The following is a 63,511-nucleotide window of genomic DNA, read 5'->3' on the forward strand; positions in this document are numbered from 1 at the left end:
AATGCACAGAAAAGACTAAAAATCATATTAAAGTGTTAATAGTGGTTACATTTAGGGCTTGAAATGAGATGAAGAAATGTACTTTCTCTCTCTTTTTTTACTATGATTCTGCTTTTTAAAATTTATTTCCATAAAATTGTGTTCCTTATTTTTAAAAATAAAAATAATCTTTAAAAAAATCTAAAAAATAAAAATAATTTTAGAAGAAGAAAAAAAGCCCTTATATTTCTAGAATTTCTTTTAATCTTAAAAAGTTTACTCTGAGATGGGAGTTATGAGATTTCAGAAGCAAACTGAGCCACACTTCCTTCAAATATATCATTGTAAAGTGAATTTTTCATTAGTGATCTCTAAAACCAAGTACTCAAATCATGAGATGCATAAGAAACTCAAACATTCTTTGTTAGCTTTTCGAAGTATCATTTGTCACTCTAGCTTGTTCTGAAATATTCCATTATCTGCCTCATTCCATGGAGTGCAGCAGACAGACAAGTTCAGCATTCGTCTTGCTATGTATGAAAAGTGCTCCAGGAGAGAGGATAATAGTATAAGCCAAGGGGCCTCGAACTTCACTATGGTTTAGGGCAATGGAACAAATCAGAGAAGACAGGAAGGCTTATACCATGCTTGCTCCTCTTTTGTTCTGCTGTAAAAATTAAAATATGTAAATTCCTAAGTTAGAGGGCAGGAATTAATAACTCTACTTTGCATATGAAACTGAAATTTAGAGGACTTCGATGAATGAAAAGTCTGAGTAGCTTCTCCTGCCAAGTAGCACAGTCATATATGGCTTCTTGTTAGTTATAAAACTTTTACCAAAACACTAGGAATCAGGGGGGAGGAGTGAATTGTTCTGAAGAATGCTGGTCTGAAAATAATGAAGGTCAAATTAAGTGAACAACAATTCACATAGTAGGAATTGGGTAATAACAAGAATTTCATTGATTTTTCAGGACAGGCAGGGTTAGTGCTGGCTGTGATGGGGTGGGCAACTATCAACATGCTATGATGGGAGGAGGAAATGAATTCATAGCTCAATGGATGGTGTGGTACCTTAATGTCCTTTATAAAATGAAATTTTATTCTTCTCTGATTCAAAACAAATAAAAATTGCAAGCAAGAACTCCTGTATGCATACTCATATTATTTATCTATATTCAGACATCAAAAATATATATTTTAGGGGCACCTTAGTGACTCAATCCATCAAGTGTCTGAATCTTGATTTCAAGTCAAGTCATAATTTCAGGATTGTGAGATCACGCCCCATGGCAAGCTCCATGCTGGACGTGGAGCCAGCTTAAAATTCTCTCCCTCACCCTCTGTCCTTTCCTCTCTCTCTCTCTCTCTCTCTGAAGAAGAAGGAGGAGGGGAAGGAGGAGGAGGAAGAAAGGAAGGAAAGTATATTTTATGTAAAATTATCTAAAAAACAAAGCAAACACCATGCTGTCTTAGTAATCACCAAGACAGCATTGTACTGGCACAAAAACAGACACATAGACCAGTGGAACAGAGTAGAGAGCCCAGATATGGACCTACAACTCTATGGTCAAATAATCTTTGACATAGCAGGAAAAAATATACAGTTGAAAAAAGAGTCTCTTCAATAAGTGGTGCTGGGAAAATTGGACAACTATGTACATTAGAATGAAACTCGACCATTCTCTTACACCAAATACAAAGATAAACTCAAAATGGATGAAAGACCTTAATGTGAGACAGGAATCCAACAAAATCCTAGAGGAGAACATAGGCAGTAACCTCTTCAACATCGACCACAGCAACTTCTTTCAAGACACGTCTCCAAAGGCAAAGGAAACAAAAGTGAAAATGAACTATTTGGGACTTCATCAAGATAAAAATTTTCTGTACAGCAAAGGAAACAGTCAACAAAATAAAGAGGCAACCCATGGAATGGGAGAAGATATTTGCAAATGACACTACAGACAAAGAGCTGATATCCAAGATCTATATAGAACTTCTCAACTTCAACACCCCAAAAACAGATAATCAAGTCAAAAAATGGGCAGAAAGCATGAACAGACACTTCTGCAATGAAGACATACAAATGGCTAACAGACACGTGAAAAATGTTCATCATCATTAGCCATCACAGAAATTCAAATCAAAACCATACTGAGATACCACCTTACACCAGTTAGAATGGCCAAAATTAACAAGACAAGAAACAACAAATGTTGGTGGGGATGTGGAAAGAGGGGAAGTGGTGGGAATGCAAGTTGGTGTAGCTACTTTGGAAAACAGTGTGGAGATTCCTCAAAAAATTAAAAATAGAGCTACCCTATGACCTGGCAATTACACTTTTGGGTATTTACCCTCCAAATACAGATTAATCAAAAGAAGGGCCATATGTAACCCAATGTTCATGGTGGCAATGTCCACAATAGCCAAACTGTGGAAAGAGCCAAAATGCCTTTCAACGGATGAATGGATGAAGAAGATGTGGTCGATATATACAATGGAGTATTATGCCTCCATCATAAAGGATGAATACCCAACTTTTGCATCAACATGGATGGGACTGGAGGAGATTATGCTGAGTGAAATAAGTCAAGCAGAGAAAGTCAATTATCATATGGTTTCATTTATTTGTGCAACATAAGGAATAACATGGAGGACATTAGGGAAGGAAAGGAAAAGTGAAGGGGGGGTAATCGGAGGGGGAGATGAACCATGAGAGGCTGTGGACTCTGGGAAACAAACTGAGGGTTTTAGAGGGAAGGGGGGTGGGGGGAAGAGTGAGTCTGGTGGTGGGTATTAAGGAGGGCACGTATTACATGGAGCACTGGGTGTGGTACATAAACAATGAATGTTGGAACACTACATCAAAAACTAATGATGTATTGTATGGTGACTAACATAACACAATAAAAAAATAAAAATGATAAATAAAAAAATTAAAAAACAAAGCAAATAAATTAAAAATATCAGAATCATAAATACAGAGAACTGGTGGTTGCTAGAGGAGAGGATGTTAGGTAGATGGGCAAACAGGTGAAGGGGATTAAGAGGTATAATCTTCCAGTTAAAAAGTCAAGTTATAGGGATGAACACTACAGCATAGGGGAGATAGTCAATAATATTGTAATAATGTTGTACGATGACAGATGATAACTACGCTTACAGTGGTAAGCATAGCATGATGTGTAGAACTGTTGAATCACTATGTTGTACACCTGAAACTACTATATCATTGTAGGTCAAATATACTTTAATAAAAAATTGCAATAAAAAACTCCTGTATACACATTTACATCTACATTATTTATCATTTTTTCTAACTCATTTGAGAGTAAATTGGAGACATCATACTGCTTTGCCTCTAAGTAATTCATCGTACTATTTATAACAACAGAGATGTCATCTTAAATAACCACAGTGCATTGGTCAAAATCAGAGACGTTACCACTGATACAATGATGGAATCCAAAGTCCATACTGAAAAATTTTCAGTTGACCTCAGTTTCCTTCACAGCTATTTTCTACAACAGTCTAGGATTGAATCAAGCATTACGTTTACCTATTTTATTCCCAGGAGCTAACTGGTCCAAAAATAGTTCTGCCCTCTATCTGATGTGTATGGGTGCTAGTAACAGGGTAACAAGAGGCCAGTGTTCAAATCCCCCTCAGAGGAGACAGAGAGAAGGCTGGGGCTGGTAGAAATGGAGTGTGTCTAGGACAGCACCTGTACCTGTCACAGTAAGGTCAGGGATTGTTTCATGAAGCATTTAAGGGAGATTAACATCAGTAATCTACAGATGAAGAAAGAGACCTACAATATAAAGTGGCAGAACAAAGATTAAAACCTGTGCCTCTAGAATCTCAGTCTTGTTATTTATTGATACCGTTACAACTTATCTATTCCTTTCCTGAAAACATCTTAACCATTTTCCTGCACATTAACATTCTTTGGCATTCTGATGCTTATTCACATTTTGTGCTTTTGCCCATAAAATTCCTTTTTTCTCAAAATGCATTTTTCAGCTCTTTTCTCTATCTCAAGATTTTTCCTATTTTTTTAAGAGAGGGAGGAGGGGAGGGACAATGGGAGAGGGGAAGAGAATCTTAAGCAGGTTCTGCCCCCATTGCAGAGCCCTACTGGATGCCAAGCCCTACAGGGGGCTCAATCTTACAAGACTGAGATCATGACCTGAGTTGAAATCAAGAGCCAGATGCTTAACTGACTTATCCATCCAGGTGCCCTGAGATTTTACTTAAAGACCTTTCTTAAATGTTGTCTTCTTGGTAAGGACTATCCTGAATTTACCACTTAGTCTGTGTGATCCCAGAGCACTTTGCATATCCATAGGTAAAAAAGGATGGTTCATTATAGCTATACCTATGTCAATCCACAATTGAAGATAGGGGTGACCTTGCACTGTGCCTCATACACAGTAGATACTTAATAAATTACTTAATAAGGGCTTTCATAATTTATACATTCACTGACTCCAGTTGCTATGGGTTTATGCATTGGAGAAGGTATAATTTAAGCAAACTCTCAGAAGCAAATTCTTAAAGTCAGTTAATATCCGAAGGATTTATAAACTCAAATAACTGCCTCAAAACACAAAGTCTGATTTTTTAAAAATTGGTTTTTGGAGTCCAACAGACTAAGCTTTAATCAGAGCACGTCAATTCTTTCGATAGGTACAAAAGATTTAACTTGAACAATCATTTATTCAATTTCCACAGAGTACAGCTCAGATTGGAATATATGCAGGCTATTTGACCATTCAGGTTTAATTCTATTTTTAATGCTGGAGAGTGCTAGGGGTACCGGATGGAAACCCAGGCTGATTACCCACAGGGGTTCAGGCATATCCAGCTGTGTCTGAATGACTGACAGAGCGAAGTCACCAGCCATTGATTTCCTGGAGGTGATGTAAAAAGCTCACCGTAAGCAGTTCATCCCTTATGAAGGAAGGGATTAAGGAGGGAAATCTTGTGTAAGTACGATGGGGTATTTTGAATTTAGCAAGACTATGACTTTTTTTTTTTTTTAAGATTTTATTTATTTATTTGACAGGCAGAGATCACAAGTAGGCAGAGAGGCAGGAAGAGAGAGGGGGGAAGCAGGCTCCCTGCTGAGCAGAGAGCCTGATGCGGGGCTCGATCCCAGGACCTTGAGATCATGACCTGAGCCGAAGGCAGAGGCTTAACCCGATGAGCCACCCAGGCACCCCAAGACTATGACTTCTAACACAACACTATGGGCATCAATGAAGGAAAAGGACCATAACCGTTTTTCGTTTTCATACTACTCACATTCTGAAGACAGAAATACTTTTAGACTTTCAGAAAGTTGCTTTCTCAAGTTGCTCAAAATAGAGAGGTGTGCCTGCAATTTTCTACTTCAGCTACTCCCAGGAGAGCTTAGCGCCTCTTTTTCCTACACCCATTTCCTCACAAAAATAATCATCCCCTACAGCTACTAAGCCAAGGACTGCTGGCTAGCTACCTGACATTCAATGCCCTTTCCTCTTTCCTACAGAAATCCTGATTTTGTTCAAGTATCCATTTCTGCCCCTTGCAGCTCATTAAGAGGAAACTGACACAGCCCAGGGGAGCCAAGGTGGGTAACTAACCTAAAGCAACCAGCACCTGGCATTCCTTCCACAGCTGTTTCTGAGGCAGGAGTGGGCTTCTGACATTTTTGGCTCAGACTCCAGCAAAAAGATACATTCCATCTTTGGGCAGTGATTCCTCTCTCACTCTCTCTTTCTAGATGTCAACAAGACACCATGTTGCTATAGTTGCAGCCCGCAGACATCTGCTGACCAAAGCAAGAAGCATGCTTAGGATAGAGCTGACACTCTAGACAGCAGAGCAGAAAGGGAGAAGATTCTGGGTGCCTGATGCGATAGCTTCAGCCACTGAATCAGATCACTCTGCAGTTAACTACTGTACTTCCTGCTGTTTGAATAATAAAGTTCCTTATTGTTTAAGCCTGGGTGAGTCATGGCTTCTGTTACTGCCCTTGAAATATACCAACGGATATACTCTAGAAACATCTAATTATGAAGGCTGAGAACCTCACATTTCATGTTAGACTCAAACAAAACTTGAAGTTAACCTGACTCATTTGGTGACTTGCGTAATTGTTATCCCACCACATTACAATTAGATATAAATCATAAATAATGCACAGGAAGGACAAATTTTCCAGGGAAGGTGACCTGGAGCAAGAAAAAGCATGCCTTATTCCGAAATGCGGGTACAAATCTACTCCGATTAATCATAAGAAAAGGAGCTGCGTAAGCATTTGCGATGAGCTCCCACCAGACAGCGCCAGCTGTTTGTCGAGTACTTACTGAGGCTGGGCACTGTCCTGGGCGCTTCTTACTCAATGGGATTCAAGCAGTAGCGAAGCGCGGTGGGTGTGGAGTCCCGCAGAACTCTTTCAGGGTGGGGGGTAGGGAGACAGGGGTGCTTGTGCCCCAGCTGACCAGGTTTGAATCCAGAGAGCAGACGGGCTGTGTATCTTCCCTCGGCTTCACCCACATTCCACACTTGGATTCCCAAGTTGGCTGTGTTCTTAGCGCCGTCACTGTTCCCAGTGCACAGCCGCTGCGCTCCAGGGCCCTGGCGCCCGAGGAATGTCCAGAACCAGACGCGTGAAGTATCCGCATCAGCTCTACCGCCCAAACTCTTAGGCTCCGGTGTTAAAGCTCAGCCAAAAGCCTAGAATCATGACCCTTTTCATTCAGGTCAGTTTATTTCAGGTGCCCCCTTGTTAGTTCTTGCTAGTGAAACCTGGTCAGCACAATCCCAGAAAGCTCCATCAGGCCTCCCTGAGTTCTTGTCTTGGGGGGTGCGGGGGCGGGGAGTGCTGGGGCTGTCTCCCAGGGGCCCTGCAGATTCCTAGGTAACTCCTGAGATCATGACCTCATCCAGGTACATGAATCTAAGAGGGCTCACTTTCCCCACACTGGAAAAAAACAAAAAACAAAACAAACAAACAAAACAAAACAAAAAAACCAAGGGGGCTGTCCAAGTAATTCTTCCCTGGGTAAAGGATTTTAAACACTTACATAAAAATAACATTCAAATTATAAACATAAATAGGCATGGAAAATCAGATCATTACACAAATGCAGTATCTTGTTAATGGTCCCATGAAATTCCGTTTATAAGAATACCATAATTTACTTACTCTTCTGAAGTTGAGTTTTTATATTGTTTCTAATTTTTGGCTGTTATAAATATTTGTTTGCAATGAACATCAGATGCATGAGTTTAAATGTTCCTGTAACATTTTTTTTTTTAAGTGGGCTCCATGCCCAGCGCAGGGTGGGGACCCGAACTCGTGGGCCTCAAGCTCATGACCGTGATGTCAAGGCCTGAGCTGAGTCAAGACCCGGATGCTCAATGGAGTAAGCCTCCCAGGCATCCCATTTCTGTAACATTTTAAAAAGCCTTTTCAAACTGGCAGAGTGAAATCAGGGCAATCCAAGATCATTGCGAAATGAATCTGGGACTGCTTTAGACCATGTGGCTAAGTCTACGAGAGAGACTGAGCTAGAACTACATAGTTTTCCTTTTCAGGGCAAATACTATCCAAGCAATGGGCCCTATTTCCTCATTCTTTTTTTTTTTTTTTTTAAAGATTTTATTTATTTGACAGAGAGAGATCACAAGTGGGCAGAGAGGCAAGCAGAGAGAGAGAGAGAGAGGGGAGGAAGCAGGCTCCCCCGCAGAGCAGAGAGCCCGATGTGGGACTCGATCCCAGGACCCTGAGATCATGACCTGAGCTGAAGGCAGAGGCTTAACTGCTGAGCCACCCAGGTGCCCCCTATTTCCTCATTCTTGACTGTTTCTTTGCCCCTGCCATGTTGGACTCCATTTGTCCCCCAGATCTACATCCTCAGTCTTCAGTGTCTCCTGGTTGCTTTCCTCAAGGTGGCCCTTCTTGATGCAAATGAACAAATCTTTTAAATCTCTAAAAGAAAGAAAGAGAATTTTCTTTAAGCCCAAGCTAGCCCAGCTGCCCAGGAAACTCAGTTTCACAAACAACAGAGTACTCTGGAGAATGAACAGCTTCTATAGTTACAAACTCTTTTACGTCTTGTGAAAGCTCAAAAGATGATAGAAGAACATTAGGCAGGAGTCATCAGTTTTACCGTCAGGGAAGGCAGGGAAGAGGAGCTTTGATGGGCGAGATGGTTTCCCTTGAAGCTACGCATGCATACAGCAGGTATACAATGCATGCTTGGGGGGCCATAAATGAGGCTTGGGGTTTAAACAGAGTTTATGTACTTCAAAATCTAAAATGACTCCCTGACACATCAAGGCTTTAGAGAGTTTTTCTCCCATCACCCTGGACCAAGGCCTTGCTCTTTATTCCCAGCCAGGCACCGGGTGCTTCTCTGAGCCCAGGCCAGCACCTCCCTGCACTCGTCCTCAGCTCTCTTTAGAACTGATGGCTTGTACCACCCCACTGTCAGGGGAAGCACAAGATGGTGAACACAGGAGGGTTCAAAAGTGTTCCGGGTTGGGCAGGAGTTATGGGAAAGACGAGCCGTGCTGAGGCCAAGGTAGGTGAAAACCCCCTTCTGGAGCACAATCTGGCACTTTCCCCAGGAGACTTTCAGCCATGACATTCTGCCAAGGTGCTTTCTGTCCTCTTTCTGACCCAGGCTGATGTATCAGCCACTGCACCCAGGCTTCAAGTTTTGTCCATTTTTATTTTTCTATTTGCAAGTAGCTGGGCTCCTACATTTTACTGAAAGGCACTGGCTTCTGCCTCGATCTCTCCCTCCTAAGCCTTCCTGGATCTCCTGGAGATGGGGTGGGGTGCCTCGTCTGCCTCAGGCTCTCTTCTTAATGAAGAGGCCGCGATTTATGCCGTCATTCATATTCATAGGGAAGCATAAAGACAATTTTTCTTAATTACCGTTCTTGATGCTGCAGTGTGTCTCCCAATTTTCTGTGTGTGGTTTCATCTCGGTAACAGGCACTCTGCATGAATTCAACACCTTTAATTGCCGGGCAACTTGCTCCAGGAGAGGGACCATGCAAGAAGAGAAAGGACTTCCAGGATTCCATTTAAGGGATGCTTATTCGACTCTGGTCCTGCTGGGTTCAGGGGGCCTGGCTGAGCTGCTGCTTGGTGATTTGCATGTACAAACCAAAATCAAGACTGTGATTTGCATCCTTCATTTGCTAACAAAAATTCTGTTTTGTATTTACCAGCAACTGAAGATTTAGACCTCATTCTCTCCTGAGACCACCGTGAATGGAGAGAATGAATAGTTTAAGACTCTAGCACATGGAGAGAGAAATGCTGCAGCCTTTCACCATAAAATTGAATTTTCTGAAGCCCTCCCTGAAAGGTTACAGATGGTGGAGAAAGTAGAGTGTAGTAGATTCTGGGACCTCTCTCCAAATGCACTGAATAAAATCAGCGGGTCTAGGTTTGTTGGTTTGAATGCTGTCATCTCGATCTGTTCTATAGGATTTCAGAGGAACGGCTGGAAAGTGGAATAAAATACCACTGAACACGTTTGCTTTTAGCATCTTAACTGCTACATATCCCTGTTTGATTTCAAAATTCCATTTTTATTAGTTGTCAGTTTTGGTTAAACTAAGCAGTTTGCAGTTGTTTTCTTTCTGTTCATTTATAGGCTAATGAGAGCTAAATAGGTCTCATTTTGGCCTTCCTCATTCATGCTCCCTGAATGCTTGGGGGGCCTGCTGATTCAGAGACAGTCTGAGGCCATGAACGATCATGTCTAAAGTTGATATCAAAAGTTCTTATTTGAAAAGAAAAACAGGGGCACCTGGGTGGCTCAGTGGGTTAAGCCTCTGCCTTAGGCTTAGGTCATGATCTCAGGGTCCTGGGATTGAGTCCCGCATTGGGCTCTCTACTGTGCAGGGAGCCTGCTTCCACTCTCTCTCTCTCTGCCTGCCTCTCTGCCTACTTGTGATTTCTCTCTCTGTGTGTCAAATAAATAAATAAATAAATAAATCTTAAATATAAAAAAAAAAAGAAAAACAAACAAACAAACAAACAAACCTTGTTTGGGTGGGACTGAACTCAGATTTGCAGCAAGCTAAGGATCCCTTGAATTTTTCTTTCCTTTAATATTTGTTCTTTCAAGTCCCCCAAAGAAGTAAACCAGCAACACCTACTTCCTTCCTCACACTTCTTCTGTTTTCAATACAGCTGTAATTTTCACTGAATCTAAACTGGGATTCAGTCTGCTGCTCCACTGGGCCACTGACCTTCATCATTTACATTCATGAGTTGATTTGTATTAAAGGAGAAAAAGACCAGAGGTAGAGAAGTCTTGTGAAAAGTCTCCGAATCAAGCAGAGACTGGAGGGGGCAAAGGGCAGTAAGGGGTTTTCCTCAGTCCTGCACCTGGGCTGGATTTGACCTTCTAGCAAGAGAACATTTGCAGGTGGAAGCTGGAGCCTGTTTACACATTGTTATGCGCAGGACATAAGCAGTGGTATATGGAACCCGGTTTACTACAAAAGATGATATGAAGGAGAGGAGAAGAGCATTTTCTGTGGAGCAGGAAAAGAAATGCTTTTCTTTCTGGCAACTCAAAAGCTTCGTACATTTTGAAGTCCAAAGAGATGGTTCTGTGGGCAAAACTAGGTTATCGTGGTGAGAGACGGCAGCATGGCAGCTGGGGGATGGTAAGCGCTGGTGGTTTGGGTCATTGAGGAGCTGAGGTCCAAGAACAAACTGACACAGCATCTCAGCAAAGTGATCCCCTCCCCCACCAGGTCCACACGTAACAACTGAATGGGATGCTGAGGCCTCTGGTTAGCTCGGCAGGTTGACCAGCCAGTGACATTCAGGACTAATGTGACTTCATTTGTGTTCATGGACTGATGACACCCAGGAAAATTCAGAATACATTTGCTTCTATTTTAGACAGCACAAACACCTACTCGGGACCCCAGATTTCAATTCGCTTGGAAACAGAAACATTGCACTCTTGCCTTGGGGCACTGGGAGTTAATGTCAAATTCTTAGCAGAGAAGATCACCCTTTTTGCTGCATTTCCATTATTTCAGTATATTTGCGTTTGATATCTTTTTCTGAAATCTGGTAAGGAAGACTTTTTTATTTGCTCTGTGTCCTTTCAACAATAGGAGACTACAGAATGTGATATCCTGCTTTGTCCTCCTAGGAGTGGCACCGACAAATGTAAAAGTCGCCTTTCGGTGGTCTGGGTGGTTTGCGACTGCGTTCACTGCCCTCTGACAGGGGGGTGAGAATGGAGAATGAGAGTGCAGGGAGTTTCGTTGAGACTTCTAGAATGTGAACTTACAACGAGAACAGTAAGAAGAGGTACCAAGAGTAACCCTTCAAACACTTAAAGAAAGAATCTGTCACCTTTTAGCAACGTAAGTATTCAAATAGTGGCCTGTCTAGTGTCATAGTGCAATTTGTATGCTGCCAGTGACAGTGGGGGTGCCTTGTAGATGCTCACTCCCCACTTGTCCTAAGTTGAATTATGTGGGAGCCATTTTTCTTAATGGGCCAGGTTCCCTCTCTGATTCTGTAGATAGATGGCCTTCACCTCAACTTCCTTCTCAGTGCTTGCTTCATGGAAGTAGCAGTTTTGATGCTGGATCTGAATCCCTCTGGATTTTCTAAGTGTCACTCTATTTGACTCTATCATTCCCATTATAAGATATAACAATATTCATTTTTTTCTTTTCTTTTTTAAATTTTTTTTAATAAACATATAATGTATTATTAGCCCAGGGGTACAGGTCTGTGAATCGCCAGGTTTACACACTTCACAGCACTCACCATAGCACATACCCTCCCCAATGTCCATAACCCCACCACCCTCTCTCTACCCCCTCCCCTCAGCCCCCCTCAGTTTGTTTTGTGACATTAAGAATCTCTTATGGTTTGTCTCCCTCCCGATCCCATCTTGTTTCATTTATTCTTTTCCTAGCCCTCAAACTCCTCACGTTGCCTCTCCACTTCCTCATATCAGGGAGATCATATGATAGTTGTCTTTCTCCAACTGACTTATTTCACTAAGCATAATACCCTCTAGTTCCATCCATGTTGTCACAAATGGCAAGATTTCATTTCTTTTGATGGCTGCATAGTATTCCATTGTATATATATACCACATCTTCTTTATCCATTCATCTGTTGATGGACATCTACATTCTTTCCATAGTTTGGCTATTATGGACATTGTTGCTATAGACATTTGGGTGCACGTGCCCCTTCGGATCACTATGTAGCAATATTCATTTTTATAAAAATCCAAACATATGTAACTGACATAAAAAAATGAAAGAGCACAGGGGAATCTGGGTGGTTCTGTTGGTTGGGCCACTGGCTCTTGGTTTCAGTTCGGGTCATGTCTCAGGGTCCAGGGCTGGAGCCCTGCCTCGGGCTGCAGGCACAGTGGACAGTCTGCTTCTCTTCCTCCCCCTCTGCCCCTGCCCCCACTCAATAGCATGCATGCACTCTCTCTCTGAAATAAAAAAGACAATAAATAAATAAATAAAATTAATATAATAAATTAATAATAATTAATAAATCGATCCATTAATTATTAATTATTATTTTAATAATTAATTAATAATTAAGAATAAATAAATAAGTAAATAAATAAACAATAAATAAATTAAGACAAAAAAGGGGGGTGCCTTGGTGGCTTAATGGGTTAAGTGTCTGCCTTCTCTTCAGGTCATGATCCCAGGGTTCTGCTCAGTGAGGGAGTCTGCTTTTCTCTCTCCCTCTGCCCCTCCTGTCCCCCCACCCCACTCACGCTTTCTTTCTCTCAAATAAATAAAATCTTAAAAAAAAAGTCTTTAAAAAGAAATTAAAGGGCAGCAATTCATACTAAGTCATACTAATAATGTCCATCACTCTCTTATTAGCAAGTAGGACAGTGTGAATTATAGCCCAGATGAACAACGTGTGATGTGGGTAAACTTAGCAAGTGTCCAATTTGAAAGAAACTATAGCTCACCGTTTGGCTGTAAAAATCAGTGTCTCCACATCCTTCACATCTTGGCATTAAAAAGAATGTGTTCAATGTTCCAAGCAAGGGCACTGATTCTTTTAGCTGTCTCCAGTCCTTCTGGTAACTAATTATATTCTTTCCAGAGAAAATGACTGATTGTGAATGAAATAAGGGTGCTTGCATTAAATATTGAATATTAAACACTAAAAGAACACTTTCTCCCGTAGATCTAACACAGAATATGTTATTTGGAAGAGTTGTTTTTGTTGATCCTGGCTCTTTTTTGTTGTTGTTGTTGTTGCTTTTCTTCCCTTCAGCTGACTGTTGGGATGTTTTCTCAGGGTATTTCCACACACCTCTATCCAGTCACGGCCAAGAGGACTAAGAAACTAAACAAACAAACAAATCAATATTCTAATTTTTATTATTGTCACCGATTTTCACTTTTTCTTTTCCAGTTTAAGACTTAGTCTTTGTCAGAACTTGGAAGTTGCCACAACCGTGTCACCCAACATGAGACATGTGACATTCAAGATTTAGTGTGGGGCAAAAGTTGAAACATCATTTTAATTATCAGTGCTGGAGTTTCTTTGAGAGTAAGTTGAAAAAGGCTGTAGAAATAGATCAGAAATAAGCTGGAGTCAACCAGAGTCTCTTTTATAACACCTGAGAATAACCAAAGTCAAGTACTAGATTCACAACATATTTTAGATGATAAATAAATGTGTGGATAAAGTGAGAAAAAAAGATGACTATGGTCATTCTGAGCTTCCTATTATTTTATACTTCTATAAACTCTGTGATCTAGGAGTGTGTGTGTGTGTGTGTGTGTGTGTGTGTTTGGTGTTAGGATGAAGCTTTCAGGCTTACACTGTTATATAACAAAATATGAAGCTAACTGACTCAAGTAGAGCATTTAGAAACTCCCTGAAAAAAAAAAAAAAGCCCTGTTGCCCTTGAATTATAGTTTGATGGTTACAAATTTTGTTAGTGATTCTGATAAGAGGATTGGCCTAATTTTGCCATTTAACTAATTGAAAAAACTGTAGAACTGTACATGCCAAAATAATTTTAGGATTCATAAGGAAAATATTCTAGACCAAACTGCTTTCCTCCTTGACTTCCATGATCAACATTTAAATTTTGTTTTAGTAAACATATTATTTTGTAATAATTTAGATTTATAGACAGGTTCTGAGATAGTACTATCATTCTGCTTACTTTCTATTTATTTGAAACCAGAAACAAGCAACAGAGTATTTGTCTTAGCTCATTGGGGCTGCTATCGCAGAATACTATAGACTAGGTGGCTTATAAACAAAGAAAATTTCTCATAGTTCTGGGGTCTAGGAAGTCCAAGATTAAGGCACTGATAGATTCGGTGTCTCATAAATAGATGGTAGCCTTGCTCTGTCCTACCTAAAGTGGCAGAAGGATCAAAGGGAGCTTCTGTGGTCTTTTTATTAGGGGGTTAATCCCATTCATGAAGGCTCTGTTCTCATGACCTAAATAAAAGCCCCACCCCCAAATACTACCACCCTGTGGGGTAGAATTTCAACGTATGAATTTAGGGGGATGAATATGAACGTGAATATTAAATATGAATATTCAGTCCATACTAGTATTATTATTTTCACACCGGATATTTTCAAGATGTCTTAGTTTGAAAGAAAACAGCCCAACAAAATTCCTTTTTCATATGAGCACTACCTGAATTAGACTGTTATTCTGCTCTTGATATCCTATTGTAAGCAAGTTAAATTTTCATAGTTCCTATTGCTCTGCTCTGTCTCCGTGCCATCTCATGCCTTCTCATTTGCTGAGGTGTGCTTCAAATGCCTCCCTTGCTATTTGTTGCACCTGATCCCTTCTCTGCTCTTTCATATCTCTCTATGAACCTTCAACTGCCTCCTCTTGCAGGCTTAGCCTGGAAGGCTTTTTCTCTTTTCTCAATTTTCTTGGCAACTATTCTCTATGTTAATAATTGGGGAATTCACCATGCACTTCCTTTTTGCTTCTCTTGGCATCCTGAACTGCTAGTTAAATATTGGGCTATTACTTAAATTTTAAGTGCTTGTATTTGGTCTTTTAGCAAGATTATAAATTATTGAGGACAATTTTTATTGCCTTTTTGTCTTATCCTAGCATGTAGGAAGTGCTTTATGCACAGCATTTCTCAATGAATATTTGTAACTTGATATGGTAGAATTCTGATTAGTCTTGAGTCTGATTAGTAATTGCTAATGTTGAAAACATATCCTTGGCTGTGTATCTTATAACTACCTTTATGTATAATTTAATTTAATCCTCACAGTGCACGCATAAATTAGGTGTTTCTATCTTTATTTTACAGATGCAATGATTGTATGTTAAGTACTTAAGAATTACATAAGAGAGAATGAGGAGACAAAAACGAATAGACAAGATCCATTATGGTTCACTAGTACAGAGAAGGAACTTTTTTGTGAATCATAAAATTGTACCATATTAGGGGTGTAATAACTGATATACATAAGCAGTGCCAGCTCTTTGAGATTTTAGAAGGCAATCTCTGAATAGAAATACAATGAGATCTATTCTTGGTGTCTCTTTCTGATGATGGCATCTAATCCACCATTCATTAGATATCTACCTAAAAAAAATTGTAGCATTGAATGGTACCTGAAACAAAACCTCAGACAAGGATTTGGGAGGACATACTACATTTTGGAGGTGAATTCGGGAAGCAGAAGTGAGAACATTGGGAGAGTGAGACAAGGAAGAAAGGGAAGTGAATGGAGGGTATGCTTTTGAGTTAGTTACCAATGTGTAGAATGGGGGCTCGATCATGCTGACCCTAAAGAACCATTTTGAAGATGCCTCAGAAATATTCCACCAAAAGAAAGGGAGGAACATTTGTCCATCAGTTTTTTCCCTCACTGTTTCCCTCCCTTTTCCCTCTTTAGTTCTTGTCCCCCACCCAAGGGGCATTTACCTCCTAATTCTTGGCTACTTATGCTCCAGCTGAGTAGTTTCCACAGCTTTGGAGAAAACCAGGAGGAAGAAAAGCAGTCACTTTGGTTTGCTGGAGATGGGAGAATAGCCGTGCATGAGGAACTGTCCACCACGGCTGTGCTGAAATCTTGGGGGCTAATGAGGAGATGGAGCCCACAGCTCCACAAGTGGCTTGCTACCGCCAGGCAAATTTATTTGCACAGATTCATCTACATTATCTCAGCTTTCATGACAAACCTAGCAGCAGAGCTGGCCGTTTTGTGGAGCAGACAGGGTGGTCACATTGAACCTTGAGTGGATTTTCAGGCCAGAAGAAATAGTACTCAATCTTGAAGCTGAACATATTTTAAGGTTAAGATGAAAAGGTGGATGATGTCTGAGATTTAGGAGGTCTAGGACTTTTCAGTGTCTATATGCAATGTACACTCTTAACAGTTCTTATCTGTGGTGTAAGTTCTTTCTTTTCATTACATTCTTTAGTAAACACATTCGTTTACATCCATTAATAGATATTTCTGGAGGATTCATTGTATGCTGGGCACCGAGTTAGTCACTGTGCTTTGCTAACCACAGTGAGTATAAAACGTGTCCTCATTGATTTTTACACCATTTTCAGGAGTTCTGGGGAAGAAGAATATGCTACTTTGTATAATACCACTTAAACTATTTACCTGGGGGAAATTAGAAAAATTTACATAGGCTGGAAGTGCTATACATCATAATATAAGAACAAATACTCTGAAATATAGATAGTGTTAGTGGTGGCAAGATTGTTTTATTCTTAATTAAAGAATCCTCTCTTGTTCACTTAATGTTACAGTGCTTCAAGTATATTTTTTATTTTATTTCCCCCATGTTTTCCAAGTGTGAAAGAATGAGGTCGTTCAAGCTAAGCTTGAGATTTACTTAAGCAAGCATTTCCTTTTCCACGTGAAATGAACTTTATCAAACGGAGTCTGTTAACTAGAGTGGTGACCCCAGGGACTAACTAAACACACTCACACAGAGCCAGGCCTTATAGTCTGTATATTTTTGCCTGTCTATTCCAGGTATATTGGAGATTACTTGGAATTAAAGGTAACAGGGCAATCTGCTTTACAGGAACACACAAGTATTTGAGTTTCTTTACTATTGTTCGAAAAGGGACAGTTACAGACATTTAAAAGAATTACTTCAGTCCTGCGGAAACTTCAGCATATTTAACCCTCATGGCTTTTGTCTTATCTAATGTCAACATTAAGGGAATTCATTAATATCAATGACATCATGAATTTGATGGGGTAGTTATATTTTCCCATCCAGTACACATTAAATTTGTTATTAAAAAGGGAAATGTCCATCTGTGTATTACTTATAATCATTTCAACCAACCAATAAACCAACCCACAGTGGATCATGTTGGGTGTCATTGGAATAAAAAGAAGTCTTCTAGGTAAGTGATTTAGGGTTAAATTACACCAAAAACTAAATAATTAGGAAGAAAAGGAAAGCTGAAGAGCCAGATCTTTCAGTTTGATTCTTTATTGCTCACAATACACGTATTGGAACAGACACATCATTTCCCACAGCAGCGAATGTAATACTGCACTTTCTTGTAGAAGAGTCTTTGTCCCACAAGGACACAACAGTTAATTCCCAAGTGATGAAGCAAGTCAGCATACAACTCTCTAAACCTGACAGAAGGAAGCCAATGCATTCAGAAGCACAGCAGAAGCAACATGCAACTCTATGATGTTGTCAGAAGTAATCTAAAGCTAAGCGCTTACATGCTTTTCGATTTTCTGTTTAATCTTGAAGCCTAAGTTCATGAAGGGCCTAGGTCCCTGAGCTAGCTCTGATTTCTATGGTTCGCATAATTTGCTAAGTCCAGAGTTGGTAAGGACCCCTGAACAATATATACGGGTATAAATACTTTTAAATATATGGTGACAATATAATATAGAAACAAAGATAGATATATATATATATATATATATATATATATATATATATGTACAAATATATTTTTTCACTTGGAAAATCAAAACTATAAGAACACTTTTAGAATTATAACATCTATAAGACCAATCGTGTGGATCTTTTCTATAGGTAAATGAAATGAAATGAAAAATTCACGAAGTTTTGAAATTCACGAAGTTTAGAAAACAAACATGCTTACCCAGAAGCTTTTTTTCCCTTCATATTTACACTCAGAGTGTATGCGTGGAATATTTTCTCACCAACTATAAGTTGACTTCATTCCCTTTTTCCTTACTTGGGGCTTTATTGGTGGTGGCAAATATTAAAGGACTAGCTGCCTTCCTTAATTAATCTCTCATGAAACGGACATGCTTTGGATATCTACCTTTAACATCCAGAGACCTTCTCTAAGATCTTTTGTGTCTCCCTGTCCCCACTCATCTTATTTCTCTCACATATGTTCTTTTCCTTTAAATATCTAAATCAAATGTAACATTGAAAGAAGTTCTATCTTTTCTTCAAAGTCCTCCTTAATTACTCCAGTCCCACTAATGCCCCTTTTCCTCTGAAGCATTCAGCTATTTGTAGTCTGAAATCATACAGCTTGGCTCCCAATTATGTACTCTAATTATGTATTTTGTATTTCTCTCATGTTTCTCTGTTAATATGTTGTCACTAAATTATAATCTACTGAGGGCAGAAACAATGTGTCAGTCTTCTTTATTTTTTGTTATTAAATTAGGAGAATTAGTAATTTAGGACGTGAAAGTGTTACTGAAATTTCAAGCAATGTGATATACAAGGGGTAGTTCTAACCATGATCCAGTATACTTACTGCAATTTTTTCACTGAGCTGAAAACTATTAAAAAAAAAACCCAAATAGAACTAATTATCTTATTATGAGGATAGATCTACAGGCAAACTGGGCATCACCAGAAAACTTTAAAATCTATTCCTTAATTTGGGATTGATTTTTTTTTTCATTAATTTAACAGATACTTAGGGACGTTGGTCAAGTTTAAATAATTTGTGGACTACAAAGATGAAATAAGTTGACTCACAAGAGGTTCTCCATGTGGCTGCTTATCAAGAATTGGGCAATTGGAGCACCCGGGTGGCTCAGTTGTTGGGCGTCTGCCTTCAGCTCGGGTCATGATCCTGGGGTGCTGTAATCGAGCCCCGCATGGGGCTCCCTGCTCATTGGAAAGCCTGCTTCTCCCTCTCCTACTCCCCCTGCTTGTGTTCCCTCTCTGGCTGTCTCTCTCTGTCAAATAAATAAATAAAATCTTAAAAAAAAAAAAAAAGAATTGAGCCATAAACAAGAGTCTTAAAGGCTCTACAGCAGGGACTAGGAGTCAGTAGTTTTCAAGGTGCAGTCAGGGGACTACGGGCATCGAAATCATCGAAACAGGGAGAATCTCTTGGGGGCAGGGCCACATCAAGTACCTTTGAAGATAAGTGTCCAGGTCATTCTTATGTGTACCAAGCGGGGAGTGGTTTATTATTGCTGGCTAAGAAGTGAACACTTGGCCTCTTTACTAGAACATCTGATGACATTCCAGGAATTCAAAAACTGTTCTTACTGACTGCTGAATTCAGACATCTGGTTAGGTGGATTCTTATTCTGATTCCATGTTGTATCTGTTTTCCTTTTTTGGAAAGTCTCCATCTTTATCAGCATCAGTCCATAACACTCCAGCTTTCTCTTTGTTACAAGTCAAAGAACAGTCTCGTGCACAAAAGTTAAGTCCATTATTCCGAGAGGAACCAAATAATCACTTAAGAGTGTTGCTCTGGGGCTCAAATAAGTTGCAGGAGCTCCAGCCAACTCTGCTGCTTATCCCATCCTTCTTTCAAAATTTTCAAAGTGCTTTCATTTCCATTACTCTACTGGAAAGCCTGCAGTATGGACTTGACCCAGATGCTCCTCCATGAGGAAGGACATGCAGATGATCATTATGTGTATTTGTTTTTTATTGGCCACCAAACTGTCTTTTGTTTTCTTGCTGAATCCAGATTTGACAGTTCCAACAATGTGCTGTCCCAGCTGTACCATTTCACTGAGCCCCTTTATTTTTCTAGACCAGATTTCTACAGCATTAATCAATCACCCCAGGTTGGCTTTTTCCATGCATGTGTTTGGTGTAGAAGAATGTAAACAGGCCTCACAACATTGTATACAAACATTCATGGCAACTCTTTTCAAGAGAGATTATTTGAATATCAAAATTAGAACCACCAAGATTTAGTGAATGTCAGCATAGCTCATTTGGTGCTAACAGTCTCAGCAACAAAACTATTCCCTAGTGTGCAAGTTTGTAAATGAGATTTTCTGCTGAGTGATTTGAGATTATACTTACAGACTGAACATACAATAAAAATATCATAGGGCCTTATCTGACCTTTTTTCCCCTGTGTAATCAATGAAATTAATGATTAAATCAATTGGTATTTCTAATTATAGTTCACAAAATAGAATCATAATACATAAGTTGTCTTAACAATTGTTCCTTTAAAACATTTCTGACACCTCTAATTTGTATTCTAAATATTGCCAGCAGTTATATCTTGAAATGGTATCACATTGGTTTTTGGTTTTTCCTCATTGGACCATGAGATCCTGAAGAATGGGAAGAGCCTTTTGTTCCCTTAAATACATTTCTGCAGTAGTTTTTTACATATGAAGTGTTCTTCTCTTGGCTTCTCATTGAGGCTCTGAGATGCAAAACCTCTGCCTGGTTCTGTGAGGACAAAGCCACATCGAGTGGCTCAACTCTACAGCTGAGCCCCCACCCCCCCGCCATGAAAATGGGGACTTAAGTTAAATAGAAATATCAGAAGCATCCATTTTTTCACACTTGAAACATGATTTTATGAAAACATGAAAGTGTTCAGAACAACAAGATATTTTCTTACATATAAATATATTTGAAGAATATTTACATTTTTCCTTAAGATAGTTCATGTCCAGGTTTAGTCTTGAATGAAGTCAGATGAAATGGCCTGCTTTAAGGAAAGCCATGTTTTAGGAGGGATAAGAGTTTGATTAAGGAGGAGGTGTGGGGAGGGGAGGAGAGGAGGAGAGAAAAATGTATTTGTTATTCCACAGCTCTGTAAGACTTCTTTATGAGTATTCTTTTAAACACTTACAGTCCCTCAGCCAAATCTTGGTATTGATAGGTACTTACTGTAGACAACTAAAGATAAACCGAAAATAAATTGCCAGAGATTTTCGTCCTCTACTTCTTCTAAGAGAAATGATTGATGCCAAACATTTGAAAAACATTTTCTTTGGACCTGGGACTGACCACTTGTTTCTGGAGGCTCTTTCACACCTAGTTTCCTTACTCCGTGGATGAATATTCCAACCCCTTTGTGAGTTATTGATTGACTTTCCAAAAAAGGAAAACAGATACAACATGGTATCAAAAATAATGTTGAATATAGTATTTATAGAACTCACAGAATCATGGGTAGACTATTTAAAACCTCCTCCTCTAAAAAGTTAATATTGTCTCTCTTCTATCAAGTTTACAGAATTTAACATAGTTTAGAACAATGTATCTCTTTTAATCTTTAAGAAGAGACCAAAATTGTACGGACTCAGCTTTACTAAGATATACTGTCCTTAGTATTCCAATGCATTCTTCTGAAAATGATACAATCCAAGTTTAAGATTCAGCTACACTAAACCTTAAGGCCAAAGTTTTCCTTTTACTTTACTAGTTGTTTAGCTCAAACAAGCCATTTGTTCTGAAATATTTTCAAAGTGTATTGTTCTGTACACTTAGCTTGTTTAATAATGAATATGGTTTAGACTTTCCTCATTTCTCTTCAGCATATTTGTGGTGGAGTGAAACTCTAGAAATACACTCACAATACTGATGGAAGAAGTCTTAAGGGTAATTTATTTGCTTGTTTTATTTGTGATCCATGACCTTTACCTAATTACCTCGGTGCAAGATCTAGCCAAAGACACTCAGCAATTAATGAAATTGGAAGTAATAAAGTAACCCAAGGGATTTTCTTAAGGGAGGCCCTTAATATTGCTCTACTCCATCAGCAATTTTTTTTCAAGTTCTTTATTTTTCATTTGATGGTTGTATTAAATTTTGACGATTTAAGAAAATACTTTGTGATTTAGTACACTGTGGTAAAGAATACTTTAGAAAATCATATCTCTTGTGTGTAAACCCAACTATCTATTGGACATTGTATGGGAATGTTTAATTTCATAATGGCATTTGCTTTAGCGTTGAAACACTATGAACTATGTTCTCTTGAATTTCCCATGTGGTCTAAAACTAACAGGTTATTAGCAAATAACTCCTTAAAAGTGGAAATGGAAAAACTGAGCCCCTAAATTAAATTTCCAACAGTGAGAAGAGTACACTGTGTTCATGTACTATAACATGTAAAATTAATTGCAATTTTTTCAACATCTAATATTACCACTCAGCAAAATGTTTATGTTTCTTTAGTTATTTATCCCATCAGGTCATAAGCTGTCATCAGAATGTTGGCTTAAAAAAAGAGAAACAAACCAAAAAAAAGACAAATTTTCTCTCTTCAGTATCTACATAATTTAGAGACACTGCATTGATCCCTGATCTCTGATCTCTGATTTTATCATCAGAGAAATCACAGCTGTAGTGAGACCGTGATGAAGATAATGGGGTTTAAGTACCTACCGGCAAGCCTGAGACATAGCTGATATGATGATATCAGCTCCTCTCCCTAACAACAAAGCTAATATATTCTAATTGCCTCTGTTAAACAGTTGATGCTCTTGTGTGTGTTTGTATACGGCTGCACACATGCCTGTGGGATTTGGGGTGGGGGTCCCTCTAGTGCTTCTATCCATGTGATTCCAAGATTAATATTTAATCCAGGATGAAAAATCAGTTAGAATAGATTTCTTGGTGTCATGCAGATAGACTCTTAGTGTCTTTCCCCTAAACATTTGCTTGCATGTTGACTGATGCAGTGACAGGATAAGAATGTCTTCCTGGAGGAGATGAGGCCAGCTTTCTCAAAAGCATATTCTGGTCTGATGTTCTGGATGGCAGAGCCTTCACATAGCAGCATTTCAAAACTGAAGTTTCCAAGACAGAAATGATGTACTCTTCATAAAGAAGGTGGGGAGGGGTAATTATCATTAGTGATTAGGTTCCCCAAAAATCCATGAAACAAAAATATAGACTGGAGAAGGCAAATGCCAGCACCCAGTACTTTCTGACCCCATCATTAAAAATGAGGGATTAAATTAGACCTTGACCCTATGTCTTACAGAGATTCGCATTCACAGCCTTCTCATAATCACTGCAATAGAAGAGCAGGTATAAGTCATACCTAATAAAGACAATAATGATGAAATGAAATCAGTGTTAGCTCTAATGAAAGTAGAGCCAACGGAATTCTGCATTGCTTTGACTTAGAATCTGTAAACAAACCATCACTAGTATTAAAAACAAACAAAACAAAACAAAACAAAACAAAAAACAAACCCTAAACCTACAAATGACAAGCAGGCAGGAAGGAAAGGCAATTGCAAACAAGTGAAAAATCCATAGACTGCAATGCTCCACGGGAGTCTTCATCTGGAAGTTTAATAGTCAAACTCTCACGGACTTAGAATAGCAACTAAGCTTTTGAGAATGTTTCGGAATTTCTCTCTCTCTCTTTTTTTTTTTATTGTGTTATGTTAGTCACCATACAGTACATCGTTTTTGATGTAGTGTTCCATGATTCACTGTTTGCGTACAATACCCAGCGCTCCATGCCATCCGTGCCCTCCTTAATACTAACCACCAGGCTCAGTCATCCCCCCACCCACCTTCTCCTCTAAAACCCTCAGTTTGTTTCTTGGAATCCGTAGTCTCTCATGTTTCAGACTTTTAGAGCTAGATTTGCTAGAAGAATTCACTTGACATGGCTCAGTAGTTTTTACACAAGAATGCTCATAAAGGATTTTCTTCCTTAAAAATCTTACAGAAGAAGTAAAGCCTTATTCTAAATACTGGGTCTTGTCTTGGCTCTACTTTTCAATAATGACTTAACATTGTTGGCTTGTATCTTCATAGTTATTTAATCTGTTATTTCTCCTGTCTCAGCCATCAGGTAGGAGGCTTGAAGAGTTAAGAGATGAATTCATCTAAAAATCACATCTACATGTCTTCTCAAGTTGTAATTCTGGGTATTTTGAGGTTTATCTTACATTAGAGTTGAATGATGACATCTACTTTGTAAGACATAAAAATTGTCTCAGGGGATGAAAGGAGCAGCTGAGGGAATATGGTCGCTGATACTGTAACAGTGTTACATGGTGACAGATGGCAGCTACCACTTGCGGTGAGCATAGCAGAATGTGTACAGCTGTCAAATCACTATGTTTTACGCCGAAACTAGTGTAACACTCTGTGCCAACCACCCTTGAATTTAAAAAATCATCTCAGAATTTTATGAGGATTATGACATTTGTTTTTGTTTTTCACTTAGTGAATATATTTGGAATCTCATGTTTACTCATTAAATAAAATCTTTTTCTATTTTTTTCCCCTGTAGTTTCAGATAGTCATGAAAGAGCACTTATTCTGGGTTAAAATGAAATGCTAAATGCAAATATTTAAACAATTCCATGTGGTCAAATTACCAAATGTACAAATAATTTGAGGGAGTTTGAGAAATTACATTTATTATGAATAATGTTTAGTCAAAGTCTAGATTATATCTACGCTTCACAGCCCTAGAAAATATAGCGAATTTCTCAGATTAAACGGAAAGAGCCACACTGCTCTTTCTATCATTTGGTTCTTTCACAATCTGCTCCACTTGGGGGGGGGGGCACATTTTTGTGATGCTAGAAGGAAAATATGAAGCGTACTTATGGGTTAAAGTATCTTAGGCCAGGATTTATTAGAGCAGTGGCAAAGATTTTATCTGTGCTGTCTTCAGGTACAAGCACTGGCTGTTTCCTCTTGAGCTGAGGACGGCACAGATTCTCATTTACTCTGTGGTCCATTTTCTTCTCGTTCATGAATCAGCTTTGGCTAAAGGTTATTTCCGAAGCCAAGCAGGTATCATCAAAAGATACTTTGGTGGCTGATAAATAAGTGTCCGTGACAGTGATATCATCCAGCTCTGTGCTGAAATGATCTGACTCCTTGATGACACTGTAATTCAGGGCCACGCTGTAGTTAGCGGGTTTCTCCACCGGCTTCTGCTTGCAGTTGCAGAGGTTTCTGAAGGCGGCACGGAATTTCTGGGACATGAGATTGTAAATCACTGGGTTGATGGCACTGTTGAGATAAATGCAAATTCTGCAAAAGAGCAAGAACCAATTTTCTTGGAAAGGGCTAGAGAGAAATGAGTTGACAACCACAAGAGTCCTGTAGGGCATCCATAAAAGGGCAAACAGAATTACAACCACCACCAGCATCTTGGTGACCTATGGAGAAATCAAGAGAAATGCAGTGCAAATACAAATGAAAAGAAAACAAACAAACCAATGAAAGTAAAACAGCACCCCCCCGCCAACGCCGAACCCCTAACCATTAGCTCCCAAGATGTAGTCTGAGATAAGGACTTCAATGCAGGCAGTTAATTTGTGAGATCATCCCAGGAAGCAGTATTAGGGTAAGAGAGAGAGTGTGATAGAAGAAAAGCTAAAATAGGGAGTATTATTGCAGTGGATCCCCCTGTAGGCAACTGTGGATCAAGTCATGCATTTCAGGATTATCCGTCCAGGGAAAGAGAGGCGGGGCATTGATCCCCTGGTGGCCAATCTCGCCTTTGTTGAGGAGTGTCCTTAGTGTCCTTAATGGTCCACACTTCCACGATTCTCGTGCATGGAATTACATGGGGGGCTTTAGAGAGAAACTTGAGGCAGAGAAGATAGACAGTCCGGGCACAATGGATACCAGAAGCAAGATATTTTCTGCAAACAGGAATGAACCATCCACTGTAGCAATGGCTGAAATCAGAGGCCAGCTAAGAGATTGTGACATGGGCTACCAAAGATGTCTGTGACAAGTGTTAGGACACCTAGGGTTTGATCTCGTCTCTACTTACCTTATATGTGGCCCTGAGAAATGACCTTAAGCTTATAGTTTAATCTGTAAAAATGGAGCCAATATTGCTCCCCTCAATCAAATGAGGTAATGTAATATTTTGAAAAGGATAAAATGTCTTTTAAAAAAGCCGATGGTTATTGGATGTCTACTATGCTCCAGACACTACTACACTAGCTGCTTTACATACATTATCATATTTAAAAGGCCAAAAATCCTCCAAAATAGTATTGCATCTTCCATTTTTCAAATTAGAAAATGAAGCGTAGGTGCTGGTAAGTACTTTGGCGGAAGTGGTAGAGTCTTAGAGCCGGGACTGGAAGCCAAGTCAGCCTGGATCCCAAGTTTTGTCCTTCCCATTGTCCAGCTTTCCTTCAGGGTAAAGGGAGATGCAGGACAGAGAAAACAAACTTGGAAATTTTACGTAGAGCTGACCCTGCTCCTAAGAACAAGCAATGCATGGGAACCAGACAATAGGTAGGATGAAATTAATATCCAAAATTGCCCAGGGACAAGATTATCAAAGAACACAATTTTGCAGATTCTGGAGATTGTCCTGGACTCAGAGTTACATTATTTGGTTTTGTCTATGTTAAGTGGTTTTAAGACCTTAATACTTCTATTTCTATATCTGAAAATATGCCTGATCATATTTTCATTCATTTACTTCATATTCATATTTCATTCATTTACTTCACAGAGATATTGAGAAAATAAAATTTAAAAATAATGAACATGATAAGGGCTTTGAAACTCTAAAGCACTATGGAAATATTATCCTTTGATTAGTGACTATATAAAGAGACCATAATATTTTAATTTTATGAAGGACATGTTAAAATTGTAGCCATGGTTATCTTTGGGTAGAGAAGATAATAATTGATTGCTTTTCTTCAAAAACAACACTTTACATATCTTGAAATAAGTTTTCAGGGGCAGCTGGCTGGCTCAGTCAATGGAGCATGTGACTTGATCTTGGGGTCATAAGTTCAAGCTCCATGTTGAGTGTAGAGATTACTTAAAAATAAAAGTAAAAAAAATCTTTAAAAATAAATTAAAAAATAAAATAAATTTTCAGTTACCTTTAGTCTCTCACAGATTTTGAGAAATTTCAGCTTCCTTGGCCCAAACTTTCTAGATGTTCTGAACTTGAAAACTACCCAAAATGGAAGGAACAGATTCTTCGCCCTCATCCCTTTTGACCTTCTGGCTGTTTTACCAAAGCTAGTGCTAACAGCCTCTATCTAGTTCTGGCCTTCAGGGGGATCCTGTTTTGAGAGAGGGCTATTTAAGGGTCTTCAGTGTAGAAATAAAGATTCTACATCGAGATACGTACTCTGTCATCAGAATCTAGTATAAATTCATCACCCAACCTTGTTCCTAATCCTGGTGATAGACTCCATCTTGGTTTCCTGTGTTGTAAAACTTCCCTTTTCTTCCTGGCATTTTTTGTTGTCTGATCCTGGGGCTCTGTCTTACTCTTAGCCATATCTCTTCTACCTCAGCTAGGAATGCCCCTTGTAGCCTACATTGTGGGAGTAATGCTACTCTCTTACTGTTATTCTTCTCGGATCTATAGTTAACTACCTCTTTCCTTGGCTCTCCAAATGTTAGCTGCAAGACTTTGCATCCAAGGGCACAAATAGCCTTTGTCTTTTTTTTTTTTTTAACCATTACTATCTCTTTTTGAACAACTCTTACTACTTTCTTGCAGTGCCACCTATGATCTATCCGCCAACTCTCAAGTTACTCTTTCCCTCCCTTCTACGGTCATTTGATCACTTTCCTGAAGGTCTCCCTGCCCTCCAAGAATGTGCCCAAGTCCCCTGTTCTGCCTCACTCACTGTTCCATGAGCTTCTCTTTGGATTCAGTGCATGGAGGGTAGTTATACTTCATATTTTGCTCACTGGGGTTAAGATGTTGTTCTGTGGGAGAAGGTGTAATTTTCACATAGGTTCATGAAATACCAGGTAAAGTATTATTCCAGAGATTCTGACTTCTTAGAGATAAGAAGGATTTACTCAGTCCAGAGGTTGACTGAAGCCTAATTTTTTTCTGAGCAGACTTTTAAGATTATGAGTAAATATTTTAATCAGTCCTAGGAAATCAAAGACTTAATTTAGTGATAAATATTCTGAGCTTTGGAAGGAGCTACAGTAGTATCATCTTCATCGTCATCATCACTTACATCCCTGTCTTTGTCTCCTGTCTAGTACTCCAGGTTCTCTGACCTCCAGTCACTGCTTCAGACCTGCCAACAACCTCCCACTCCTCACCAAGGACTAAACATCCTATAGTTGAATCTCTGCTTGCTACACGATGACATTGCTACCATCACATCCAAGTTCTTTATGATGACTCGTAAAGATATATAAATATTATCTTATTTAACGCTTATAATAACTCCATGTGTAAGCTAATATTAGCTCCATTTTGCATATGGGGAGATTGGGATTTAGAGAATATATGTGATTTGTCTAAAGATATGTGAGTAGTAAGTGACAAAGTTGTGATTCAACCTGTCTACTTAAGTCAAAGCCCATGTTCTTTCCTTTACACTTTGCTCTTTCTCCCTGTGAAAGTCTTGCCTTTCCAATATTGAGATTTCTACTGTGTTATCCCATTGTGGTCACTTAAACATTTAATTTCTTCTAAGCATAAACCCAACATATATATTGCTGCTAAATTTCCAAACTTAAAGTTTGAATTTCATCTGTCTTTGTGCTTTTCTCTACAATTGTCAAGTGGAGCACTGAATCCACATTTAATATCAACTGACCTCTTTTCACTTAATGTCAGTGAGGAAGCACTGTCTTTAAGAAAAGCCACGTTTCAAGGTTAATATCTCTGCCATGAGCTTCCACAGTCCCCCAGGCAAGCTTTGCCATCACTACTAAAACTTTTTATTGCGATGATCTATATTTGTCCATCTCTCTAATACATGGTAAGCTTCTTCAGGGGATGGGTAAGTTTATTAATTTCTTTGTCCTCCAGGGATGTAGTACAGTGTGTAATATAAGATAGCCCCCAGTAAATGTTGAATAAATTCAGGCATAGAAATAATTACTTCAAAATATGTAGCCATGATCCTTTTCTAGTTTTTAATACTACAAAATTTTGTTAGAAGATTTTTGCAAACATTTTACTCTTTAATATTAAAAAATCTCTTTTAAGTGGAGATTGGTTAATTAACAAAATGAGTCTCCAATACATTTCAGCTTTTTGTTGAAATAAATATATTTTTAAAAATTTAACAAAGTGTGGAGTAAAACAAATATAATGATGTTTCTAAAATTAATCAAGTGGAAAATACATCTCCAGTGGGATAATAGAGAATATATTTAATCCCACTTATAATTATTTTTAGTTAACTCCCAATATCTTAGATTGAGTTTAATCACTTTCTAAAATATTCACGAGTTTTTAGTGTATCCATAGCTTGGATTCTAACAGCTGTTATTCGGTATAGAAGCAAACATATAGAAAAAAAATGTTCTGGAGATCATCTTTCATACACCATTGCTAAAGTTATATTTCTGTTGCTATTCCTTATCCCAAGTAAAGTGACAAAGAGGCAAATCTGAAAATATCTCTGGGCCATTGTTCTTAAGCCTTGACAATTTTGCCAAGGCAATTCATGAGATATGAGATGAGATGAAGATTGCTTCTTTACAAGCCTCTGTACCAGGACGTAAAGTTCCTTGAGAAAGAGTATGACACAATCTTCAGGGGAAAGTGATTTTACAATATGTTTTGATTGGGAAGGAATTTATTCATTCACTTAGGACATTCATTTGCATCACTCCTATGTACCAGTCAACGTCCTGGCCCTTGAGAATTCAACAATGATCCAGAGAGACATTGCCAGTGGCATCATGTACCTTATAATCTGATGGGCAGTCATAATACATTGTGATGACTCAGAAGACAGAGAAAAGTTTTGGTTCTATGAGAGCATCTGATCTGGAGTTGAGGTCAAAGGGCGTTTTGTGAGGGCTTTCTGGTCTCAGTGACATCTAAGCCAAAATCTGGAGGTAAAGACAGACAGGAAGAATGTTCCTGCAGATGTGTGTGGCATTCTGGAGGCGTGAGATAGCGAGACCTATCATGGGGACCAGCGGTAATTTAGTACACAAGTTCTGGGATGCCTGGGTGGTGCTGTCTGTTGAGCGTCTGACTCTTGGTTTCAGCTTGGGTCTGATCTCAGGGTCATGGGATGGAGCCCCATGTTGGGCTCCAGGCTCAGCACTGAGTCTGCTTCAGATTCTCTCTCCCTCTGCTCCTCTTGCTCATGCTCTCTGTCTCTCTCTCTCTCTCCCAACTAAATAAATAAATCTTTAAAAAAAAAATTTAGTATGCAAGTTCCACTTGCAGATCATATGACTAAGTGGAGCTCTATCTCTTTCTCTAGGAAGCTTGTGGAAACCATCAAAAGTCATCATTGTTATCTGATGAGGTGATGTCACAGTCTGTGGGATGCTTGGCCTCCCGTTGCTAAGACAGAAGGAGAGATGCAGCTGTCAAAGGAGATACAGCGTCGTGTTCTGAAAACATCAGCTCCACGAGACCGTTTTCATAATGAGGAGGTAAGCAGCCACTTTTGCACAGTATAGTGACGGTAAGAAAGGAGACTGATTAAATTGATAAAATTTAATCAGTTATTTAAAACATGGTGTTGAGAGAGAGAGATTCCATACAGAGATGGTTGAGAAGAGCAAGGTGGGAACTAAGGAGGAGATAAGCCAGGGCCTCTGTCCTTGGCCACCATGGGGAAGGGTTATCTCTCTCATGAGGATCCACTAGAAAATGTTAAATGAAGCCATACTATATATATTCTACTTTTCATTATATTTAATTATGCAGAATAGTAGCATATAGTTCTCATAAAAGAGTTTGGATTTAGTCCTTCTCAATACATCCTTTTGTAATCATTATAAAGCCTCTAGATGAAGACCCTACTAAGGATTTATTCCCCTCCCCCTTCTTTTTTTTAACGTGAACTGGACAGATTTCTATCTTCTGATTGTTGAAGTTTATGGTTCCTCCAGGAGGCACTAGTTCAACTTGGCATATACGTGCTGCATGTGAAAAACCAGGATAATTAAGTTCTCTAGTTCAGCCTGCTAAGTATCCTTGTATTACTAACTACTATCCCTAGTACTACAATTTTAATACAAGTTTTAGAACTATTAGCTAATGTTTGTATATTGCTTTTTAAAAAAAGTGTTAGATTTATGGGAAAGTTGCAAAGATAATAGAGTTTCCATTCACTTTACATCAAAGTCCCCCTATTATTAACACCTTACATTAGTGTGGTGAATTTGTCATAATTAACAAACCAACATGGATAGTTTTTCTATGAAGTTAGTTAATGTCATACTTTATTCAAATTTCCTTAGTTTTTTCCTGGTGCACGTTTTCTGTTCCAGGATCTTACCCAGGATACTGTGTGACACTTAGTCATCACGTCTCCTCCAGTGACAGGATGTGACAGTTTCTCTAACATTCCATAATTTTGATGGCCTTGATAGTTTTGAGGAGTACCAGTTTGGTGTTTAATAGAATATCCCTCAATTTGAACTTGGCTGATGTTTTTCTCATGCTTAGAATGAAGTTATGGATTTGGGGGAGAAAGGCCACAGAGGTGAACGGCCATTCTCAACACAATATGTCAAGAGTGCATGTTGTCAACTTGACTTATGACTACTATTAACCTCATATAGTTCTTTATTGAAATATAATATATATATAATTAAATTTGCCCACTTAATGTGTATAATTCAAGAGTTCTTAGTGTATTCCCAGAGTTGTGCAACCATTACCACACTCTACTTTTAGAACATCTTCAGTCATCCTAAAAAGAAGCCCCATACACTTTAGAAGTCACGGCCACCTTCCACAGCGCTAGATTGCCCTAGGCAACTGTTAATATATTCATGGCCCCATAGATTTGCCTATTCTGAACATCTCACATGAATGGAATTAGTCTTTTGTGGTGTGACTGGCTTCTTTTACTTAGCATAATGTTTTAAGGCTCATCCATGTTGAAGTCTGTATTAGTACTTCCTTTCTTTTATTGCTGAATAATATTCTACTATTTGCTGGAAAAGGGACTGGTAAAATAGAAGAATTGCCAGATGGAGATGCAGAGTCAATTTGTTTTTCAAAAATGGAAGAGGGGCACCTGGGTGACTCAGTTGGTTAAGCAACTGCTTTCGGCTCAGGTCATGATCCTGGAGTCCCGGGATTGAGTCCCACATCAGGGTCCCTGCTCAGCAGGGAGTCTGCCTCTCCCACTGACCTCTCTCCTCTCAGGCTCTCTCTCTCATTCTCTCTCTCAAATAAATAAATAAAATCTTTGAAAAAAATGGAAAATATCATATCTTTGTTAGCCAGGGAGCAATCCCACAGAGGGGAAAATTTGTGATCCAGGAGAGAAAGAAAGATAATTGGAAGAACTATGTTCTTTTTTTTTTTTTTAAAGATTTTATTTATTTATTTGACAGAGAGAAATCACAAGTAAGCAGAGAGGCAGGCAGAAAGAGAGGACAAGCATGCTCCCCGCCGAGCAGAAAGCCCGATGCGGGGCTCGAACCCAGGACCTGGGATCATGACCTGAGCCGAAGGCAGTGGCTTAACCCACTGAGCCACCCAGGCACCCCGAGAACTATGTTCTTGAATAGGGAATAGTATGGGGTGCACACATGGTAAGGTGGTGGTAAGGTTGGCTTCTTCTGGGTCGTATACACAAAAACCACTTTTTCAATATCATCCCCTTTTTCTTAGCCACACTTGATCTGAGATATCAAGATAATGCAGGAGAAAATTCCACCATTCTTGTCAATACCCTGGATCCTGAATGGAGTCCTAATATCAGCTAATTGTTTTTATATCCTTGGTATTAACAAAGTACTTTCATTGTCATCAAGCCACTTTGTGTTCATATCCCTATGAAATCTGTAGGACAGGTGTTATTGTTCCCATTTCATTGATGAGGGATGTACACTGAGATAAGAGAAGCAGAGAAACAAGGTCATACAACTTATATATATGTATAAGCAGCAAAGGTAGTTATTGGATTAAGTTCTTTTGATACTACATCTAGTTTTCTTTCTAGATAATTACAGAAATCAACATATATACTGAGTTGAAGACTTCTAGTTGTTATAAAGAATGTTTATGGAATACTTGGAAAGGCTAATATTGTTGTAGGAATCATCAGTAGCCCTGGGATTACTTGTGGGTTTTTTTGCCCCAAATCAGAGTGCTCCATTTAGAAAGGAGAAGGGAGAAGAAAGAAAGAAAGAGAGAAAGAAAGGACTAGGGACAAGAAAGTTGTCATAACAAGGCAGATAGGGATGCTGCATACCTATCTATTTCCTAGGGGAAAAAAATAAACAATAAAATTTAAAATGCAAAAGTAATAAAATGGAATAAAAGATAAAATGGAAATTTTATCTTGGGGGGGTCACAGTTGAATTAGTAGCATGTCATTTGTGAGGATCTGGTTACATGGGATTTGGGGACATTTTGATTAATCATCAGAGATTAGTTTATTAGTCTGTCCAGGAAGTCATACAGGGAGTTGATTGATTCCTCAGTTCTCTGGAAGATTTTTAGAATTCTTTCTTCCTCTTGATTCAGAAAAAAATTCTGACTTTTGATTTCATGTATAATTCAGAAGAGATTCTGAGCATGGTCATGGGTCGTGCTATTGTCTAGACATTCTTCCTTGGGGGAGAAAGCCCTTGGCATACCCCTGTCTATCAGTGAGTGGCAAAGTCTAGTGAGTATGGAAGAAAGAGTTGGAACTGGCATGTAGCACTGTTTCACAATCCCTCTCTGAATCTAAGAGATTGGGCAGATCACATGACTTATGCTTGAAACTCATTTTCCAGAGTCAGTAAATGTACAATTTATATTTTCCCCAAAGTCTCTCTAGTTCCGGTGTTCTAATAAAATCTAACTTATAGGTTACTCATGGTAACACAATATTCAGACATGCCTGTGATCATTTTCACATAATTGGGTTCATTTTCACATAACTGTGGGTTATTTGGGGGTTGTAAGGCAAGTCATAGGGGAAATAGTACCTGGAGCCCACATATCCCTCAACGTGCTGATAAGCTATAGGAATAGATCCAATTCCTAATAACGGTGATTGTCAGTAATCATCTTAATTGCTGTGTTCACAGGGATGATACAGTTTCCTGAGGTGCTGAAGAAATTACTAGAATTCATTTTAACTTCCTGTAGCTAGTTAGGACATGGTGCATCTCTAAACCCAGAAGGCTGGCTTCCTAACCTTTTATTATTTTCTCTTTTAAAGTTTATTATAACTGAAATATTGTTGAAGAAATTGAGTCATTGGAATGTATTAGAGCATCACCTTGAGAAGAAAGCAAACAATTGAATCCTCTTTTAAGAGTCCTGTCAATTTAAAGACTGAATCTGTTGATTCAGAAGTTTTAAAGGAATACTGAAATAAAAATTATTTAATACCAGGGTCCATTAAAACATTTGGCTGGAATTCAGTGGCACAATATAAAGATTTCAGGGCAATCTTTTTTTTTTTTTTAAAGATTTTATTTATTTATTTGACAGAGAGAAATCACAAGTAAGCAGAGAGGCAGGCAGAGAGAGAGGAGGAAGCAGGCTCCCAGCTGAGCAGAAAGCCTGATGCGGGGCTCGAACCCAGGACCTGGGATCATGACCTGAGCTGAAGGCAGCGGCTTAAACCACTGAGCCACCCAGGCGCCCCTTCAGGGCAATCTTAAATACTGTGGAAAAGCTTTCTTTAAATTAAAAGGGCAAAGCCATGTAACAGGAGATGACAGCCATATCAATAATTTGTGTTGGAAGATTATTACCATTTTTATAACGAATCATCTTCAAAAGCGTCAAAGCAGTAGCCTTAATTTGTGGATCATAGTCTCTTTATTTGTTTTGGATCCCACATTCTATAACACCAAAGTTCTGTTTTTGGCTTCATGACCAGAGTAAATCAACAAACTTTTATTGGATCTCTAGTACATAGAAGTTGGGAGAAGTCCTTTGTAAATATACCTGCCACACAAAAGCACTCAATGCACGGTTGAATTATTAGTGAGTAAAAATTTGTTTTTCACAAATGTTAAAATATAACTGTGGAAGTATGTGTAAATTTAGGACTCTTTAAATTAGCAAAGTGTTCTAGTTCTTGTACTTCTGACTGAAAATTTTGGGAAAAAAATTTCAAAAGTGTACTTCCTTCTGGAAACATTCTCTTGGTTAATGAATAGAAAACACTTAGCTTTAATTGTCTAATGCCATTAGTTGAAGAGTAACAATACGTTCTGTGTTGGACTCCTTTCCATATTCTCTTGCACTACTGAAATTTAACAGAGTGTTCTGTTCCTGGGGATAGTTTGCTCTCAGATGGCCTGCAACAAAGTGATCAATGACCCTTTGCATTTTGTTACATTAATTAAGCCGGTTGAAGAATACACTTGAAGAGACCGTTATATAAATCTGATTGTAGGTAAGCTTCTACACTGATTGGAGCTCCGGGATTTTCCTCTTCCAGAGGTGTTCTGCTTTGTTTTGACTTAGAGTCTGGCAATGCAGTTTTTAAAACACAGTTATAATCAATGTGGGGTGCTTTTTACTATGGAGTGAGATCATTGGTGGGTTTTAAAAATTGAATGATGGGGCCACCAAAGGGCTTAGAATCAACTCAAAGTCAGTTTAAGAATACTAGAAGTGAATAAGTTCTGAGTGGTGATTCATGGTGGGGAGATCATGGACTGTCAAATCCTGCCTTGTGGATTACTTATACATTCCTTGGCAAGAAGCCACCTAGGAATGCTAATGTATGGGTTCTTGGCTCCACCTGTCAAGTACTATATCTAAATATCAAGTACCATAACTAAATCTAAAAATTAAGAACTTAGAGCCGTTCTGGCTAGAATTACAGAGTATTTTCTGGACTCTATTCTGATTAAAAATGTCCATGAAAATAGTAGCTGAGATTCACAATAGAGAAGTTTTGGTGGTGTTGGCGATGCTTGGGGAAGAAGTAGGGATTAAGGAAATAGTGATAAAGATCTTTAAGTATAAATTTGTAAGTGGGGTGCATCCAGTGAAATTGGAAAAAAAAGTCTCCACAATTGTAGGGGTGCTGAGAAAGCAGACTTGTCAGGCAGAGCTATTTCCTGAGTGAGACATTTGATGGGACTGGAAATTGGGCTCCTCATCCCAGGGGAGCCACAGGCACCAGGGCAGTCACAAGATGGCACTGCTCTTGGTAGGTCGCATGAGCACAGCTGAGACATGGAGCTGTAGAAGGATGTATTTCCATATAGAACACCATGTGACCTGTCCTCCATGACACCCCCAGATACTTAACCAGCATCACCAAACACCAAGTGTGAGGACACTCATAGGAAACAGAGTTCTGCACCCACGTCTGATGTGGGACGAACGTTCAAAGCCATACTTTCTTTCAAGAGCAAAGATAGAGAGAGGTACAAACACATGAAGAGTGGAAAAAGGGATGCGACACTGAGCTATTCCCGTTTAGGAATGAGCATATGACAGGGAGTCAGAGTGTTCAGAGAGATGCAATGCCTCTTGTATGCCCACTGCATGCTTAGCATTTTCTTCACATCAGCCCTACTTTACCTGCATTTTACAGAGGATAAGACTGATGCTGAGAGGGGCGCCTGGGTGGCTCAGTGGGTTAAGCTTCTGCCTTAGGCTCAGGTCATGATCTCAGCATCTCAGTCCGCAGCAGGCTCTCTGCTCAGCAGGGAGCCTGCTTCCCCCCCCCCCCCCCCCCCCCCCGCCCTGCTTTCCGCTCTGCCTACTTGTGATCTCTCTTTGTCAAATAAATACATAAAGTCTTAAACAACAACAACAACAACAACTACAAAAAACTGGTGCTGAGAAAGTCCTATGCTGATGAATGGAAGCCACATTTTAAAGGTATGTATATTTGATGGCAAAATTTCCCTCTTCTCTTCACTATAATACCTTAACTGTGGGGCAAAAAAAATTTTTTTGAAGTTTACAAAAACCAAAAAACAAAGGTGGATTGAAAGTTTAGAAATGGTAAAGACTGTCAGAGTGGAACAGGGAAAATGAAAGATGAATTCCTAGTCCCACCCAAAGGTAATGCCTTAGCACCTACCAGAACTATCCTGTTCCCTCCACTAAGCTCTGAAGGAACATGGTTTTTCAAAATTTCCAGTTCTGTGGGCTCTCCAGTTAACAGTGGAAAACAGTCTAGGGCTAGGTAAAGTTGGCAGCTAGATTTGAGGATTTGCTACAAAATTTCCCCCAACACTAGCAACTATTTTGATGTGAAGGTTTAGGGATTGGTTACAGTCTGGTGGTTGTGGGGGATGAAAGCTTGTCTCTTCTCTTGTTGCTTTGATGTTTTCTTGTTCATAGGAGGCCGATGTTTGGAACCAAACTGGGAAGGAGACAACTCAGCTGTCAGAGTTGGGATTCAAATTACAGTTACATCTCCCTTGTAGAAAATAAAATGTCATTCCAATTTCTTTCATGAGCCACGGAACAATGCTATAGTGTATCTGCTGTGGGTTGTGTGCTACTTCACCTTTTCTAAATGTTCTATTCCAGGTAAATTACTGGTGAATGACTAAGCACGTGGAAAAGCCTGTCCTACCACCTTGCAGTGGGTTTTCTTTCCTGTGCTCTCAAGGATGTGTTTACTTCTGACCATTTTTCTCTTTGGACCCAGACCTTAGAAAAAATTGAATGAGGCGTCTTGACTGGCTGTGAGAGAGGCATTCAGTTGCTGGCTCTAACACTTCTATGAAGTTATCCATCCTTTCTAAGGGAGATATTTGCCTCTCTGGCCCTGTATCCCGGTGAGGGTAACATTGTAGACAATGATCCAGACACACAATCCCTCAGCTCACGCAGCAGGGGATGGGAAATCAATGAGAATGTTTTAAAATGTAAAATGTCAGTGACGGAGGGGAAGAGAGGTAATCTCCAAACAGAAGTAAAGCTCTCAGGGCTATCAAAGTTTTAGTGGGCATTTAGTGGTCTTGCTCCTAAAGATCTTGGATAAAATACCTCATCATGGGGCTAAGAGCACCTGGAAGGAAGCCAACTCCTTTTCTATCTGTGTCAACCCCAGGAGAGACCAACTACAACACGCTTGGGTCTATCTGGAGTTACAGAGTGAATTTTCTAGCTGTCCCAAAACTCACGGCAACAGCCAAATGGGGAAAATATGTTTCTTTCCATCAGCAAGTCGTAAACTCAGCACTTTTCACTGATTTTTAGCTCTCTGATGACTCACCATGGGACTCAGAATCAGAAGACTTGGTTTGCAATGTCAGCTTTGCCCGTCATTACTTCTCAAAGCTTTCTGAGCCTTGATGTCTCAGTTAACATGATATGTGAATATAATGTGTTTAAGGATTAATTCTAAGGAGGACGTAAAAACACACTGACAAATATACTATAGCTTCCTAATATGAGGTGCTCTTATATTTCTGATCCTATCTTGAAGTCGGCCCCCTTGCTGAGGGGTGCTGCCTCTATCACGCCTTGTTCACCTAACAGACTGAATGGAGCTACTTTGCATTTACCTGCTTTTAGGAGTTTGACTAAAAAACCTGCACAAGTCTACAAGGTATAAGATGCAAACCACAGCAAACTGGGCCTGTGCTATGAAGTCCAAGCTTTTACCATAGATTATTAAGTCATTAGAGTTTCTTTTCAAAGGTATTATCCAGGCCGTATTAGTAGTGGTTGAGGGAACAGGCTGGATTCTAATTCTAGGTCTGCTTCTCTATAGCCGTATACAATTGGGCAGGATATACCAAGCCTCGGTGTACTCACCTGTGAAATGGGAGTAAGTGTAAAGAATACATGATGTGCATCGGGCTCTCTGCTCAGCAGGGAGTCTGCTTCCCACCACCTCCCCCCACCCCCCGCCTGCCTCTCTGCCTACTTGTGATCTCTGTCTATCAAATAAATAAATAAAAAAAAAGAATACATGATGTGATGTATGTAAAGCATCTGCATAGAGTCTGGGCTTCCGTAAGCAACATATCATTTAAACCGTCTCTGGGAAAATGTGGAGAATTTAACTAAATAGCAGAGAAGGCTGACAACCACCACTACCATAACAGTAATAATTCCTTACCATACTCAATATATTTTAAACGTAACACCAGGGACTTTATGGAATTATTCAATCATTGCAGTATTTATGAAGTAGGTATTCTTTTCATTTTATAGATGAAGAGAAAGATCCAGAGAAGAGAATGTTTCTAGAGACAGTGGCAGGTAGTAACTTTTTCCCGGGTTGCTTTCTCTCTCATCTCCTTGCTTATTTCTGTGAACTAACAGATCCATTCTGAGAGGATGCTGTTGCCTCATTTGTTCGTTTGTTTCTTGTCTCTTTTTCATCTCTAGAATGATGGCTTCTACCTATCCCTGCACACGAAGGGCAACACAAAGGTCTGGCACTTAGTAGGTGCCAAAAATAGCCAGGAAATGAATGAATGAACAATTCACTAATGCTACTCAATTGTTTCTTCTGTGGAGTTCCAGATGTTGTCTTGGTACTTCCAGTCCTAATCACAAATGTCATCATTGTTTGGGGTCTGATTTCTTTTCTGATATGTAAGATCTTGATGGCAGGAATAGGGTGGACTGCATGTTTTTATCTCTAGCCCTTGAATCAAGGTTTGGTATTAAAAAAAAAAAATGCTTGGAATTAACAATTAAAATCAATGTGTAAAGATTCAGTCTCCAAAAAGGGGCATGATAGATCAGACTGGAATTATGGTGAAGAAGATTATCGGGAACAGCCTGTTATTCTGTAGAAATAAGCAATTGTTGGATATAATGTTATGAAGAACATAGGAAATGTGAACTAATGAGATGCTAAGTCAATAGGATTTATGTTTAAGTCACTTCCCCTTACTGATGTTGATTGATACTGATGTTGATTGATACTGATGTATTAAGACATACGAGAGCGGGTTTGGCCTTCAAAGATACAAACCCACTTTGACAGTCATTCTTACGCTGTCTTCTCTGTCTGCTGTCACATCTAATCATCTGTGGTTTCTCTGTCCCTCATGAAGCTGTAGAAAACTATTTCTCTGGAAGTCACTCTGCACCTTAAATTTGTACTTTTAGAGCCCAATGAAATCAAAGATTTCCCATATGATGGGCAAAGCATTTTCTTCAGGGGATATGAGTCAAGATGCTGGTTGGGGCTACACCAGCTGCTAATTTAGGCTGCTCATGATAAGCTTGAATTTTCTTGTTTTGGGTAATGTTTTGGTAATTTTTATTTTGATAATATTTGTTTAATATCTATAATTTATTTCTTGAGCACCTCTCATATACCTGCACTAAATATATAATATTTTCACAAATAAACTTTTAAATAGGAATAGTTCAAGGGTCAGCAAACCTTTATTATAAGGAGCCAGACAGTAAGTATTTTAGACTTTATGGGCTCTTAGAGTCTCTGTCATAACTATTCACCTCTGCTGCTGTGAGAGCAGACACGAACAACACATGGGCAAACAGGCATGGGTATGAACTTTACTTCGAAAAACAAGCCACAGAGCTGGATTTGGCCCATGACTGTAGTTTGCCAACCAATGAACTCGCCCAGTACTTCCAGTAAAGCAGATAAATGGCATATAATTTATTTCGAACTAGTCTTGTGATTTACGGCTTTTTCAAATTATTCATCTAATTATCAACAGATCTTATGAGAAATATAAACCAATAAGGCTGGCTGTCAGCATGGGGAGCAGAGTTTTGATTGAAAATATGATCCTCTCAGGAAAGAATCATGATGAGCATTACTGCTCTAAACAAATGCCACCTAAAACAATATCCTGCTGATACGGTACTTTTAATAATCCTGGGACCTACTTTCCCAGAAGGTGTGCGCTCCTACGGATGTTGGATTCAGGCAGGGGTGCAGAAACCAGTACTGGATCCCACTGGAGCGGACACATTTCTGAACTGATGGTGGCGGGCCCTGCTGGGGCCAGTCCCTTGGTTCTGCTATCAGACTCTCCTAATCTGTGCCGGAATCCAGCTGTTGGACTTGGGGCCCATTTCTATTTCTGAGTCTCCATTTTCTCTTCAGTAAAGGTGGTGAAAGACATTATACCTCCCTCCCAGAGTGGTTGTGTGGATAAATGCGATGATGTCGATCAAGGGCTTATGTAGTGTTTGGAACACAGTAAATGCAAGAAAAGCAAAACTAATTTTAAAACCTACAATAAAAATCACTCATTACTTACTGTGCATCAGACCCTGTTCTGAGTGTTTCATTTGTACATCAGCTCTTCAAATATCTACAATAACATCTGAAGAAAGTGCTACCAGCAAGGGAACCCATCTACACTTACAAGTGGCAAAGCTGGGATTTCATCCAGCTTGCCCCTGTCTGTGCTTGAACCACTCTGGCTGCCACTGAGAAGATAGAAGCCACTAGTCCTATCTGTCCCTAAAAAGGCAACTATTTCTTATTGCCCAGGTGGAACTAGGTAGATGTCACATTTTCTCTTACAAAAATGAAGAGAACCAGCACTGTGCGTAGGTGAAGGAACATTGACCAAGAACCTCTCTCAACCTCTGACCTACTTAGAGGTCTCCATCCCCACCAATGGAAATGTTTCAGTTCTGAATTAGAATGGAGAATGCCGGGACACCTGGTTGGCTCAGTGGGTTAAGCCTCTGCCTTCGGCTCAGGTCATGATCTCAGGGTGGGATTGAGCCCCACGTCAGGCTCTCTGCTCAGTGGGGAGCCTGCTTCCCTTCCTCTCTCTCTGCCTGCCTCTCTGCCTATTTGTGATTTCTGTCTGTCAAATAAATAAATAAAATCTTTAAAATAAAATTTTAAAAAAGAATGGAGAATGCCTTTTCTTCTAGAATGAGTGTTATAAAAGCTTATGAAAGGGATGCCTGGGTGGCTCAGTTGGTTGGGCATCTCAGGTCATGAATCTGGGTTCGTAGGATTGAGCCCCGCATCAGGCTCTCTACTGAGAGAGAGGGAGAAGCAGAAAACCTGCTCTGCCTGCCGCAACCCCTACATGTGCTCTCTTTCTCTCTCTGGCAAATAAATAAATACAAATCTTTTAAAAAATAAGAAAATTTGAAAAAAAAAAAAAGTTTATGAAAGATCTGAAAAGTATCACTGCTACACTTATTATGCATAAAAGGTAAATGACTTATGTAGACCGGCCTGGTGTTTTAACATTTCATTAATGGAAAAATCCTGTTGTTTCAGGCATTGGTTTATAAATGACATTTGCTGGGCACCTGGTGGCTCAGTCATTAAGCAACTGCCTCTGGCTCAGGTAATGATCCCAAGGTCCTGGGATCAAGCCCCACATCAGGCTCCCTGCTCGGTGGGAAGCCTGCCTCTCCCTCTCCCATCCCAGCTGCTTGTGTTCCCTCTCTCTCTGTCAAATAAATAAATAAAATCTTTTAAAAAATAATAAATAAATAAATGCATTTACTCATGTCTATATCTAGAATCAAAATAACAGTGCCGTCTGAAAATGAGCTATTTATTTTATGCCTCTGAAGATCGTCTCCCTCCTACTTCAGCAGCCTCCTCATCTGCTTCATTTTCCTTCAACATCTGATATACTATGTGTATATGTTTATATACTGTGCATAAGTTTGTATACTGTTTCCCCTTCCTCCTTAGAATATAAGTGTCATGGGACAAGGGTTTTTGTCTCATTTGTTCGCTACTGTGTTCCTAATGTCTCACGCAGTGCCGGGAGCACTCAAGGAGGTGTTCAGCACCGTTTGTAGATCACATAAATCAATGCAATTGTCATCTATACAAGAAGTGCCCTTTTTCTTAGGCAGAAATGGTCTAAGACACATACCTCATCTCTGAGATACTAATACTGTGGGCAAGTGAGTAAGGAAGTAGAGTATAAGGTTATAATCAGAGGCTTTGGGTTCTACGCTAGGATTCAATCCCTGGTTCTGCCATCTCTTATTGGATGACCTTGAGGTTCATGTTGCTGAATCTCAGACTCCTCGACTTGAAAACTGAGGTGATAAGTTATACCCACATCCTAGGTAGAAACATGATGCTGTACAAACATCCCCGAGCACCACACCTAGCACAAACTCCAAGCCCAGGAGTCCTGGTCACCTGAAAGGCGAGTAAATGACTGACAGCCATGTAGGTGGGCCACACTCCTTTCCGGGTTACGTCGGGTGGGAGGGAGAGGACACATATAACCTGGGGCATGACATTCACTGCAGAATGTAAGATAGAATATTAAGGCAGCGACTCAAACTGGGATGCAGAGGTTTTGAAGATCCCTTGGGGGAAATTTTCAAAGCTCTCCATGTTCCTGGGGAGTTGGTAACATTGCCTCTCTTTATAATTTGTGCGGCGATGTGCTTCTGGACTGAAGGGAACATGTCCTATTCCTCGGGGTTTTGGAGTAAAATAAAAGTTGATAACAAATTTAAAGTACATAACTAAGGTGTAATATGTTCAAATCTTTCTGATGACTGCAAACGCGGCATATGCATGAAACAGTGGCTGGTTAGCACACAAGGGAGGGAATCACTGTTCACCATCGAGGCTTTCCTGCACAGAATTTCCCTAGCATGACTGTGTAACAGCTCACCCAGATGTTTTCCTTCTGAATGAGGATGTTTCTATGGCTCTTTAGGGAAAAATGCTTTCATGAATTTTATCATTGTTAATTACCATGATTCAAGTCATCTTTATGATTAATCTTTGTTTTTCAAAGAATTCTTTATATTCCTCAGTGTGACTAAAGACCTTGACTCCATCCTTAATCCTGAGATCATATTGGGTGGGTTTAGCTGAGGCAGAAAGGTAACCTTGAATAAATAGAATTTTAATTATGACAGTTTTACTTTCCTCTTTATGAAAGATAGCAGAATTATCCAAAAGTGCACTTAAATTTCAGTACCCATTTGTAAGAATTAGAGTACCTTCCTTCAATGCTACCAAGAACTTCTCAATGACCATTAAAAATTATTTGACAAATTAATTCACACTGTCACAGCCCAAAATTTTCTGTCTTTTGACTCACTGGGCCTCATGGGAACATGAGTTTTCTTTGAGTACCTCAATGTTCGTGATTAAAAAAATAAATCCAAGATGGCCTTTTCTACCTGTGGTCTATGCATGGATAACCGTCTCTAGCAAAACATGCTTAGGATGAGTACAATGAGCCTGATGTAATTTAATAACCATTCTTAATTATTCTAAGGAAATAAGCAGAGTTGGGAAGCAGCCAGTAACAGAAACCGTTCATTAGCTTAAAAACCACAGTCCATAATGGCAGTTTTCTACCGGTCTGAGTTTGGGTCTGTACTGGCTTTTGAGCAGCCGGCTCCGACTCCGTGAGTTGGGAGAGCTCCCTCAGGAATAAGCAAAGGGCACGTGTGATACAGAAAGGGTCGGTACGTGGAACCTCTCTGCTTTTGCCTTTCCTGTCTCAGGGCCGGGGCAAGGCACAGAGGCTCAGTGGGCTTGCTCGCGCACGGGAAGGGACAAGCACCCTTGATTCTACCCATCTCTGTTTGTTAAGAGTCCTTGCACTTCACAATGCCCCCTTCCTGGAGATAAAGTCAGCGGCAATGTCAAGGCAAGAATTGTCTGCAGAACGGAGCAGTGTTCCTTTTATCAAAAGGCCAATTGCTTTTAAGTGTGTTCCCGGCAAGCTTCACTGATGAATTGGAAAGAGCCAGGATGTTTGAGGGGAAGGCAAAGGACTGTGAACCCCAGACATGCCCGCTGAGGATGCCAGTGAAGCAGAAGACCCCGCTTGAGATTGCGAGGAAGGAGTTATAGCCCCTGAACTGGTCCTGCTCACGATATTTTTGTGGGAGGAATTTATTGAGGCACCTGGCTTCTGTTGATTTGGAGCAGGGCTTTGGATGGAACTCTCTGGCAAATTCAGGAATCTCTGCCCTTGCTAATGCATCAAATCCTCTCTCTCTTTATCCTAAGATCCTTGCCGCAGTGTAAGGGAATGAAGTGCTAAGTATCAATTGTACTGGTTGTGGGGGTGTCATGCCTTGTTGCAGAAAAGGAGACAACCTTGAGGACAATGAAATGACTCATCTAAATATGGCATCACACCCCTAAAGACCTTCAGGATTAGTGCCTTTGCTTGTCCGAACAGAGGGATGAATTTTCCTAATTTGCTTAAGATGTTTATTGGGAATGAATCCCAGAACAGGCCCACTGCAAAGTATTTAGATGTTGTTAAAAAATTCAGATCGTCTGTCATTTACTAGCACATCAGCTCCTTGTTTCTAAACATGAGTGGGACTTCTTCCTGTCATCATTCCCCCCATCATAGATCTCTCACTTCCCACAACGAACTGCCATGCTTCTGCTCACGACTTCTCCCTCTACCAGGCTCTGCATGCTTAATCCTTGCTTTCCCATTCCGTGTCACCAAGAAAAGAGAGACCGGACTATGAGAACGAGCTGTCTCCTACTCCATAACCTAAAAATAATCTGCAATTGGGATCACCCTGATCTCTTTTCCTGTATCGTTCATCCTCATTAAGTCACTCATTATCCATTCATTTGACATTCGTTGATAACTTCTGCGTGCCAGACATGGGGCTAGGAGCTGCAAACGAGTCGGGGAGTTAGATGCAATCCCTGCTGAAGAAAAGGAGAGAGCCGTTGCCTTCCCCTCTCCAAGGTAATGGCTTTGTCTGTGCTCTTGCTGGCACCCCTTTGTGCCTCCCCAGGAACGCAGCCCTAGCAACGGTGAGTCTGGCTCTTGTCTCTGCAAATAATTCCTCCCACTCTGCTTCGCTCTTTCCCATCAGGAGTTAAAGGCTTCAGGTTGGGGCACCTGGGAGGCTCAGTTGGTTGACTGTATGCTCAGGTCATCTGAGCAGGTATCTCTGGAGTCCAGAGATAGAGTCCCACAGTGGCTCCCTGCTCAGCGGGGAGCCTACTTCTCCCTCTGCCCTTCCCCCTGCTCATGCTTTCCCTCCCTCTCTCTCTCTCAAGTAAATAAATAAAATCTTTAAAAATGAATAAATAAAAGCTTTAGGTTTCTCCTGTCCTAAGCAGGAAACAGAATAAAATAGACTAAAATACTCTGCCTTTTTTCTCCCTGCCATTACTGTGCACTCCCCTTCTCTCACAATCAGATTTGTTAAAAGTTGTCTCTCTTGCTCTCTGTTGAGTTTCCTGGTGCTCCATCTGCTCACCCTGGCCCCGGCCGCCGCCAATCCATTCATTCGCTACTTCATGGAAGCTAGTGTAGTCCCCCGAGCAGTCTATGGGAATTGTACTCACAGAGGCTGCCAATGACTGCTTGGGGTGCTTTTTCAGTTATCTTTACCTCTTTCTACTGACCTCCATGGAAAGTCTCTTCCTTTGGCCTTTGTGACTCTACTTCCTCCTGGCTTTCTTCCTCCCTCTCTGGCAATTCCTTTTATTTATTTTATTATTTTATTTATTTCCTATGTTTGTTTATTTTATGGGCTCTTCATCCCATTCTCCCCAGAATTCTGGCTACTCCAGGGTTTCTTGTCTATTCCACAAAATTTCTCCCAATAATCATGTCTACCCCAGAGTCCCAGCCAACCATCTGGACTCTGATTGCTCCAAATCTGTATCTCCAGGCCAGGTGTCTTTCTGAGCTCAAGTCTGTATTTCAAACCATGCCCTTGATTCTCTAGACATTTCGAATGCAACATGGGCAAGACCGAACTTAATATGCTCACTGCCCTGAAAAATGTTCCTTTACTAATTGTCCTCATTCAGGCAAATTATACTACCCAATTAATAATAATACCTAGCATTTGTCATTTCTTTGTTTCAGGCACGTGCACAATGCTTTGTGTGGATTTTTTGCACCAAATCCTAATAATTATCTTGAGAGATAGGTCCACTGTTAGCATTGCTCTTACAGATAAGCAAAGTGAGACAAATTTACAGGCTATGCACATCATCAGTGGCCAACCCTGGCTCTGCTGTGGGGCATGAGATTCCAGAATGCAGATTCTCAATGGTCACACAACTTTCTCAATGGCTCAAGTGACTTACCTTTCATTCCCTTCTCCCCACCTTTCTGCATATCTACTCAGACCAAGTCTATTGATTAAATTCCAAATGTATCTATTTCTTTCTATTCTTACTGCTGTCTACCTTATCATGGGAGGCCTTTGCCGAAACATCCAGTTATTCTGTCCCTATTGTTGTGGGCCCCTCCTAGCTAATGCCCTTAATTTGGTCCAACCCTTCACCTACATGAAGACAGGGATCTTCCTCAAGCACAGGTCTGAGCATAATATGCTTCCCTTGCAATCTTTCTGTGACTTTACACAGCCCTTAGATATTGTCCAAATACCTCTGTATCCTAACTGAAGTCTTCGTTTCCTGGTCCCTGCCTGTCCCATCGGTCTCAGCTTTTATTGTCTAGTCTTAATGAGCTATGGGACCTTCTCCAGACTGATGGTGCTCTTTCTGGACTCCTGGCCTTCCCCAGTAGAGTTCCCCATGCATAAGCCATCTTCCTTCCCTTCTTCACCTACAAAATTTCTACTAATTTGCAAGGTGCAGCTTGGGAGTCCTCTTCCAGAAAGCCTTTCGGATGTTCATCTGGCCCTGAGCCATCTAGGTCAGTAGAACTAGAACTACACCACTCTGAGCTTCTTCTGATAGATAACACTTAGTCCTTTATGGCTGTAAGTATCAGTTTACTTTCCTGTGTTTCCTATTAGACTGTGAACTTTTTGTGAGTAGGAGTTCTAACTTACTCATGTTTGTATCCTCATACCTAACACTGTGCCTGATACACAGAAGGTTTTCAATTAAGCCATAGACAAGTAGGTGCAAATTTGTCTTTACTGCTGTTTTCCCATTCCATATAATAACACCCTGGAAGGGACTGGAATTATTGAACAACTGTGCTACAGTTGGTTTATTCAAAAGTATTGATTTGATTGCTCCTAATTAACAGAGAAATAGCTGGAGATCCACTTAGCACTTCATAATCTCTAGTTTCTATTTCTCCTATAAATTCACCCAGAATCGGAGCCTATTCCTATCTTTCTTTGTAGAGCAGAAAATATATCCATGCACATTTTTTTTCTCCTGCTCTCCCCCACCCTAATTTTCTACATGCGTCATCTTTCAAAGGTTTGCCAAGTAGAATCAGTCACTAAGCAGAACTCCTGTCAGAGGAAACGTGGCAGAGTATCAGTCCCAGCCATTGCTGGAGGCTCCAGTTACTTGACTTTACAAATGATCTTTAAAAATTCGTGGGGTGCTCTGCATTTACCCTGCCTCTGTTCTCTCTCACCCTCACGGTGGGGCTGCCTCTCTGATCCACAGTCTCCTTCTCTAAGCTAAGAGCGGCTGGGTTGCAGAAAATCTGCTGAGTTCTCCCGGAGCCATAAATTCCATTTAAAACTCAAAACGATGAAGGCACAGGACGGAGAGGCACAGGACACTTTGCCTACTTGCAATTACTGGATAATTCTGCTCAGGCCAGCTATCCTAGGGGGACAGCCCAAAGTCACCAGGGCTGTCCACGAAAGGAAAGGTTGCAGGATTCTCTTTTCCAAGATGATTTTATCTATTTTTATTGCAATGAAACAGGGCTGTCAGGTGTTTTGCATTATTCATTCTATTTTGTGTGCACATTTAGCCTTGTGTAATTTTCAGAGCAAATTTAAGTTCTCGTAGTTTAAGTTCTCGTGCACCTCACACGCAGCTACGGAGAGCCGCGTTTGACTCTGGTTTGCCAGGCCATGACTTCCCAGTTTTAGAGAAATCCACATATTCTTTTCACCGAAATTTCTTTCTCCCTGAACCTTCTCTCTCTCCCCGGCTTATTCTTCCTTTTTTATTTTCCCTCCCACCTGGAGGGAAAGCAGCCACTAAGACTCCGTCTTTGGCCCTCTGGCCATGTTCCAAGAGGGGAAAATAGGTCTTTCTGTCTCCAGCAAAGACCCTGGTCCTCTTCCAGCCTCCTAATCAGAGATTCCTCCAGAGAGCGATTTTTGTCCACCTCTCCTTCCCTCTCTTTACATTTAATCCTAATTATACCTTCTTTCCATTATCTTAATGATCCCCAAAGGCCCATATCTGATCTGATCCAGCTTACAATGTAAGTTTTTCCCAATGCTGAAGACTTACAATCTACAATGTCCAAATCCTCTCCTTAACCTGAAGGTTTCTGATGGTACTTTTGACATCTGTCCCTCCAGGTTTCCCTCAAGCATCCCACCCCTTGCGGGTCTCCTGGAGGGAACTGCAGGAGTCACACTGGACCCTCCTGTCTTCCTCACTCCTCACACCCGGTGTTTTCTCGTTATGTATCAGTGTGTCCCTAGCACCATGGGAGGCACTTGGACACAGAAACGAATGGGATGATGTCGCTGGGGCTGGGGGAGGCACGAACTGGTGGGAGAGACCCTTGAACAAAGTACTGTGGCCACAGGGCATGCCGCAGGCTGTGGGAACAAAGTGCTGGTGAGGAGGGAGAAGCCCCAGTGCAGCGGCCAGGGGGGCTCGGGGGCCTGAGCAGTGAGTCAGGACGTGCGGGTTGGAACAGGTCCGGGTCCAACGCGGCTGCAGGGCGCAGGCAGCTGGGGGCGTGTGCACCCTGCCTTGGACGCAGGGTAAACTGGGGCAAGTTTAGGAAACTCTCCGTGGGACGGTGTGCTGGGGCAGGGAGAAGATGGGTTTGCAGAAACCAAGAGTAAATGTAAAAGAGCTGAGACTTGGGTTTTTCGGACTCTAGAGCTCGTGCTCCCCTGCCCTCCAATACATGTCCAGTGTAGGGGACCTTGCGATCCAGCTGCTGCATGGGCTGGGGACTTTTCACAGAGAGGTGTAGAAGCATCAAGATGGGGAGGCTTTACAGGTGGGGAAAATTACATGAGCAACGTTGCAAAATGTACATGAACCTGGTAGGTGTGGGGAAATGTGGATTGAAGTGCCTGACTCTATGGGGAAGGAATACATACAGGTAAGCCCCCTCTTCCTCTCTGCTAGGTGCTGTGCTTACTAAGGCTGTGACCTGTCCAGTCACCCCAGCCGAGGATCTGGGACTCCAATCAGGAACTTCTCTCTTCTTCATTGGTAAAATTACTCATTAAATCCTACTGATTTTTCCTCCTAAATATTTCTCATACACATCCCTTCCTACCCATCCCTGCTGTTACCCCCCTAACTGAAGCCTTTTTGGCTTCTTGTCTGGATAGCAAAAGCTTCATTTCCATCTCCCTAGTTCTTGGCTGCCTTGGTTGTACAATTTTATGAGCCAAGTTCCCAAGGTCAAGGCCTTTGGTGGTTCCCCAATGCCACAGAATCAAGTTCAGACACCTTCGGTTGACACACCAGAACTTCTGTGGTCTTGCCTTGGGCTCAGCTTGGTTACATAAATGACTACTTCTGCTGGTCTGAAGGTTTTCTCATTTTTCTTGTTGGGCTGGTGAACGCCCACTCATCGTTGTAGAGTAGAAGCGATTCTTACTGTGTTGGGGGCTTTAAGTACAGTCTTTGCCCCTCCCCGTTGCCTCTTCTGCACACTGTACAGCCCAACATTTTTTTCATTTTTTTAAAGGATTTTATTTATTTGAGAGAGAGAGAGAGCTTGCCTAAGTAGGGGGAGGAGCAGAGGGAGGAGAAGCAGACTCCCCACTGAACAGGGAGCCTGACATAGGCCTCGATCCCAGGACCCCGATGTCATGACACAAATGAAGGCAGACATTTAACCAACGGAGCCACTGAGGTGCCCTCTGTTTTTAACAGCAATGTTTCATATTGCACTGAAAGACAGTGACTCTCACTGGTTTTCCAGAGCAATGCCTGGCTTGAAATTGGCACTCAATAAATGTTTATTGAATTAAAGAAATAATGTATAAACAAAGCCAAAATAATGACGAAAGGGTCAGATGTTAGACAGTTTGAAAAGCGAGTCAGAGGAGATTGGGGATATTCCTTTTGAAAGAAGATGATGTGTACAAATTGTTTTAGGAAAATGAGTCACATAGGGGTACTCAGATAGATTTATTCTCATTTTTATACTTTTTTAAAGGATTTTATTTATTTATTTATTTGAGGGAGGGTCAGAGGGAGAAGCAGATTCCTTGCCAAGCAGGAAGCCTGATGCTGGACTCAATCCCAGGACTCCAGGATCTCTACCTGAGCCAAAGGTAGTCACTTAACCAACTGAGCTACCCAGGAGGCCTCATTTTTATACTTCTGCTCATGTTGTTTTCCTTCTCTGAGTTGCCATCACTCTGCCTCTCTCTCCATCCTGTCCCGTGTAGCTCTCTCATTACAGACAGTATTTTAAAGGCTCATTGGAAAGCCAACAGGATTTTGTATAAAAAGTGAATTATTATTTGGTTCTGCCATATTTCTAAGTTAGCCTGTCCTGTCTGGGAGAAGGAAATCTCCATAAAAAGTCTTTCCTACTTACATAGTCACTGTTATATTGGGTAGTTGCTAGTTTGGCTACTTTGGCATAAAAAAGGGATTCAACAAGGACACCTGGCTGGCTCAGTCAGTGGAGCACGGGACTCTTGATCTCCGGGTTGTGGGTTCAAGCCCCATGTTAGGTGTGGAGATTACTTGAAATAAAATGAAATAAAATCTTTTTTTTAAAGGGATTAAAAGAGAGATTTAATAAAGGACAAGAGAATTTTCTTTAAAATCAGAGAAGTATATGTCATAAATCAACAACAGTATTTCCACAGAGCAAAATAGTATTGGAATTGACTGAGCCCCAAAGGAAGCCAGGCATGTACTTTCTTATACCTTCATTCATTATACGTGTAAAATTCCCTCGCTCTGTCTGTCTCTCTCTCTCACACACACACACACATAGGAACGTGCTGATAAATATTTAACCACTGGCTCTCCACCAAAAAGAGAAAGGCACTGAATCGTCATATTTGCTGATTTCCATAGATTACAAAACTCCACCCATGGCCAATTGTAAGCAACTAATGTGTCATCACTGAACACAGAGTTAGGAAGAGATGCGAACAACCCGCTCTTCCAAAGCCTGTGCTTTCTGGCTGCAACACACGCCTGTGTGTACCCACTTTTGGAAGCCTGCTATGTGCTAGACACTGTGCTGAGCTCACTGAGGACACACGGTTCTGCTCTTAAGGATATTAATGGTGGTAGGGAGGTGGACAGACCACCAATTATGATACTTAAGGATTACTAAACTAGCAGTATATGCAAACATATATTATATATTATGGAAACATAGGTAGAACACCTAACATTCATAGCTATAGCTAGGCATTTAGTTATATAAGTCTGCCCGAGAAATTCAGGGAAGGCTTGGGGGGTGCATGGGGCATCATCTGACCTGAGACTCAGAAGATCACTGAGAGTTGGCCAGATGAAGGGCATTCCAGCTGAGAGAACACAAGTTCAGAGAACTACAAATAATTCAGGATCACTGCAGCATGAAGTGTAAGTGAGAAGAGCCACAGGAGAGTAAGCTGAACACACAAGAAGGAGGCAAGATCCTATTTGCTAATGCTAAGATGTTTCAACTGTAGGCCTCAGGGAGCCATACAAATCACTTGGATAATATATCTCTGGGAGAGGGAGCCCCTAGTGAACAATGTACAGAATGATTTGGGGAGATTGGAATTGGAACCCAAGAGGCTGGTGAGGTGTGTGCTGGATGAGAGCAGGGGAGAAGTGGGGCGTGAGGCTCATGGTGGTGTGAGTGGAGTAAACGAACAGGACAGTGATGAGCTAGGATCACTCGGATTTGGCTATATAAGGTGGAAGGCACCTTAGAGAGACTCCCAGATTTTTGACTTGGGACTATCAGATAAGAAAGAGGAAAGTCGGGATTTACAAAGAAAAATAACGGGTTTAGTTTTAGACACATTGGGTTTGATGTGCTTATGTGATGTCCAAAAAGCAATGAAGTGTTTGCTAGAGCCCCGTGCTAGAGACTCGTAAGCAGGTCTGGACACAGAGCAGGTGGATGACAAAGGGCGCAGCTGTAGAAGCGAGAAGGGAGTTGGATGCAGCAGGCGTAGACGGCCTTCACTGGACTGTTGCCTTTCGTGGGCCCGCTGTGAGGAGACTAGACTGCTCTGACCCTGAACCTGCCTCGTCATCTCCCAGCCTCTCCTCTTTGGAGCTCTGCTCCCCCCTCTCCCTGTGTCTTCTCAGTGCTGCTTTGAGATGTTCTGTTGATCTTTACCGGCTCAGCTCAACGTCAGGGACTCCATGAAGCCTCCCTCCCCTCTCCTCCATTTTGCTTCTCCCTCCCAAAGCCCTGTCCTCTATCCAGAACACAGTGGGCAGCTCAGGATTATTTGTGCACTTCACCAACGGTGAGCTCCCTGGAAGATGAAGAGTTCGTCTCTCCATGTCCCTGCAGCCCCCACACTTAAGGCAGTGCTAGGTGCTTTTTCGGGATTGTGAGTGGACATTTCATTAAGTTGAGGAGGATATTGAATATAAAATGCCTATTGCCCAATTTTGCTTAATGTTGACCTCACTCTAGCTTCATATCTCTCACCCTTCCCCCAGCTCATAAAGGAGCCTAAAGACAGGGAGCCACCCGAGCTGTCCTCTGTCTGGAACCCGGGATATCTGCTCGTTATTTGAAGAATGCACAAAAAGCTATGTAAAGAAATATGGTTTGTCATTTTCAAAGTTAGCTGATTTTTTTAAACTTTTCTTAAAGATTTTTATTTCTTTATTTAACAGAGAGAGAGAGATCACAAGTAGGCAGAGAGGCAGGCAGAGAGAGAGGGGAAACAGGCTCCCTGCTGAGCAGAGAGTCTGATGAGGGGCTCGATCCCAGAACCCTGAGATTATGACCTGAGCCAAAGGCAGAGGCTTAACCTGCTGAGGCACCCAGGCACCCCTGGGTTAGCTGATTTTTTAAAAAAGCTTTATTTGTTTATTTGAGAGAGAGCTTGAGCAGGGGGATGGGCAGAGCGAGACGGGAGAGAATCTCAAGCAGACTCCCTCCTGAGTGCGGAGCCTGACAAAAGGCTCGAACTCACAACCCTGAGGTTATGACCAAGAGCCTGATGCTTAGCTGACTGAGCCACCCAGTTGCACCTCAAGGTTAGCTGATTTTAAGGGGTGTGTGTGTGTGTATCCAAATTAAGAATACTACAGGAGTACATCTTCTCCTTTTTTGTAAGCACATAGGAAAATGTATTTTTCTGTACTGGTGAAATTATGCCTCAAAGCTACAAATATAAAACTGGAAATAAACAATGTTCATCTAACCAAGGGACACAAGGCTCATAACTCCAGGGGTTTTATGCTGAGTTAGTTTATGGGTATGTGCAGAGTCTTTCCTTACACAGGATGGGAAAGGGAACATGGAAAACTGTTCTTTGACAATAAAGATAAGATGGCTCACTTAGATACCTGTGTGCTAAGTGAAAAAAAAAAATCACATTTTTTTTTTTCCATCTTAGTGACCTTTATTACTAGGAAGGATACAGGTGAACCCAGACAAATGAAACAAAACAAAACAAAAACCATTAGAAATGAAAAATGGATTTGTGAAAACAGTCCCAGTAAACTCGAGAGAACTCTGATTTAGGCCGATGCGGAAGAGTTTAGTTTCATTAATTTGTCAGTAAGATGAACCATTTGATGAAACCCCCCCATACAACATAAGGGACTTTCTCCTCTCATATCCCAGCTTACAGCCTGATATTACACTGTTATGCCTCCTTTCCCTCCTGTCTCAGAGGGGTTTCCTTGTTCAAGATTTCTTTGAAAAACAAGCAGCACTGGAGGCAGGAGTTGGAGGGAGGCAGGGGGAGAAGAGAAAAGACACATTTAAGCCCTTTCTTGATCTGGATTCTTCATTTTCCAGGAGCCTATTGCACCTGTGGAACATGCTTAGGGGGCTGCAGAGGGCGTCACGGATCAGTGAGAAGGACCGGCCAGAGGGAAGGGTAACGAATGGGACAGGGACAGGCAGGAAGAGAGCAAATGCGAATTTGGTCACAGGCATCTCATTGCATTTGAACAAAGAGTCTATGAGTAATTGTTATTCCCCTTTTACTAATGAGAAAATCAAGGCTAAGAGAAACTGATACAATCTTACCCATCTTCTTTTACTCTGCTATTCTCAAGGAAAATAGTATGTGTATGTGTGTGTGTGTGTATATATATATATATATATATATATATATATATATATATATGACTGTAATCATATTAAAAAGACCAAGTGAAACCATAAGAAAAAGAATATAAGCCCATGCTAATAAACTGTGGTTTGGGGAGGTGGGGTAAAGGAGGCCTTTTTTCTTATTCCTGGTTTTCTGTAGTTTTCCTAATACACATGATTGCTTTCAAATTGTCATCAGCAGTAACAACAGCAACAGCAGCAAAGGCATGGGTTGCTTTAGAAAGGAAAGTGTCTTTTGTTTCTTGGGCATGCTGTGTTCCTCTGGTAAGGTAGAAGGCTTGTAAGAAATTTCTGGAAACAAAGACTGGTATTTTAAAGGCTTCCCCAGTCAAATAAAACATATAATGAAAAACTTGCCATAAACTCATGGAGTTTGTATTTGGACTCTGTTCCACAGTTCCTCCACCAGAGGAAAAAAAAGGAATGAACTAGGGAGACTCGGTGCAAAAGAAAAACGGTAGTCTGCTCAGTACGATATTCTGCACACCCCGGGATCCGTGGAAAGCAAATATTTGCATTGATTGTGTGTATCTGTAGTATAGTCCATTACCAAGATATTTTTGTGCCTCCAAAATACCAAAGGACCCAATCAATTGCTTCGAAATAGACAGTCAATAATTTGAATATTTTATCCACCCAACTCTCTGCATTGGAATGGACAAAACCGACAGCTCTTCTGCAACTGTGTGAAGAGAGCTGAAATGGGGCAAGTGGGCTCATTTACTCTGGGTCTCCTCGATATCAAAACAATCAATTATAAAGCCAAAGGTTTAGTCAGTCAGATAAATCCTTTATCTCCACAGTTCCAAGCCACTGTTTTGAGTAATTTCCTTGATTCAATTTACCAAATATTCAGTCAGTTTCCTAAAATATAATTGAATCTCTAAGTAATAGGGAAAGAAAAAGCTCTGATCTGGATTTTCTGCATGGGGGATAAAAGTTAAAAACAAACAAAAAATGCTCATTTGTCCCTTACATATAAATGCTCTTTTATTTCCTTTTTTAAATGGAGTTCTCTTAGGCTGTGCACATTTGACTTTACTAACTTGGTTAGGAAGACTTGTCCCAGAGAATATTTATTAAAATGTAAATTAAACTTGCCTGGAAGAAAAAAAAATGCAGAGAACATAGTGAAATAAAAGACCCTCGGTTCTAGGACGTGGAGGTTTGAACCTTTTGAGATTTGAGAAGAGAACAATTTTAGAAGAGAAAAAGGCCAAGTGAAGGCACGTTGATTTTGGACAAAAGTGCTTGCCTTGCGTGGCTCTCACTGGCACTCACAAGGCGAGGCGGGGAGCTTGTGTCTCTCGGGCTCTGAGCCCTGGAGCTGTGCTGTCTCAGCTGGTGTGTCTGCTACGTTCACAACTCACCCTTTCTTTCTTTCAAACATGTCTCTGGTTCACACCTTCCTTTAAGTCCTCCTGATAGAGAATCTTCCTACCTCATGCCTGAATCACCACCAACAATGTCCAAGGCGGCCTTTCCACTCCCCGTCTCCTGCCCTCCAAATCTGCCTCATCCCCATGTTGATCACCCCCCGAACCAGTTTGCTCACTACTTCCTGCTTACCACCTTGTTGTCGGCTGTCCCCACACCGAGTAAAAATTCCTTTCTCTGCCTGATGGTTGGGATCCTTCACAGCCCCTTCTCTGTCTCATCTCACACACACACACACACACACACACACACACACACACACACACACACTCCTAATTAATCCAATCTTTCTTTTTACTGCTCCCCCAAATACATCACTCATTGTAGTCAACCAAATCACTCGACACCATAAAAATCCCAACCAAGGGCCCTTTCTTGTCTCCTGTCCAAACCTGTAACATTCTCATTCCGGCCAGGTTCTGTCTGTGGGGAATGCTGTCCCTCTTGACTCTTACTTTCCAAATTAGCTCCATCTGTTCAGATCCTTCTCAAATGCCACCTCTTCCATGAAGCCTTCCCCGATCCCTTTAGCCCCACAATTTCCTTTCTCTTCTCTGAACACCCATCCCATCTGTAATCAAGACTGAATTTTATGACATATTACTTCAGTGCATTTCCATTGATTCATACACCAGCCCGTGTCTCTCAGGGGGCGCGTTATTGGCATGTGTCACAGGGCACTTCTTCAAAGGGCGGGGCTGACTGGCTCATTTCAGGACATTTGGCGCCCCTCCCTCTTGAATGCTGACAGTGATGCTATGGTGACAAACCCAAATGCTCTGAATATATTTCCAAATGCCTTCATTATTAAAAAGTCCCTTAGAGAAGTTACTATAACATGTACACATCTGTTCAACAATGAATCTGTTTAAATGGTGACTGTATATAGTATTTCAAAGAATGAACCTGTATTTCTCTTACAGTTGCCAATGCACTGTAAAACTGGGAAGGGAGCTAATTGTCAGTTGTCAATCACCACTCCATTTCATAAGATGTCTCACTGAGCCCTCCTAGTGAGCCTGGATGCCGCTATTGATCTTCCTCTCCCAGATTAGGAAACTGAGGCTCAGAGAGTTCTACCTGTTCAAGCTCATACTATTCGACTGGAACCCCCGCATGTAAGCCCAGGATTGTCTGAAGCCAAATCTTTGACTTTCTTCTGTCACCAACCTCTCTAAAGGCAGCCTATCTGTAACAGCTTTGAAACAGGAGCCTTTGAACATGTAACCTAATTGCCAATTTAAAGCACATTATTAATGCTGATAGGTACTAATGACGATAATTGAGAGGAAGGACATTAGCCCAGACCAACAATTATTTTAGAATTTATAACAAGAATATAAATTGGAGTCTAATGAACAAATTTACTCACTGACCTTCTTTGCTACAGACATTAACCCATGTTTGATCTCTAACTGAGATGTACATATTCTTTACTTTCTTACTGTATTTGTTAATGTTTGTCTTGGCAGATGGTCAACAGCTCTCTCTAAATTTCCCTTAATCAAGTTTTGAGTAATGGATGCCCAAACGTGCCTTGTATTAGGTAGCACTGCTAGACCCAAAGTGATAGAAATCTAAGAGGTGGCAATGGTTCTCAGGTGTTCCCTGTCTAGTATTGAGATATCTTTCATAAAAAATGTTCTATTAAATCAGATTTCAGAGTATCATTTAAAATGGTCTATATACTCCCTTTAAGTTATAGTTTCTTATTCATTTCATGCATATCTACAACACCCACATTCATTAGTAGCTCATTTCAGTGTGTGCCCATATGTCCAGTTAAGATTCTTTTTTAAAAAATTTTATTTAATGATATATTTTCAACATTTTAAATAAAATTTAGACTTTTTTGGCATTCGGGAAAAAAAAAGAAGAAGAAATATTATCGGGGCACCTGGGTGGCTCAGTGGGTTAAGACTTTGCCTTCGGCTCAGGTCATGATCTCAGGGTCCTGGGATCGAACCCCGCATCAGGCTCTCTGCTCAGCAGGGATCCTGCTTCCCCCTTTCTCTCTGCCTGCCTCTCTGCCTACTTGTGATCTCTATCAAATAAATAAAATCTTAAAAAATAAATAAAGAAAATAAATTTTTATTTAATTTTTTTTCAGTGTTCCAAAATTCATTGTTTATGCACCACACCCAGTACAGTTAAGATTCTTCATATAACAGCTAATCTAGAGTTCAGGAAGTAATAACATGTATATAATCCACATGCATATTTTAAAAAAGTATGCTCAGTTTCTATCTGTGCACACAAGAAGAACTGTATTCCCTGCAGTGGAAAAAAAAGAGAAAAAGCCAGTGTTGCTGATTTCAAGTTTTCTTTCTCAGCTATGAGACCAATTGTTTGCTATGTGTTTATTCTGTTTTGCAAAGAAGAAAAAGGAACTGGAAGCTAAGTCCATTAAAGAACTTGGGACAATTGTGTCAATATAGCTGAAAATGTATATGATATAGAAGTGTTTTATTCCTATATTGTCTTATAAACTGTATCTACTATAACAAAGTTATACTTCATCCACTAGTAAAACCACTGTCTAGCTGTAACCACATCCACATTTGGCCATCTGAAAGTGTAAAGAGATTTTCGGTTATGGTTGCCAGGAGAAACACATTTAAAAAAAAATGTAACCATTCTTTGTGACAACAGAATTGAGTTTGGTATTAGGCTTTTTACCAGAATACTTCCAGAGCAGAGAGCATTTTCAGTTTCTGCATGCTGGGACACTTTGTAGGGAGCTGGGGAAGAGGGTGATAGACTCGTTCCCCACTAAAACCACTAAGTCCAGGACCGGGGACCCCTTTCAGTTATCTATCTCAGTGAGCAGCTGTAGAATGGTAGAAAAGTCTCATTACGGCTCTGACTCATCTTTTCTCCAACTATCTTATCAAATCTTTGTCATGCCATAGAATACTTAAAGTTATCCAGCTGCTCCCCAGAGAAGACACAAATAGTGCACGTACTTTGAGAACATTTCCCAGAGAGTCACACACATTTTAAAAGTGGATTTCTAGAGTTTCTGTTTATATTTCCTTGTATCATCCCAGCACCTACACTGAGAACTGCTGGTGTGCTATCATATTTTCCCCACTTATTTTTAGATCTTTGGTTACTTTAGAGATGGATTTAATAGGTAAAGCAGAAGTTTACACTGTGAAACATTGGCATGATTATATTTTGGTTTTGCCAACAGCTAAGTAGGGCAAAGGTGATCCCACCCTGCAAGGAACTCTATCCCACATTTTCCCCCTGGACTTGGTGCCTCAGGTTTGCTTACCTGCTTCCTTGAAGATACTGTGCTGTTGAAACATCTATTAGAGGTCTTTGCATTTAAATTCTTGTTCTGATGGGTTGAGTCATTTTTCCATGTCTTAGAGTTTTCTTTAGGATCTGAAGGAAGAGGATTTAAGAAGAGGATCCTAGCTATGAATCCATACAGGACGGTGGCCAGTATCATCGGCACAACATAAAAGACACCAAAGTCCATTAGGTAAATAGGTGAGTAGTAATTCCTGGAGATCTTGTAGCCACAGGACACCACGATAGCATTTTTGTAGGTGCTAATATTGAGATCCAGCAAGAAGAACCAGAGCATACAGTAAATGGATGTGAAAGCCCAGACGAAGATGATGATCTTTTTGGCTCTGGAAAATGTGCAAAGAAACTGGGCTTTGATGGGGTGACAGATGGCTATATACCTCTCGATGGTAAAGGCTGTGATTGAACAAGAGGATGCATTAATGCCTAAATACTGGAGATAAGTGATGCAGAGGCAGCCAACATAGCCGTAGACCCAGGAGCCATAGAGACTGTCCGTGATGTTGGGGAGGCCGGCAGCCACCAAGACCATGAGATCGGCCACTGCCAGACTCACCAGGTAGCAGTTTGTGGGGGTCCTCATGTGCTTGGTTCTCATGACCACCAGCACTACCATGATGTTGCCCACGATGCCCAGACCACAGATAACGAGCACAAGTAAGATGGTGACCACTTGGTACTCGAGGGCCACCACCGCTCTTGGCTGAAGCTGTGTTTGGTTCAGTTCACTCACTGTCTCGTTTTCCATCTTCACCGGCTTGATGTTTCTCGGAAGCACTTCTCAAAACATCCTCTTCCCAGTGGCCTGCCTTTATCTCCGTGCTTTCTCCCCCTGTGAAGAGTTACAGTCCAAATTCATTCACAGCCTCCCAGTTTCAAAGGGAGCCAGTCCTGGACGGGCAGCTCTCTCTTCCTCTGCTTTCACCTCCCGTGTTTCTCCAGTAACTGGGCTCACGTGTACTTCTGAAAACTCCTTATTGCAACTCTACTGTAGGTTGGAGGTACCGTTTTTTGACCAGCTTAATAAGAGGCACATGTTTCCTCTTAATGGTGAAAAACGAGGAAGAGAAGCAGAGGAAGCTCCCTACTTTGAGAGGGTGCCCAGTAGGAAAAACTAAGTGATATCTGCTAGCTGAAAAATTAATACAGAAACCTCTCAGATGCTTGGGCAAAGGGGAAAGAAGAAAAAGGGATGGGGAGGGCAGTAGGGGGAGTGGAGATGCTCAATGATGAAGGTTGGTAGGAATTTAGCATTTGCCTCCTTTGCTCTCAGAGAGTGGGATCACTGGGCTACAAAACAACAAGTCTTTGAGCCCCCATTGCCCTCTGCCCCCTGCCCTACCTTCTCCATAGAAACCAATTTCTTCTCTTACCTTTTCTTCTGTGGCGCTGCCTGCTTTTTCCCGGGTGGATGAAGCAGTAATAAGTGCAAGTTTCCAATCCCGCAGGAGGGTCTCGTCTACTTTGTGGACGGGGAGACCACTTAGCCCCGCAGCTCCTCGGAACCCTCGCGGCCCTTTGCAAGTGCTGGGGGACCGCACAGCCGCAGCCTGGAGGGGAGCCGCGCGGGAGCAGCGCGGCGAGGCTGTCAAATCACAGAGCGTCCCCTAATGAGCAAACTCGCTCTCTCCTTCTCTCCCTCCCTCTCTCCCTCCATCACCGCCCCCCGCCAGTCCCCCCTCCCCACCTCCCCACTGACAACTGCCCGGTCCCTTCTCACGGATTCATTCATTATCTTCTCGCCTTGAAGGATTTCCTTTTAAGTGTGCTCAAGACACCGTCCTCAGTCTGGAAGGTTGAAATTCTAAGCAGGAATCCCCCAGAGCAATGGGGGACGGCACTTGCTTCTAGTCTAAGTCCTACAGGAACTCTAGGACCTGAGCAGCCCTGAAATAAGTATTTACACACCCTGTGTGATAGGACTTTGGGGAAAGCAAATCCTTCTCAGTCCCCACACGGCCCTTGAAGCTTGAAATATCTGTCTGAACTGAAATCAACTTCTTCCTCTACTATGGAAACCCTTAAACCCATTTCTCCAGGGAGCCACGGACACCTGCTCCTTCCTCTCATGGTATATGAATGGAAAATGAGTTAAAATTGATTTTAAACCATTTCAGCTGCACTCTTCTGAGGCTTATAAAATTATTTTTCTAAAAACGCTTTGAACTAGGAATACTGACTTAAATCTACATATTATCTGTTCAGTTTGTTTTTAAATTCTGGCTCTGCATCACTTACTAGAATCTCTCTACCTGTTCTGGATGCCTCTTCCCTCTTCCCCCACGTCTGGTATACGAGCCACGGGTCCAACCCAGCAATGTTTTGCGTGTATTTATCTTTAGGTGAAAACATCCCATGGAAATCTAGGCCAGGGCCACTCTGGTACCACATATCTGAAGGGAAACGTCATAGATGCTTCTTTTTTAGAAAAGATTTAAAAATTTATTATTTAAAAATCTTAAACCTTAAAAAAAAGATTTAAAAATTAGCTTGATTTTTATTACTCTAATGTAGCTCATGGGCAAATCCTTACCGTTTTATAGAGGCTCAGAAAACCTGTCTCCCTTCCATAGGCACCAAACAAATGAATGTTAATGTTTTTCTACTTTTATTTTATGAACTGATGCCAAAAAACAGCTCTGAACCAAATTCTCTGTATGGTGAATAGTTTGATTCTCTGTTTTTAGAAGTTCAGACGTTCTTCCTTCTAGACGCTGATGGAAGTATAGAGTTTGAGTACCTAAAATCATGGGGATATCAAAACCCTGTGAAAGGCTAGGTACCAACAAGATGAAGGTGAATTCTGGATCACACTGAGTGATTCCACCCTCTGAATCCCCAGAGGGCTCCTCGACTATCTACTCTTTTCAAAGCATCATATTACAAATGAATGGCCCACGACCCAGATTTAGCTCTGAGACATTTGTTCTCTGGTGTGTACAATGCTGGCTCAAGTGTGATCTAAAATAATTTGAAGGTTGTCTGCTTTTCAAAAATTGGGAGATTTTATACTAACTCTGAATTTCTGTCTCTCATAAAAATTAGAGAGATGGGGGCAATCCTGGGTCTTTATTCCTGAATAGAAATAAGCACCTGAAGTTGAGTTGTGGTTGTGGGCTGCAGTACGTGGAGGTCCTTCGCAGAGGATGTGCCTTCTTCCATTTCCCTCACCCTCTACTTCCTCTCTTTTGTCTGTCACATGTGCCAGCTTCACTTGGTCATCACACGAACCGGCCTCTGTAACCATCTGAGTCTTGGTTCCTTAACACGTGCAAGTTCCTCAGAGACAGTAGACAGTGTCTGTCACCCCAAGTAGGATTTCTGCTGGAGTTCTTCTAGCTTCCTCCCCAACTGGCTTAGCACACTGGATGGCGGACGCCCTTCCTGCCTCTCTCTCTGGGCTGGAGGACAGAGATTACTCTGAACACCTCTTTTCTTGATAAGTTAGCCCTTTACATTTTGGAATTTAAAAAAAAAAAATGGTTCCCAGGAGAGACACTGCCTCCCTTCTCCACCCCAACCCCATCACCTCC

At 40.8% G+C, this 63,511-nt stretch overlaps 1 protein-coding gene across 1 annotated transcript; it reads right to left on the minus strand.

Moving 5' to 3' along the window:
- Positions 1-24,976: 24,976 nt before the first annotated feature.
- Positions 24,977-60,726, minus strand: TRHR (thyrotropin releasing hormone receptor). The gene is made up of 2 exons (XM_047728756.1): positions 59,938-60,726; positions 24,977-25,384 (listed from the first exon to the last, which is right to left on the minus strand). Exons 1-2 carry the CDS (start codon positions 60,724-60,726, stop codon positions 24,977-24,979), a joined length of 1,197 nt encoding a protein of 398 aa, XP_047584712.1.
- Positions 60,727-63,511: the final 2,785 nt, after the last annotated feature.

Source organism: Lutra lutra, chromosome 4 (assembly GCF_902655055.1).
Source record: "Lutra lutra chromosome 4, mLutLut1.2, whole genome shotgun sequence".
NCBI classification, from domain to species: Eukaryota; Metazoa; Chordata; class Mammalia; order Carnivora; family Mustelidae; genus Lutra; species Lutra lutra.

Excerpts from the sequence above, each read along its gene's own strand:
- TRHR (XM_047728756.1), bottom strand. The coding sequence starts at position 60,726 with ATGGAAAACGAGACAGTGAGTGAACTGAACCAAACACAGCTTCAGCCA. Across the intron at positions 25,385-59,937 it reads CAGTATCTTCAAGGAAGCAG|GTCACCAAGATGCTGGTGGT; the intron begins GTAAGCAAACCT and ends ATTTCTCCATAG.